We start from the raw sequence: 70618 nt of genomic DNA, 5'->3' as shown, positions 1-70618 counted from the left end.
AAATAACCACAAAATACCCTTCCAACCTAAGGACAACAAATCCACACAATGATTAATTCCAACATCAAAATCCTTTTCTTCTTAAGGAACACACATGTCACAACATTGACAAATCAAAATTTTCTAAATGAAAACCGATAATCCCTGCATAGAATTTTAGTTCAGGAAATCACCAAAAGTATACAAATCAAAACCATAGTAATCCCTGCGTATAGTTTAGTCCAGGAGATTACATTTAAAATCAAACAATTAGAATAAAAATGAAATAAATAAAGAAGTCAAACAACTCACGAGTAATTAAAACAATCCAAAACAACTCCGTATTAAATCAGAAACTCAAGTCCCTCAATGGACGATAAAAGAAAGAACCCACACAAACTCTCTTTAAAAACGCGTATTCAAAGACCTCATGTAACCCCTGTGTTACTCCCATGCAATACAATGGCAGATAGACTAGAGCTCTAACTGAATCGTAACTTGTCACCACCTGTCATCTCGGCCAAGGTTCAACCTTACGATAAAAATTGCCTCTGTCACTACTTTTGACCTGGATATGTAGATCCGAAAACATTTAAAGTCCCACGTGAGTCAAAACATTACCGAACTCGACTACTCATTCAAAACAATAAGTAACAGTTCAAAATGATATTCTGAATAAATCACAATTCACTCATATCACGATGTCACGCAATCAGCATCTATATTTCACGTGTATATATATATATATATATATATATATATATATATATATATATATACATGTGGTCATCCACACAGGAATGCTATTAATATCAACTATAGTTCACAACCACAAAAACATAAAGAGAAATTCATTTTTATACTTAAAAATCCATTTTCTTACCTGTGAACTGACTTGATACCCATTTACGCAAGCGCACATATCGTTGTCAAGATAAGGAAATATTATGCCCAAAGTTATCGTACCATGAGGATTAGTGGCTAACCCACAATCCTTGGGTAATCGGAAATAAAGACACTTAGCAAACAAAGAAAGAAAAAGCAAACAAATAAAAATACTACTCTAAGGCACCAAGCCTTAGCAATGCTCGGCTTTGATTTTCACCAAAGCCTAATCAAAACTAAGAGCCTAGTGGTGGTTATTTACAATGAGTTGAAATTTTCACCGATAATTGTAATTTAAATTTCTAATAACTAAAGTGCAAGAATTTAAATGAAAATTTTAACTAACAACTAAATTAAATTTAAATGAAAATTTTAACTAACAACTAAATTAAATAAAGGAAAAAAAAAGTCAGAAATGAATATAAGTAGGGGATTGGTAGTTAGGGATGAATCCTTACCCTAATTCAATGCTCTGGATACTAATTTGATTTACGTGCAATTTATTAAAGATGGTAGAAACCGTACCCAAAGCTTTTCAAGGCTTAAGGGCCGAAATTATCTTTCATGGTATTCCTACTCCGGTTCAAGGGCCGTAGAAACTCACTTGACATGAATTAGAGCCGGTTCAAGGGTTACTAATTCGCAACAAGAGGCCTAAAGTTCGAGGAATTAGGCAACCAAGCTCACCATAATTGCGATCAAGCTAATCATGTAGTAAACCATGCTTGTACTCCTCACGAATATTAAATCGAGGTTCTAGCTCTAAAATCCAGAGATATCATCTCCTAAATTTTAATATAGACTTGTTAAAACACATACCTAAGAGTTGATGATTCCTAAACATGTATTATAATCAATTATCAAGTCCAATTCCCAAATCATACCTAAGACTTGAGTAATTGCATGATTAATCTTGATTTACAACTCCTACAATTACTCAAGTCTTAAATCTTGTAAAGATTGAAGTCTTTGATGAATACTTGAAGGTTTGGGTGAGATCTCCTTGAAATCCCAATATAAAATTAAGGCAAAGATGAAAAGAAGAAAAAGAAATGGCGAGATCTTCTATAAGACTCGAGAAACAGCCCTCCTCCAAGGTTGTGGCACGAGACCTACACTCTCTAATTGGTAGGGTTGGCTGCTATATATAATTATATATGTGGAGTGATGTGTGAGAGTAATAATTGGGTTGGTGGGCTGGGTCGATAAGAAGAGTATAGGTCTGAGAATTCGGTGGGCTGCAAGGATTAGATGGCTTTGGTTAATCAATGGCTTGCTGCATGTGTTTCCAAGAGAGAGTTCAATGTGGGTGGTCAACCAAGAAAAGAAAAAGAAAGAAAAAGCGACTAAGGCACGTGGTGGTGGTGATAAGAGGAAAAGAAATGTGGTCTGGGCTTGTTTTGGTTTAATTAACAAAACGTACAGCACTCATCATTTTCATTCATTTATCTACTCTTTTATTTTTTAGCAAACTACATATACTCCCTTGATATATGATTTCAAAACACAAAAAACTCCACAACATTTGATTTTGAACATTTAAGGACAAAAGTTTACACTTAAGGACAATATGCTCTCCACTTGTCACATGTCACGAGTTAATTTACTTTTTTACCCTTAACTACTTATTTTGACTTGTAATCCATTTATAAGGATTAAATCTTACAAATAAAGACAATCTACTCTCCACTTGATACATGTCATGAGTTAATTTACTTTTTTACCCTTAACTACTCTTTTTGACTTCTAATCCCTTTATATTACTTTTTTTTCCCTAGAATAATGCATTTATGTTACTTTTTTTTTCCTTGAGAATAATCTGTTTATATTACTTTTTTTTTCCCCTGAGAATTATCGGTTTATGTTATTTCCCCCATCCTTTAACTACTCCTTTTGACTTCTAATCCCTTTATATTACTTTTTTTTCTTTTTCTGAGAATAACCCCTTTATGTTACTTTTTTTTTCTTAGAATAATCTGTTTATATTACTTTTTTTTTCCTGAGAATAATCGTTACTTTATATATATATATATATATATCTTTCTTCTACACGTTGATAAGAGAAAGAATCTCAGACCTCACTCTCCTACTACTCTCATCTCATCGCCTAATCCTACTATTGCACTCGTCCAATCCTGCTATTACACTCATACTCATCAAGTTCTGCTACTCATGTTCTGCTAGTGCACTCATTATCGCCTAATCCTACTAATCCTGCTACTGCACTCGCTGCACTCATACTCTTCCAGTTCTGCTACTGCATTCGTCATCGCCTAATCCCGCTACTGCACCCGTCCAATCTGCTATTGCACTCATAATCGTCATGTTCTGCTACTGCACTTGTACTCATGTTTTGCTACTGCACTCATCATCACCTAATCCTGCTACTGCACGCATCCAATCCCGCTATTACACGCGCTGCACTCATACTCGTCCAGTTCTGCTACTGCACTTGTACTCTTGTCCTGCTACTGCACTTGTACTCTTGTCCTGCTACTACACTCGTCATCGCTTAATCCTGCTACTACACTAGTCCAATCCTGTTACTGCACTCGCTGCACTCATACTCGTCCAGTTATGCTACTGCACTTTTTCCTACGTGACGGAGCTTTTCTTCTCACTGGTTTTGTTCGATTATTTCTTGTGTTATCACCCTTTTGCACCTCCACACAGTAGCCAATTTGAACCATAAAAAATGAATAGCATATCATTAACATAAACCACAAAACTATAAAGTAGCAGATCAATTCAATTTGAACATTAGCAGATCATATCATTGACAGTAGCCGATCATATCAAAGTAAACCACAGAATCTTAGTGATACTAAATTCATGAATCTGCTCCTCATGTATATCACAGTAAACTACAGAACCTTTGTTACGCCCCGAATCAAAATTTTCATGTTTAGTTGTTATTAAACGAGGAATGACGATTTTCTATACAATTTATTTAAGTTTCGATATTTTAGGGGGTTCTAAAAGTTGACTTTTTGACGGGTCAAAATTTGAAAAGTTTTTCTTCATGAAAGTCGTAGAGGACATTAAACCGAGCACGTGCATATTTGGTTCGTAAAAATAAAACTTCGTATGCAAAAGTTATAAGCGAAATACGAAATTTACTATTTATGGTAATTAGTATACATATGGAAAGTTACTGTGTGTAGGTCAGAAAGTTACTCTCAGCCACTTTTCTCTCTCTTCTTCCCCGATCTCTCTCTCTCTCCCTCTCTCTCCCCCGCGTTGGCCCTCTCCCGTTTTTCCTTGATTTCTCCGGCATCAACCAAACGGCTCCCTACCACCCATAAAAGAACCGTCTCTTTCTCCTCTACACGTTGGTACCCGTGGGTCACGGCTATTTGGTAAGAAAACCATCAATTTTGGCCAAAACCGTCACTGTAGCAGTTGTGTTCTCCGGCGAAATTCTCCATTTTCCGGCCACTTCTGAAAGTGAAATCGGTCATATTAGGAGCGCCTCGAGTCACTGACCATCTTCCCTCAAAGCTTCTAGCTAAAATTCTCATTGTGGAAGGAGAATTTGAAGGATTTCCAAATCGGTGAGTTTGGAAATTGATGAAACTCGGTTTAAGATTTGGGAATTGGACAGTGGCAGTGCCGTAAATTATGATGAAACTCGAGTATTTTAGTCATTTGCCATTAAAATTGGGAATCAGGCTTGATTCATTTGGATTTTGGGCCTAGGCTCATGTCTTTATTTCTATAAATCTTTTTGCAAGTGAGTTTTCTGTGTTTACATCTTTGGTCATGTGCTACTATATAATTTTTTTTTTTTTTTGTGTTGACCGCATTGATAATTTCGGCATTTTGCTGAAACTCTCATTTGCTTCACTTTCGTGTCATTTTATCTAGGGGTGGGTTCGGGTCAAATCGGGTCAGTTTTGCGCCTGAACCAAGAACTGAACCGAACTTGGACTTCGGTTAAGTTCGGTTTTGTGTTTTTCAGAAGTTAAAACCGAAAACCGAACCAACCGGTTAGGTTCTGTCCAGTTCGTTTTTTTTTTTTTTTTTGTAAAACAAATTTTTACCACTTTTAATTCTACCTCTTCGGTATTTTAAGTCGGGAATTTTTTGTTTCTTCGAACCTATACATTCAACAGGCAATAATCTATACTCCATAGTCTCCATATTCCATAGTTCACAATTCAAACTTCAAAGCTTCAAAATTTATAAAGTCCATCAACATATGAAATGGTTAAAAAATAGAGTCCAAAGTTTATAATGTCCATCAAGTCATCAACACTAACCTCACAAATTGAAAAAGTTTAAGTTCACTAAAAGATTAAATATCACAAAGAGAATGAACAAACATCAACATATGAAGAAAGGCGTGATCTCAAGCTCGGAAAGATGAAGTGTTCGACTTTGGAGGTAACATACCACTCCGACTACTCCCCACTGCAGCTCCACATGGCATCTTAAGCAATTCTACATTGGCATAAGAGAATAATAAAAAGAAAGACATTAGACATTGAAATACATACAATCGTATATAACATAAAAATTGCAACTTCATTGATCCAAAAAACATTAAATAAGAAAATAGAAACAATTACCTCTTTCCACTTCTTCACACAACTCCATCTCCTCAATGGTAGGCACATGATGTAAATACACATTTTCACTCCTAAGCCAATTTTGTGTACATATCAAGGCCTCTACCAGTCTAGGACTTAGGGAGCTACAATATGGATCAATAATCATCCCACTCGTGCTAAAGGAAGATTCTGGAGCTATGGTCGATACCGGAATAGCTAGAATCTCCTTCGCAACGCTGGCCAATATGAGATATTTACAAACTCCATTCACCCTCCACCAACTTAATAAGTCAAAGTCTTCACCACCACCTTCAATAGGATCTCCAAGATATCTTTCCACATCATTATTGATGATCTCGGCTTTCTTTGCTCTTTCTCTTTCAACCTCCTTTCTAACAAGGTACAACCCTTACTTGAAGAAGATACCCCCTCACTTGATGTTTGAGTACCACTAACCTCACTAACACCACTTCCCCTTCCCTCTTCTTCATACACCTTGTAAAGCTCATACAAGAGATCTTTCATTCACTTTCTTTGTATTTGCTTCCACCTTTTCATCCATGTCCCCATCAATAATCTCAAAATAATCAAGAACCTTTTCAAGCTTATGACGTGGATAAAGAACAATACCAATGAACACATAGGGATTAAATTTTTCAAAACTACCGCAATACTTGTTATACTTGGCTTGCATGGGTGATATAGTCTCCAATGATATTGGGTTAGATTGTTCTTGCAAGACACCATAAATATGAAGTAAGTCACCAAAAGTGTTATGAATAGTAGGAGAATTAGAACCACATGCCTTTAAAGGGACTTCATAAAATGGCCTCAAGAAATCAGCAAACTGCTCCCCATACTCCCAATCAACACTTGCTGGTGACCCTTCTTTTGGCTTGTCATTCGTGTCACCTTGAAGCCTGCCCAAAAATTACCGGCATAATCTTCTGTCATCCTATCATAGGCTTTTTGAAGTTTCAAAGCCCGTTCCAACATCAAGAATGTGGAATTCCACCTAGTAGGGACATCTAAAATCACAAGCTCTTTGCACTCTACTTTCACCCTTTCAACACACTCTTTGAAAAAAATCAAGTCTTTGTGGAGAGGACCTAACATACCTCACTGCATTACGAATTGCCTCAATTGTCATCCTCATTACACCCAACCCATCATTCACAATCAAGTTTAAAATATGGGCTACACACCTAACATGCAAATGCTTCCCTCCATGCAAAAGTGCATTAGGGACCCGCCAATCACCTATCCTCCTAATCAACTCCCTCAATGCAACATCATTTGATGAAGCATTATCTACGGTAATCGTGAGAATCTTCTCTATACCTCACTCTAATAAACAATCCTCCAAAAGCTTAGCTATAGACTCTCCCTTATGATTTGGGATCATAGAAAAATTAAGAATTCTCTTATGCAACACTCAATCATCATCAATAAAATGTGCAGTGAGAACCATATAATTAATGTTTTGAATAGAAGTCCATGTATCGGTTGTAAGACACAACCTATATCTACTCAATTGATCCATCAATTTTTTCTTTTCCCCCAAATAAAGCTTAAGCACATCCTTTGCTATTGTCTTACGAGAATGAATTCTCCAAAAAGGAAGAGCTCTACCCATAAAATGCCTAAAACCTTCTCCCTCCACATGAGAAAATGGTAACTCATCTAGAATGATGTACTCCACACATAACAAATTAAGCTCTTGTTGAGTGCATTCTACACTACACACCTCACTAGTTGGTTTTTTAAAAGACAAAATCTTTTGCCTTTTAGCTTTCAACATCTCAATATTATGGGGATACTTTGGACACTTTTCCATATGATTTATAAGGTAGGTGGTACCATTCTTCCTAGGATCAGCAAAAAAGTCTTTTCTGCAATATTTGCATTCACCCTTAACTCTACCCTCCTTCATTTTCCTAATATAATGACCCCAAATATCTGACCTTTCTTTCCGTTTCAAAGCCTCAAGAATGCTTTCCTCACTTTCATCATCTTCAAGCACTATTGGTTGACTTCCTTCTACTTCTGGAGTTGCAGCAGAACTTCCTTCGTGAACCGGTACAAGTGTTACAGATTCACCAATACTAGTATTGATCTGCAAAATAGAATTTACAGCAAAACAGTTTCAGCAAAAATGCCCCAGCAAAACAGAAACAGCAAAATAGAAACAGATATAAGAAACTGCAAAACTGCTCCAGCAAAACAGAGACAACAAAACTGTCCCAACAAACCATAAACAACAAAAAGAAACAGCAAAACATAGACAGAAAAAAGAAACCGGTAAAATTTGGCAGTAAGATTAACATGCTGCAAGTATATTTTCAGTTTGCCTTCTTGATGATTGCTCAAATAACATGCTGCAAGATTAACCACAAAAGAATGATTGCTCAAAGTCATCTTCTCTAATTCGCAAACCAGCAAACATGTCACTTCAAACTACAATGAGTCAATGACACCAGAAAGTAACAAATGAAAATTTCTAATATGTGCAACCAACAAACCAGCAAAATAGCAAAACAACAACAAAACAGATGCAGTAAACCACCAAGCAAGTGGAGCAACAAGTCTCTACACATCCAAATATCCAAATTCCAGAAAATCTAAAAGCAATAAAGCTAAAGTTAAACAAAAATGCTACCTGAGATGATGAAGTTGATTTAATCTTCGGATCAACACTAGAAGTAGTACCAGTTGATTTAGATTGCCTCTTCATTTTCTACAGATGCATATTAGACATAAGAATAAAAAATTAGCCAAAATAAAAGTTAAACAATGAAATCTCTTAAATGAAAGAACAAATCAGTAAACCTTATCAACTCATTAGTTACCTTTCAATCGGAAAACACTCAAAACAGATTACCCAACTTCGAACTATTGAAGTACTGATCTGGAATTCAAAAACCCCTGAAGCTTTACCTCTTGATGACTTTGATTGGAGGAGACTAAGATGTTTTGCTGAAGGAGAAAGAAGGAGAAAACCAAATTAGGGACTGAAGATGTTCCAAAAGCTTGATGAGGTCGATGCAAAGACTGAGAGTTTGAGTTCGATGAGTGATATTACCTGGATCGGATAATATTTGGGCTGGCGGTTGATGGGCGGACCTCCGGCGAGCCACTAATGTGATGATTTTGATGATGATTCACGTCTTCACGAAGCACCGAATGTCGAATTGCTTAGGGCTCGAGAGGACGAGAGAGACAGAAACTCAGGAAAGGATTAGAGGGAAGGGAAATGTCGGGGCATCGAACTGGCAAAGTTAAATTAGGGTTGGAGACACTAGCATAAAACGACGTCGTTTCCTTGAATTCGGTTCTCGGTTTGGTTCGGTTCTTGGAGGACCGAAACCGAAAACCGAATCGACAAGAATCAGTTCAGTTCGGTTTTTCCTTTTTCGGTTCGGTTTTTTTTTTCAGCTCAGTTTTTTTGGGTTATCGGTTTTGCGAGCCCACCCCTAATTTTATCTCGTTTCCGCAATTCCGCTTATTTTCTACAAAATAAATAAAAATGAATTAATTACATATTTATTAATTGACTTAAGATTGGCTTATTTCTAGTGTTTTAGATATAATTACATGCATATAAATGTGTATAATCAAGAATCGCAGTGGACGTGACTGCGGCAGATAGAGGATCCAGTGAATGTGGCTGCTAGAGGACTCACCAGCTCAGACATCCTCAGTGGAATCACTCCTTAACACACACGTCTTCCCACGGTGGCGTCAACGCCTATTGGTTTGGAGGAGGTAAGTATTTGCCATTTTCAAGCTCATTTGAGATCTCTTGAACTTTCAGAATGTATCTGATCGTTTTGTTATAATTCCGATGCTAATGAAGCAAACATGGACATGAAGCAATATCCAACTAATCGCTTACAGAAGAAAGATCAGTAATGCTACCTCATGATAATGTGGAGTGCCAACATACATTTGTTAATTGTTATAATTCCTTGCTATTTGTGATTTTTCTTTTTCTTGCAATATTATTATTATTATTACTATTAATTAAGAAGAAAAAACAAATTAACGTTTCGTATGAGAACAGCAAATGGAAAAAAAATATATCTTATAAAAAAAAAAATATGGAAAAAAAATAAATAAAAAGCTTTTCCTCTTTTCATCTAGATTTAAAAATTAAGATGATGATGATGCTCCAGTACTCGGCAGCACTACGATGCTCTCTTCCTCCCGACCATTCAACAGTGCGTTCAGTTCTTCCCAACATCACCTCTGCAACATCATCGTCATCCAATCTAACAAGAAGGGAAGTTTTATCCACTGCTTTAATCTCCACCACATTGGGCTTTACCGTGACTACTCCTTCAAAGTCCGCCGCAGCTGAGTTCTTGGAACTACCCAACTCCGGTGGCGTCAAGGCTTTGGACCTTCGTGTTGGTACTGGTGAAGTACCCTCCGATGGCGACCAGGTTATCTTTCTCTCTCCTTTACATAACATGAAGTGGTATTCATTTGGTGAAGATTGAGATAGGGGGTTGATGGGTACGTCTCACTTTTTAACCAAATGATAGTAACAGATTACTACTGCTTGCTTGTGTTAAAGTACTGAACACAACACAAAAGTTGGGTGTGCTGTTCTGTTTTCTTTGTAAAACCCTGTAGTTTTATGTTTTGTTGCAATTGAGAAAGTGAAACAGTTAATTAGTTAAAATAAAACTGCAGATTGTTGCTTGGAATGCGACTTATTCAGGATAGACAATTACATTTGTAGGAAAATTTAACACATAGCTATCCGGAAAGCTCTTGCAGTGTCCGCAGTACACTTTCATCCGGCTTACGCTTTAATTTGGTTGTTTAGGTCTCTGTTCATTACTATGGAAGGTTGGCAGCAAAACAAGGATGGCGCTTTGACTCAACATATGATCACAAAGATGAAAATGGTGAACCAACTCCTTTTATATTCGTAGTTGGGACTGGGAAGGTAAGTTCTCATGTCAATAACCCAGTATTATGACATGCTAGTCTTTACCATTGAATCATTAATCTTGTCAAGTTCTTGTTTAATACCACAATATTCACTTTCACTACTAGTACTACCTTTCACAATATTGTGCTGTATACAAGATACTACAAAAGAAAATTAATGGTGTTGTTATTGTTTGCATTCTGTTCATCATCCATTTTTGTCTGAACAGTATATGTTTACATAGAGCTACAGGACATTCATTCTTGGGCCTTGATGATATGCAGCATTAGTTAGCATGTCTTGAATTTTCTGGTCTTCTTTTCTGGTTCTTATTATTAGGTAGCATGGCCGTTTATCAATCAGGCATCAGTCATTATGACATGTATATTGTAGACAGATTCTAATTTATGCTCATCTTTCTTACTTTATAAGTTCAAATATAAATATGTAATTCCTCAAATAAAGACGTACTTATGCAAGGTATGCATTGATGTGAAACAACAACAGTGGAAAAAGACCTTACTCCCAACAAGTAATAAAAACTAACAGCTTACCTTTTGGCATGGGTGTCAAAGTACGTTTGGGAATAACAACTTCATATACAGCTCAAGCTAACCAACTCAACATCGAATAAGAGAGTCCCCTGAAATTTCTTTAATTTAAAATTTTCTACTAATTGATGTACTATTCTTGGCTGGAGTTATTGTGAGCTGGGAGGAAATAGATTTTAAAAAAATGACAAGTTCTGTGTGGTTATTAGTTCTTCAGGTCTACATCTATTAAAAACTGTTTTGTGGTTCAAATTTCTACTAAAGACTTGTGTTCTATACTTCCATGATCCATCTGTGATCAAATTGGAAGTGTATTAGATTTGGTATCATATCTTTGATTAATTTGGGAAAAAAATTTGGTGCCATATTGTGTAGTATCCTTGGCATTGTTCAATAAGTCAGGAAGGAAGTTCTGATCTTTGGCCTAAAATTTGTATGAATGTGATAGGTGTTCAATTCATCAGTAGGATTTTTTGTGGAGAGTGACTGAAAGGAACTGATTATGAATTATGACATGAATTTTTAGTATAACTTTCCCAAAATCTTCTGTTCATATGAGGATCTATTTTCCAAACACGTATGTAAATTGATAATATATGATTCTATGTAGCCAGTTGGCCACATCCCTCTTCTACCTTTAGATATGTTTTTGAACTTTACTTTGAATTCTCAAGTAATGTGATAATCTATTGATATTGATGGTGTGAATGTATATGTAGGTCATTTCAGGGATTGAAACAGCTGTAAAATCTATGAAAGTGGGTGGTCTTCGTAGGATCGTTATACCACCATCGCAAGGATATCAGAGCACGTCACAAGAACCGATACCTCCTAATGTACTTACTCTGTTTCTTCCAGATTCTTTAAGTCTGCTATCTGTTGTAAGTTTACTCTTGAAAAGGTGTGCCCAATCCTGTGTCTGATCGCTGGCCACTAGTGTCAGAATATGTTTTTCTTGGTGCTTTCTATAATGTGTTTTAAAGGGGAATTTAAAAAGTAATTCACTTGCATGAAGGTTAGACAGGAGGTTTAGAGAACAATGGAACATTGCAACTCGTATAGTGTAATAGATGGTACATGACTTGCCATGGTTGAGTGTGTGAGAGTGAGGGAGCTGTATGTCTCTGCCTCGAGCAAACTTTACACCTTTATCAGTAGTGTCATCACTTATGCAAGGAGTATTTAACAGTATGGTTGTTTGGAAGTTACTAATGATGAAATATGTCTAGCTTAATTTGACATCATGAGCTAGCGAGATACATATTCCAACAACATACATGCTATATATGTATTTTGTATGCATATAGACAGAAAGATAACCAAAGCCTTGCATCAACATGTTTTATTTTGCCATTAATGTATTTTCTCCCTCATGTTTCTGCCCTTGGTACTCAAATCTCAGGGTTTCTTTTTTTCTTGTTTTTCTTTTCTTCTCCCTAGTTTTTTGACAGACAGAGACTGTTTACAACCATCTTCAATCCAACTCGTCTTGCTAATGGAGAAGGTTCAACTTTGGGGACGCTTGTATTCGATATCGAGCTGGTCAGCCTGAGGCATAAATAAAGTCTTTCTTACTTCCGAGCAGTAATATGTCTCTGGTGGCAAAAGGTACGGTGGAAACTGATGTTGTCATTTGTAGTCAAACAAGGTCCATTCCACTGTTTATGTGTCAAAGCCCCAGCAGTACTGTCAAAACTGCTTAAGATTTTCAGATAAGAGATGGATTGTTGTAGAATTACAGCTCCACTGTCAAGATGATGTGTTATTAATGAAAGTGAAAATGTGATATTAGCATAAGCATATTCATTTGAGCAAATCTAAACACTGTATGTAACATTAATTCCAGAGCCGTGCTTCCCTGCTTGCCCACCCTGTTTTCTCATGTTGTAGGAGAAGCTCGGTATAGGTTATTGGCATCTTATCAATTGGTGAAGCAAAAGCTATGGACTAAACTTCAGTGTTGATATTGTATCCTGGTAGTTTATGAATGTTTGGGAATTCATTCTTGAGTCTCCGGTTCTAAGGTTAAATGCTATTTTTCCTTCTCTACACTTGAATTAATGCATATATTTTCTTTCTTTTCCCTTTTCTCTTCAACTCTCTAGTTATATTTTGGCTGATCTGGAACATGTTCCGAGCTAAACCCATATGGGGGTTCGCCAAATCTGCAATTTTTGCAATTACTAATCCCAGATCCTCTGCGCAATCCCACGTTTTGGGTTACAATCATAATATTATAACATTACAATATGGTATTTGTATAGTTAAAAGTACCAAAACTCTAAATTGATTGAATGATTTGTGGCTTTCTTTAATGCTTTGACACTCGTGTTTCTTCAAATCTAGTACCACATAAACTACACCATCGCGTTCTTGGATCACTACGTCTCTCTTTCTTGTGTCTGATTTTAAAGCATCTATTTGGGAGGCTCGACGGTGTTGCTTCAAATTCAAGTATGGTGAGCTCTACGTTTAGCTCAAGGTCCTTTGAAGCCGACCAATACCGTGTACATGCAAAAATACCTACTTACGAAAAGTTGACTAAATCACTTTGGTCATGTGCAAGCAATATTCATATAAAGTGACTCGAGCTAATTTTAGGCTCAACTCCACCATTCCCTTCAGTGCCTCCCAACCTTCTTTACCATATTTCCCGGATACCAGCCCTGTATTGGGGAAATCCAAGGTAGCCGAAAGACCGAAAACTCCTAAAAACTCCTTCACTACCAAAATGAAGCACATCATGTTCCTTGGATAGAGAGGTAAAATCACTGACTTTAGCCTTTTCCAACTCCACGTTCTTTAATCCTTGTAGCAAGAAAAGTCGCGGTATTAGTCTCAATTGCACGAAAATGACAACTAATGCTTTCCCTATAAGAAAGCTTGTAATTTATTAGTATCACTCTTGCCTTGGAAAACTTCATACATTACAATCCTCAACTTCAACAACACCTCTCCCTTCAGGCTCCAAGAACCAAATCACAATGAAGACTTCAAGGCCAGACCGGCGACGGTTCATCATTTCTTCTTTCTTCTTCATTTGTTTCCTCTGTGCCTTGGCTTCTATAAACGAAGTACGATTCGATAGTCTTCTGAACTTTGGTCGCTGTGCTCTTACAAAAACCAACTCTCCTTCTCAGATATATAATTCCTCAAGCACCTTGATCGAAACCCAGAAGACTTCATCTGAGGATGAAATTCGTGTACTTTTTGGCATTCTAACCCTTCCAGACCAATACCAACGACGACACTTCCTACGTTTAATCTATGGCACTCAGAATCCCGTGGGGGCAAAAGTGGACGTGAAGTTTGTGTTCTGCAACCTCACAAAGGAAGACCAGAAGGTACTCGTTGCTCTAGAAATAATGCGCTATGATGACATTATCATTCTCGATTGCAAGGAGAATATGAACAAGGGTAAGACTTACACCTACTTTTCAAGCTTGCCGGAGATTTTCAACGATACAGATGGGGTGTATCCACCTTACCATTATGTCATGAAAGCCGATGATGATGCTTACTTTCGGCTTCAAAGCTTGGTTGACTCTTTGAAGCCTTTGCCTAGAGAAGACTTATACTATGGTTATGTAATTCCATGCCCAAGCATGGACCCTTTTGTGCATTACATGTCTGGAATGGGGTATTTGATTTCTTGGGATATAGTTGAGTGGATCAGAGACTCAGATATCCCCAAGAACCAATTAGAAGGCCCCGAGGACAAAATTTTTGGTGAGTGGATTAGAAATGGGCATCAAGCTAAGAACAGGTTCAACGCTAAGTGGAGTATGTACAATTTTCCTGAGCCACCTACAAGATGTACTCATGAGCTTTGGCCAGATACGATTGCAGTTCATTTGTTGAAGACTCAGGAAAAGTGGATTCGGACATTGAAATACTTCAATGTCACTGATAATCTCAAGCCATCCAAATTGTATCATATACCTTAGGTAATATACTGACCATTTTTTCCCCAATTCTTTTAGTATTGCTGAATTTAGATAGTACAATCTCATTTGATGATTCATTCTTGCGCTTTCCTATATACAATGTAATTTTCTTTCTTTTCTTATGTGCTCTATAATTTGTAATCGATTTTCTGTTCAATCTTTCTTCGTTCATATGTTCACAAATATTAAAGCAAAGTTTTTGAAAATACACTTTTTCATTACTTCTGATTCTCCATGCTCTACACTCACTCAGAGATAATTTAGAATCACGTATACAAACGTATTTCAATCGTATGATAGACTGATGTCTATTTTTTTTTTTTTTTTTTTGTTGAGAAAAGACAATAACCATTTAATCAACAAAGCTTACAAATGGCTGGACATGACCCAAAACCCCAAGAAACCGCGGTTACAGAGACCATCAGGCCAAATGGCCCAAACTCTAACCACCAAATGCCTCCTTCCAAGGCTACATTGAGACCTATGAACCTGAAAGTTCTAGTATAACCTTGTAATCCACCACAAAGAAGACAGCGTCCTCTTCAACACCGTATCCGAAGGTACTAGACCACGTGTAAAGGATCGTTTATCAGCAAATCGACAACAAAGGTAAACCAGAGTTGAACCAAATCGTCCTCGTCCTCGAGACTGATGTCTATGACATAACTATTTTCTTATAAAGAAACATATATGACATCCTATAAAGTTGATAATTTTCTCCAATATCTTAATAAAAGTTAAAATTCGGAAATGAAATTGCATATTTAGGTAGTATGTCTATCTATCATTTCTTTGTGGGTTGTGAAATACACACTCCCCGTTTTAGATTCTACACTCTTTCTTTCATTTTTTGATTGAAATTCTTATAAACTAAAATACTAAAAATAAAAATTTAAGTTACTAAAAATAGAAACATGGGGTGTAAATTGTAAAATGGGGAGTGTCACTCCCCTTATGTGTTAGTCGTTATTGGTTGGATTGCTAATTCAAATATATATCGCATTGTCACTTCTCGAATTAACCACATATTTCACGCGGTTAGGCCATTCATAAGAATTAAGCATGCTCTTAGCATGAAAGGTTGGTTTGGTCATGCTAAATTACTAATTTATGGACAGTATCTCGGGATAGTTGAAGTTCTTTTGTTTGTTTCCATGGAAACCAGCTACACTATCTAAACCCATCTAATTGTATTACCAGCCATCCAGATATGCATAAAAGCCATGTTTTTCACAATATTTCGTTAAAAAAAAATGTTGGGGTCCTGTGTGGGTTGATACAAAGCAAGAATGTCCAAAAAGGAAAGTTGCACATGGATATTCTCTATCCTTCCTATGTAATATCTCCTCGTTGAACATTCCTTAGCAAAAACTGTTAAAACAGCGATAAGCGTGGCCTGTGGCCCACCATTGTACCGATATTGTCCCAACTCAACCACCCGATAGATGTTGGGTTTTAATCACAAAATGCCTCAGTACAATTGGGTGAGATCCACCCACTTATAAGTTATATTTTATTTGTCACTTTTTCAATGTGGGATCTTTCCTCTCCAACACGACCCCTCACGTGCAACCTAGCTCTAGGTATGCACGTGGAATTAATTGACAAACCCGATTTCCAATGATTCCACATTGGAAATCGGGTCACAAGTCCCACGTTAGAGACTTGACCAATCACATAACAATCTAAGGCCCACATCAGACACTTGGCAGTAATCCAATCGGAAACTTCCGATGGCCAATTTAATGAACCCAAACTAGGTCCATGATTGGAGAGGAGATTGGTGAATCAATTAATGAATGAACCCATATCCAGGTCCATGATGACGAAGCAATTGGAGAGAGACCCGCTCTGATACCATGTTAAAATAGCGATAAGCGTGGCCTGTGGCCCACCATTATACGGATATTGTCCCAACTTAACCACCCGATAGGTGTTGGGTTTTAATCACAAAAGGCCTCGGTACAATTGGGTGAGATCCACCCACTTATAAGTTATATTTTATTTGTCACTTTTCCAATGTGGGATCTTTCCTCTCCAACAAAAACATTGAAATAACGGAAATGAACATACACTTCTAATGTTCGGAGCGAGACTGTATTTATCTACTTGATATATCAATAAATTGATATGCACGTGAACCCTTTAAGTACCTCTGTCAAATTACTTGTTCTTTGTTTTTTAACAGATCATCACCAATCAATTTGAACAATTATTCTTTGATACCGACACTTTGCCGAACCACAGCTGAAATTTCTGTAGAGCTATTTTTAAAGATTAATGCACTAAATCCTATTCTAAGAACCCCCAATTAACAAAACCTATTAGCTAGTTAGGCTTGAGCCATGAGTGGTTGACCCAAAATCCAATTCACTGACGCTTAAGAACACCAAGTGACGGTGCAACACAGCTTTTTGTTTCGAGCTAGCGAAGCGGAGAAGTGTCCAATGCAAGAGTTGAAATGCTAACGTATTTTGAGCTGATAAAAAAAAAAAAAAAATTGCTATTATTGAACATCCAAGCACCAATAACCATATATAGGGAACTGGGAAACAATTGCCAAAGAAAAAGTATGTTTTTCTCAATGATTGGATGGATTCTATTGCTTAATAATGAGCCATGCATGGATTCTAAATTAAGTATGTTTTAGCAAAAAGATTTTACCAGTTTAATTTTCAGTCCCTTTTACTCATCTACTATAATACTATATTCTCATACGGATATAGGATCAAAACGAGAAAACATTATTAATTAAGACGTACATGCATAATTGCATAAGTACCCCCTTCAAACTTTAGCCAAATAACAATGGAGATGCCAAGGCCAGAAAGATTACGTTTCTTTTTTACTTCTTTTCATTTGTATCCTCTCTGTCTTATATTCTGTAACTGAAGTTCGATTTGATAGTCTTCTAAAACTTGGTCGTGGTGCTCTTTCCAATCAACGTGTTCCCTAAAAAATTCTTCATCATACACTTCACTTGACAGAAGATTTTACTCCACCTCCAATGACATTCGTGTACTTTTCGGAATTCTAACACTTCCAGACGAATACCAATGCTGAAATTTACTACGGTTAATCTATGGCACACAGAATCCGAGGGGTGATAAGTGCATGTTAAGTTGTGTTCTGTAACCTCACAAAGAAAGACCAGAAAGTACACAGTTGCGCTAGAAATAATGCTCTACGATGATATTATCATCTCAATTGCAAGGAGCTAGAATATGAATAAGGGGAAGATATACACCTAATTTTCCAGCTTGCCGGAGATTTTCAATGATACAGATGGGATTTATCCACCTTACCATTATGTCATGAAAGCAGACGATTTGCCTAGAAAAGACTTGTACTATGGTTATGTCATTACATGCTCAAGTATGACCATTTTGTGCATTACATGCCTGGAATGGGATATTTGATTTCTTGGGATATAGTTGTTAATGTTTAGAAACCAAATGGTCTAATTAATGTAGAGAATGAGAGAGAAGAGACAGAAAGATCAACACACAATGTATAGTGGTTCGTCTCCCGCCTTAGTGGAAAACTACGTCCACTTCAATATTGCACTATATGTGTTTGGGCCTACTGAATTGCCTGTGCCAAGAGCCCAAGTAGAAGTCTGCTTGGTTGTTGATTCAGTCATTTCATCAAACACCTTCTGGGCATACTCGAAGTACCCATTACATGCCAGAGCATCAACGATAGTGCAAGAGTTATTGCACGTGGTAGTTTCAGATTTCCAGAGAGCAATGTCAATGATAGTACTCCTTTTACGCTCAGCCTGGAGCTTGTGAAGCACCCAAGCGTACTTGAACGCACGCTTGTTTATCTCATCACGACTTTGAGACTCCACTGGTTGGGCTACTGATTCTGGATTTTGAGACTCCAACTCTTCTTCATCTGAATCTGTCACCATCTGCCCATTCTGAAAGTCGTCACTATAACTTTCACCATCACCATAACTCTTTGCACCGTCATTTTCCCCTTCATCCTCATTATCATCTTCACCATCTTTATCTTCAAGTTCTTTTTCATTTCTCTCCTGGAAATCAACTCTTATACTTCCAACTAAATTATGATTATGTAAATTGTGGGATCCTAGTTCTCCATACCTCCCGGCTATAGCCGTAGCTGAGGACAATGTCTTCCTTGACGCCGTAAGAGACGTAGCAACCATAGTAGCTGGTAGTGACCCAAACTTCAATGGCCTCGAGGCTGGCTCAGTAATCAGAGTTTTTTGACCGACAAGTAGTTCATGAAGCTCCTCCATAATCGCAACTGCCGCCTTGACGTTGTGGTGTGGGAATACATCGCCATTTCTGGCCTTGATGACCCAGAGACCGCACCTCTGGTACCTCTTAGACCTCGAGTACTTATCCACATCACGGAGCAAATCTGGGTTTCGGGTCTTTTTGGCAACTCTTGCTTTTGCACCCATGACGACTCTACATCTGAAACCCAGAAAAGGCTTGCTATGGAGAGGAAGAGGTTTTGGATAAGGAAATTGGAGTTGGGGCACAAAAGTTGAGACTGAGGGTGACTGAAAGGTTGGGATTGAAGGAGCAGAATAGTAAACAAGTGGGGTACGCATGGTTTTGGTGGAGATGAAGTGTGAATTAACACTGCTAACTGATGGTTCATAGGAAATCGATGGATAGATCCAGGGAATTGGGTTAGAATCAGGTGAATAGTAAGTATGGGTTGATGGAAATTGATGAGGGAAAACATACCCATTAATGATTGTTTGGCGTCGTGGTGGTGGTGGTGAGTAACTCGGTTGGAATGGAAATGAAGGAGGAGGTGGCTAGCTTGGTTGCAATGGAAATTGGGTAGAGTCACGGGTAGAGCTACCATAAGAATGATAAGGAGAGCCGTAATACCCGCCGGAAATCCCACCGCCGTAAGCCGCCGGACTCGTCGGGAAAGGCCCCAAGTTCGGGCTTTGATACCAATTGTTACGATCCCCGGGATCGAAACCATAGAACGACATCGCAAAGGAAATGAATTAAAGGAAAGCTAAAGAAAATACGACGATAAAAAATGATTTTTCATTGACAGCCCTTACATCGGAGATAGATTGCCTTGTATAATTCTCTCTACAACCAACCCTAGATACCCATTTACAACATGACCCGGCCCGAGTCCAGTAGGCAGCCCATTTAGGAAAATCAACACATTAGCCCAAAGTAACATATAATTGTAGCACAATAGTCCTAACATAAAGCGTCGATGTATGGACATGACTTAAAATACGCTAGGATGCTGGCCTTTTTGTCGTCGCTCAAAGGTTGGACATATCTTGTGTTGACAACCATGGTTGCTAGCAACGTGGTTGCCCCAGTAGCGTTTTGGATCCGCCACAATGGTAACTTCATTACTAAAATCTACTGAGGTTCAGTAACCAACACTCTGGACTACAGTGATCATCACTAAGGACGGTCATAGGTCCCTATATAATCGATCCTATTGATCGGCTTACCATGTTTAATTGTTTATACGACTGTATAATGTTCATCATCCATAATTCCAATCTGCTCATCAACTTTTGGCGCTGAATTTATTCACTTTTGATGTTGCTATCAAGGGTATCATTGTGGAATTTCTAAACTCATCACGTAACCTACAGTTGCTATATGGAGGCAAATATGATATTCAGCTACTAATGTTTAGTGCTCTAGTTCCCCATGAGTATCAAGCTTAAATTGCACTAGGCACTTCGGTAAACTGCTTCAGTGCAGTTGGTCTGTCTAGTTATACATGCGGGATACAAGCAATTTATAGCCACAAGGGTGGAATCATTTCCAATCAGACCAAACCAAGGCATTCAGTTTTCACCAAACTCAAACGATCTCAACAAAGACTACACCGACATCAGTCAGTGTAGTTCATGAGCAGTCCAAAATCCTGATACAGACTCAACATTTGAATGAAACACAGGCACATCCTTAACATGATAGTAACAAGCAAAACCTTAACAAAAGCATACAAGATCACGTCCTTGATATCAAAATTTTAAAATTGTCTTCGACGAAATCCAGTTTTCAGAGAATAAAAACAAAAAATGGAAAGGTTTCTTAAAAGGTGCCATATTACAAAATACTTCTAGGCCTCAGTAATAGGATACTCAAACACAACATCTCTGCCCGACAGCTTCCGATAAACTGCAGAGAAGCTCTCCAGCTTGTATTCTGTGTTGTTTCGCTCCTTGGGGTCCAAAAACACCTGCCCAACAATACCATAAAACATAAATTAACATGGTAGAAAACATACAAGTCCAACATATTAAGAACGATTAAACATACAGTATTTAACTCAACATACTACATTCTCAATTCCCGTATCCAAGTGTCTGTCTTTTACCATTTTTGTAATGAAACCATCAATTAGATAATAATACTTCTCCATTCATGCCTTAAAACATTATAACCTAATTTTCTCCTTTCCTAGTGTTGATAAGTGAATGTCACTCTATATAGATCAGAGAAAAAAGTTTTATTTTTCCCTTCAGTGAGTCATGAAGGCTACCTTCATTATCTTTGACCCATCAAGACGATATCTGGTGCGCTTTCCGACAATCTCAGCAGGAGAGACAACATCCTCCAACATAGCCTCGTGGACAGCAGTTAGTGTGCGAGTGCGGGGCCGTTGAACAGCAGAACCTTTCTTTGGAGGCCTCACGATCCTACGTGTAGCAATCAGGATAACATCCTACCAGATAACAAACAAAAGAGGCACTATAAACATTACAAAACACAATCATAAGCAGATAAATATAACAGTACGAATGATAGGTGAATCGCTTTAATCACAGGCAGATAAACAAATAAGAGAAGAAAACCCTACAATTAAACAACAGACAACAAATGTAGATCAAAACTAGCAACTGGAGAAGAAAATTAAAATGGTCACAGTCTTAAGGCGCAAACTTTAATACCTAGACAAAGGTACACTAATATCAGACGAAAGACCTAGTCTCAGTTTGCTCTATGAAGGACAGAATCAACAAACAAAAATCAGTAATCACCTTTCCGCTGAACTTCTTCTCAAGCTCCCTCACAAGACGAACATGGATCTTGCGGTAAGCCTTCCTCAGTCTATAGGGTACATGGACAACAACAGCCTTCCTGTTTCCAGCAACATCAACTTGACTGCACGAGAAAAGCAAGATTACTACTACATGATAAGCCACGTTTCATAGTACAGATAAACACAGTAAAACCATTCTTACACTGCTGAATTTATATATAGATCCTTCAGCTCACTTTTCAGCTCCTGGTTAGTGTTCTCCAAATCGAAAAGTGCCTGCGCAGAGATCAACTCGTGAGAAAAACAAAAACATTACAACTACAGCATGACCGAGAAGCACAACAGAAAGCAATATAGCTTACTTGCGCAACCGACTCTTCAAACTCGGTCGGCTCGGCATCCTTATCCTTGTGAATCTTCTTCCTTGAAGTAAACATCTTAGACAAACCTGACTACAGAAAACATAGTTAACATTTCTTTTCAAAATGCAGTGCTATGCTCATGAAGGAGAATCAAAAAACTAAAAAAAATAGCTTTCAGAATCGAATCGTTGCGGTTCTTTCAAAAACAAAAAAAAAAGCAGAGATTGAAAGTCTGAATCACAAACAGCAAATAAAATCTAAGATGCAAATATGAACTCAAAGCAACTTTATCACAAATCTAAAGCTTCTTTCCAGACGAATCTAACAAATAATCAAGCCAGCACATGCTACGACCGTGGATTTTGAAGTGAAGGTTATGATTTTTGTAGGTTGAGAAAACGAAATTGAGATGCATTTCGATACGCTTAGGGAAATAGAGAGTGATGTGAAGTGAATCGAATGTGTTGAAGTGGAAATACCAGGAGAGGAATCGAGAGCTGGGGAGAGAGAGGCGTGCTTCGAGTCTCAAAACCCTGTAACTCTTTGTTCGGCGGATGAGAGAAACCCTAGCGAGTCGTTGGAATAAAAATGGTATGGACAGGGCGACTGGGCCTCCAAGTGAAACGGCTAACGGACTTGGGCCTTGTATTACTACCCAGTTTTGTTCGGGTCAACTGAAGTTGAGTTGACTTGGCCTTCATGCTTTTTTTTTTTTTTTACCTCTTACCGAACGAGAAAGTTAATATGAGGCTCTTAGCTAGGACTTGACAAAAGCTGAAATCTTTTCTCCTCTAGCTACCCCCAAAAGTTTCATCCTTCAAAGAAATGGCCTATGAAATATAGGCCGTAGGAGAGAAATCAAATGCTTATTTTTTGCAAGAGAGCCATAAAATTTGCGAAAACAGTATATGTGAATGTTGCTGTATTCACAATAGAGTATTCTGGGTGGAAGAGGAAGCGAGATTTGCCATAAGAGTGATAAAGACCGCCATGGCTGATGGGAGTGGAATGAATGATATGCCGTTTATTTCCATATTTTAGTTGAATTTATTTCCATATTCTAGTTGAATATTTATTTTGTTAACAACTTTATTAGTATATAATATAATGTAATTGAACAAAATATTATTATAGAAGGCTAAATCATTAAAAAGAAAAGACTAAATTATTGAAATGCGATACTTTCGTTAAATATCTTTTGAATAGGTTGTGTTCCATGCACATGTCAATTGTGGGTGGAAAATTTAACAGAAGTTGGAGATTTGTATTTTGCAGGCCCGCTCACCTGCGGGACGAAAATAAAGGGACAAAACGGGACAAAACCATCCCAGCCGTTGGATCTTAATTCAGTTGATCAAACGGATAAAACGGCAAATCATTAAAACAAATTTTTTTTTAACCTATTATCCAATCCCGTTTAGTCTCATGGTCAGTTACTTGGTCAGTGACATGGGCAGTTACTTGGTCAGTGACATGGTCAGTTACATGGTCAGTTACGTGACCAGTTACTTGGTCAGTGACATGGGCAGTTACTTGGTCAGTGACATGATCAGTGACATGGGCAGGTGACCAGTTACTTGGTCAGTGACATGGGCAGTTACTTGGTCAGTGACATGGGCAGTTATTTGGTCAGTTACATGGTCAGTTACGTGACTAGTTACATGGCCAGTTACAGTTACTTGGTTAGTGACATGGTCAGTTACGTGACCAGTTACAGTTACTTGGTCAGTGACATGTAACAGACATCCCAATTCACAATCACAAGTTATAATCATAATGCAAAAGAATATACACAAGTTCTGGGCAGTGGATGAATGAAAAAACATTCATTGAATGACAACCCAACTGATGCATATTACAATCCATTACATATAAAAAAACTTGTGATTATGCTGAAACAAAACAGAAGAAAGATCAACTTCATCCTTTACATGCTAAGTGGTGCTAGATTTTGGTTCATTCCAGAATACAAAAATAATAGAAATCAATCTTGAATTTGTAATAGTTCGCACCCTTGATTCAAACCCAAATTCCAATGAATTTTACTATTAATAAATGTTTAATTATTCATGAGTCTCAAACGAGACCAACCCCAGTGATTGAATGAGCCAGATAGAATAGAGAGAGAGAGAGAGAGGAGAGAGGGGGAGAGAGAGAGAGAGCAGCGAATGACGATGGGTAACGGATTGGGTGGAGTCCATGAAGGTTTGTACAGTTTCTTTCACCCCTCGGATCTGGTTCATTTAAATCTAATGGTCATAGACCATCTGTCCCTTTTTGTCCCTGAAAAGTAGTCCCGCAGGTGAGCGGGCCTGTTGTATTTTGTACCAATCAAGACAAGATTGAAGGAGTATTTGTACTAATTGCAATTAAAGTGAAATGCAAGTGCCATCAAGAAGATCAAGAATAAATCCATGTATTATTTATGATAATAACGCTTTATTTTCTTGCCGTAAATTAAAGGAGATTAGGGCCTAGATTACTTGAGTTGAGTTGGTAATAATAATCAGTTTTGGTAATCAATTTTGAATTGAAGAAAAAAAAAATCTCATCTAAAATTGAAAAGTACACAAAATCCAATCCGGCAATAACCAAGGAAAAATGGCAGCTAGTAGCCACCAATTGCAATGGGGGCATAAACGTCATTTCAGCGTTTACTCCTGTCTTTCTGGTAAATCAAAGCGTGTCTCCTTCAGTCAAAACTCAAAACCCTTCCTTCCACAGCCAAGGCCACCACTCAGCATCCGCCACGCAATCCCATTCTCCAATCAAATCTCGAGCTCGACCCGCTTAGACTACCCCCAACTGCAGATAATTACCTCCCGATTTCGTACTTACTGGCCTCATTCCCTCTTTTCTTTCGCACCACACTCTTTTATATTCGGCCCGAAGCGTTGCTTTCAGAACCTTGTCGCCGATCCTCTGTTTCTCTGTAAGGCTTCTCTCTCTCTCTCTCTCTAGCTAAGCTTTCCTCTCTATGGATTCATTTCACACTCCAATAATCGAATCTACAATCTTTATCTGTTTGTGTTCGATTTGCTGGAGAAAACCAATGTTTGTATTTTTTTTTTTTTTGGTTAATTTCTGATTACGTTTGAGTTGGGTAGTTAGTGAAAGTGATTCATTTTTAAGGCTCTCTTGTTTGACTTTAATATGTTATGAGACCTTTATTTCAATGGCCCCCAATTCGAAGCCGAGATGTTGGTTTAGTGAGGTAGTAGTATAGGCCAGATTTGGATTTGAGTTTTGGGTAGCTGGATTTGAAGTGATCAAACTACTATTGTGTTTTTGTGTTGAGATCTCAAATTTGGGCTCAACTTATGTGTACTGAAGACTGTGTGATAGTGGTTGTATTGATTTTTTCTTTCGCCTCGAAAACAATTTACGTTTGTGTTTGCGTGTTAGTGTGATATTAATCTCTACTTGTTTGCTCTGAAAGAGTTCATCGACTAGGGAGTGTTTGAGGCATAAGAATCTTTACTATTATCACTGTTTGGATAAAACTACCTTATGACTTATTTCCAATAGAATATCTGTTAAAGCACAACGTCCAACTTCTTTCTCTATGATGATGACGACCTATATACCCCGCTTTGAGTTTACTTTTTGGTAGATGACTTTTACTTTAGAATCTTATGCGTTTTCATGTTGAAATCTGTGTTATATGTATTCATAATTTCATGTATGTAGTTTTCTGGTGTTGTGTGTTTCTATTTTTTTTTTTTTTTTTAATTCCGGGAGGACAATGCACTGCATTTAACTGCTTGCGTCTTTGTTGTAATTTTGATTTTCCCATTAGCAGGATATTCTTGCATAATATCTATGATTTGTTTGTGTAATCAACTCATGTTTTCTTGCAGGATCTTCTAAATAGCTATGGGAAGCAGTCCGGCGCCATTTTCAGATATCGGCAAGAAAGCAAAAGGTATCAAGCGTCAGAATTGCTGCTTAGTTGTTTAAATTCTTGAACCATAATTTGTATGAGAGAGCTTTCTATATAATGTTGTCATCACGAAAAGTGGAAGCCACATAATGGATGTGTCTTGCTGGTCTATTTCCTTGCTTGTGGTTCTCATACAATTTATTTATTTTTTTTCTTGCTGCATGGTTGTAATTAAAAGCTCGGTTTTCTTACAAAATTACTTTTCTTTGAAGTTGTAAGTTAAATTGCTTACAAGTTTCTTGCTATCTGCAGACCTTCTGACCAAGGATTACAACTTTGACCAAAAGTTTACCCTGTCGGTGGTGGGCTCTACTGGGCTGGTATTATATAAATCCACTCTCTAAGTTTTAGGTTCTTTTCCCAGTTTTCATTTTATCTGGTTGGTTTGTTTGGCGGGAGAGCTAAACATCTATGCTTTAATAATTAACTATGGTAGAGTTCTGTAGTTGATATTCTTACAACTAGATCTGTACAGATAATTGTTACTAGAGCCTCAGCAAAGGGAGAAGTCAGTAAAACTATAGAGCATCATCTAAAAAGTTAATCAAGTCTCTCTTTAACAAACTCCCAAAGATTCTACCATTCAACAGTCTACTTTTCATGATCTATGTGTGGCACTGTCAAAGTGGCTATATACAGAAAAATAAATTTTATGTTAAGACAAAGCTTCAGTGCATGTCAACAGAATTCTGATTATGCGGTTTCTGTCAATTTTTAGTTGCGGTTTACCAGTATATGTTTGCAAAAGTTTCTTTTTGGTATCTTGTGCTCATTGACAGAAAAAGTTTAGATATGAACATTGTGCTCATTTTATTTTCCACCCAATTAAACTAATAAACACTAATTAAAATTTTTGTAACTAATTTTAGTTAGCAGGAGCTTCATTCTTCACTTTGCTTCCTAAAACTTGGATATATGTATTTCACAGCATTAATCTCTTGTAGAAAGGACTCCTGTTCATACAACTTTTGAATGCCTTATAATTTTTATGAAAGTTTATTTTAATTGTATCTAATGCATATGTCCTTCCATATTTATCTCATCATTGTCTCAGCTCAAGCTGTGTATGTTGACAGAAGTGTGCTGCTGTTTTTTCACACCCTTTAACTAACAATATATTGTAACTTGAATGGGTATCTCTGTTGTCAATGGCTTCAGTTGACACAAGAATAGAACTAGTTACCTTTCAGGGTTTATGTGCCTGTGCTTCTTTGCTGTGACATAACATATTAACTGATGTTTTCTTTTTGTCTCCCACTTTTGATAATTTTTTTCATCAAAACTTATCTAAAGAAATAGTGCATTCCGTCATTGAAGTGTCAAAAAATTATTGGAGGCCGAGACTCATATATTCTGCCGTATGCTTTGTTTGCTTATAGAAAACAGTGGTTTTTTTTCCTTTCTATCTCCCCCACTTTGTTCTGATGACTAATCATTCTTGTAATCGTTAATATGGCAGGGAATTACAGCTAATGGTTTGAAGAAGGACCAGATTTTTGTTGGTGATATAAATACCCTGTACAAGAGCGGAAACATCACTGTGGATGTTAAAGTTGATACCTATTCAAATGTAATGATTTTGTTTTAAGTGATTAAGTTTTCCATGTATCTTTTTTGAGCATATTGTAGCTAGTTATTTTACTAACAATCTGTTCTTGTTTGTCACAGTTCTTTATTTCTTCCACATAATCTCAAGTGTGTCTGTTTTTAAAAATTTCTTTGCAGGTGTCTACAAAAGTGACTAAGACTGATATCTTGCCAAATACCAAGATAGCATGTAGCTTCAAAATTCCAGATCACAAATCTGGCAAGGTCAGTAAAATGCAGCTTAGAATGCCGTTAAAAAGAAAGAATTATGGCCTTCCAATATAAAGTAGTTTAAAGATGGTTTCCTCTGTGCATCTTTTTTATTTGGTCTGCAGGGATATGATGACTATGTTTCCTACAATATAGAGTTGTTTGATATGTGGTTTCCTCTGCACATGTTTTTAACATGGTCTGCAGTGATATTGTTACTATGTTTCCAGTTTTATTTATTTATTTGGATTTTTGTATGTTTTTTTTACAGTTGTTAGTCTTATGGCTCTGTAGAAGATTATACTGATCCGCGCTTTTATTAATCTTTTCAATTCATAGAACAGTCTTTTGACAGTTGGTTGGAAGATATCAATCCCACTTGTGGGATAAGAAAGTCAAAAGAAAGTAGAAATGTGAACATACTGATTTTTCTAATAGGAAATATGTTTTAACTATGTCTGTACAGTTTACAGACTCTTCACAGATATTCCCTTAAATTTCAAACTTCAAGAAGTGGATTTGATTGTTAAAAGCAAGCTTCAGCACATGGGTTTTGGTCCAGAATTATAATGTCAAGGTTGTCAACTTGATAGACGATTTCAGATTGCATCTGAAAAAACGGCAGCTCCCTTAGCTGTCTGGAAAAGGCAAATGTCACCATGTATCACGCAATTCTTAATTGTATTGTGGTGAAACGAATAGGGACTGGAGTAAATTAGAATTTTATTCAGTTTTTATTTTTATGCTTGCAATAATGAAATAATTTCTCCCTTAGAACTTACATTTTTCCTCTAAAACTTAGCTTTAGCAGACGTGTTTCTGATAATGGAATGTGTGTGTTTACGTCATATTGATTCTTTCTGGTAAAAGTCTTGAATCTGTTTCTTTATGTGATTGCAGCTGGATGTGCAGTACCTTCATCCTCATGCAGCTATTGATTCCAGCATAGGCCTTAACCCAGCCCCTCTTTTAGAGTTATCAGCAACAATTGGAAGTAAGGATCTTAGTTTGGGTGGTGAAATTGGATTTGACACAGCATCTTCTTTGTTGACCAAATACAATGCTGGGATCAGCTTCAACAAGCCAGATTTCTCTGCTGCCCTTCTGCTGTAAGTACTGATGAAACCTCATGTTTCTTGCTTGGAAAAGTAATCATGCGTGTTGCCCTTTGCTTTTTTATGCTACAATAATTGACGTTTCTGTGATGCATGACATAAAGAATTCAACCTCGGTAATTTACATGGCAATTGTAAACAGGGTTAGTGTGTCCAATATCGGTGGCAAATACAATTTCCCAGTCATTAATATCCAATGCATCTTCCTTGTACTTGGTGCTTCATTGTTTGGACCCCTCATTCTGGCAACTTTAAAATCTTGGTTCAAATTATGCCATATATTATAGTTCTTATTGGCCAAATAATTTAAGAATTCCAAGCCCCATAAATTTCCTCCTAGATTGGGTTGACTTCTAAGTTCCAGTTCAAATAAAGGAGACCACTAGCCTTTAAGCTAGTGGTGAATCTGTACCTGTGGGCATCAAAGCTTCTATTGTGTTGTGCCAAAGCAAGTGTTCTTTTTTCCCCAAAAATGTTTCTCAGGGGAAATGATAGAAATGAAAAATAAATAAATAAATAAATAATAGGGTCCAGGGCTTTGCAGTCTATTGGAAGTTCATGGTCAGGAGTAGATAACCATGTCTGCAATTGCAGGTGTTTTTATTTGTGTTGCATTTTTTTTCTTTCTTTTTTTAATCTTCATAAAGTTTTGATTTACGTCCAGTCTATAGTAATTAGTAAGCTATATTCATTGTCGTTAGACTTGAAATCATGCATCTATTGTTCTACAGTTTAAATATCTTAGTGTTCAAGGTTTTCCCTGACAGCATCCACAATTTTGCCAACTTCTTGACTGTGCATCTGTGCCCTTAGTTTCGTGTCACTGTGTTGATTTCCTTTGGCATTGATGCAGGACGGACAAAGGACAGACATTGAAGGCAACTTACATTCATGCTGTTGATTCCGCCAATGGCACTACAGTTGCTGCCGAACTTACCCATAGATTTTCTACGTCGGAGAAGAGCTTTACCTTGGGAAGTGCCCATGCAATTGATCCACATACTGTGGTGAAAACACGCTTATCTGACAGTGGGAAAGCTGCCTTACTATGGCAGCGTGAATGGAGACCGAAGTCACTAATTACTTTCTCGGGAGAGTATGACTCAAAGGCGAGTAGTGCAGCCCCAAAGTTTGGTCTTTCCCTCGCGCTCAAGCCTTGAAATGTACAACTACTGGCTTGATAATGTCTTCTGCAATTTGGGATACCTCTGATCTTGTTACATTTCTCCCCTGAAGTCAAGGGGTACCATTTTCTTGCCAAATTATAGTGGAAAAACTAAGATTTGGTGTAGTGATAAATGTTCTACAGCATTGTTTGGGAAATTGGACCCATTTTTGGAAAATCTTATATTCATAACATTTATTGTCGTTGAATTTTCACAATGGTTGATCTGCTAACCAGTGTGTTTTACTTTCTTGTTTCTATGTTTTTTTTATTTATTATTTTTTTTATTCCTTGTGCTCGACTCGGAGAGACTCTGCAGTCTGCACTACTAAAACATTACTCTTTTATATTATTTAGGAGACAATTTATTCTGAATTAAATCCATTTCAGAAAAAGCTGCCAGTATTGCCGAACAATAAAATCTTATTCATGTTTGGTGACGTTCTTGACATTTTAGTCACAGACTATACAACTAATTTAAAACCAGTCAGGTAATACGTGTTTTTTTTTTTTGGAGAAAAGAAAAAACTTTATTAGATACGAATATAATCGTACATAAGGGCATTTAGGATGAAATCCGGAGCATTGATAAACCAATCAAGGTGAACGTTTGATTCAAAACTGAAGCTAGGGGTGGGCTCGCGAAACCGAAAACCGAAAAAAACCGCACCGATACCCGAACCGCAGCCGAAAAAAACCGCACCGAAAAAAACCGCACCGAATTGGAAAAAACCGCACCGCACCGAATCTGGTCGGTTCGGTTTTCGGTTTCGGCCCAGTCAAAACCGAACCGAACCGAAACACTGTTCATTTACTACAAAACGACGTCGTTTTGGATTTAGCTTTAGAAACCCTAATGGCCGCCATATATATAGATGTTAAATCCCTCGGTCAATCTTCAGTCTCTCTCTCAAGAACTTCTCTTCAGCCGCTCTCTCTTCTCTCTTCTCTCTTCTCTCGCCCTCTCATTCTTCTCTTCGTCAATCCTTTCAATTTTCTCATCGCCATAGAGAATTCGAGATCCCCAAGGACTAGATCGATCAAGCTCACGAGTCTAAGGTCTCGGTTGGGTCATGAAGACCAGATCGATGGCCATGGATCTGAGCGGGATAGTGAAGGAGATTCTCTCGGTCGAAGGCAAGGATCTGTAGGATTTTCATCGTAGATTATCCAGGAGATTACCGACGGCGATGTTGAGGTGACGGTATGATTTCAAGCTTTTTCAATTTCAAATCTCGCTGCTCTTGATGCTGGGTTTATATCTTTGTTTCATCGTAGTTTCGTCTTTTTGATAAACCCAGATATGATGAATATTTCTGTTCTTTCGCTTTTGATTAATAGTTCTCTGCTTTTTCATTACCAATCTTTATATTCGTCAGTGATACATCTTCTGCACCTTAAAGACCTGTAAGTTGTTCATTTTCTTTTCTGATAATGAGTTGATAGTTATGACAAACAAGCCTCAGTGTGAGTTATGATACTGATACATGATATATTGTTTTGCCTTTTTGTTTGTGGTTTGGTTTGATCCAAAGCTTGAAACATCAAAGGAAATGGAAATCAGATCCAGATTGCTGTTGAAACTGATGATGGTTGGAAAACTGTAAGTCTTCACTTGTGTACGTTTAGCTTTTTCTTTAGCTTTTTATTTTGACGTTTTCTTTAGTTTTTTTTGTTTTGGCAATGTTGTTGGAATGGGATAGAATGATAGATGAGTGTTGTGTGCAAATTGGATACATAATTGCTTTATTGATTGCATAATGGCACTTAACTTTCTTTTCTTTTGCTTGGTTCTGGTAGCAATGTTGTTTAAATTGCAAATTTGGTACATAATAGATGGAAATGGCATTTGCTTGGTCTGTGTTTTGTCACTGATGAGTGTTGTCATTGCTTTGTGCAGTATCAAAATTGTCAGATTCTTTTATGTTGGTGGAAGGCTGGAAGCTGCTTTAGCAGAGCATGAAATTTCTGGGTATGGAATGCTAACTTTTGCTCTTACCATCTGGCAGTACAATTACATAATCAACTCAAGCTGGGGAACTTATCAATGGTTCAAAACTGATGACAGTAAGTTCTACTTTGTTTCCTTTATGTTCTCTTTCTAGTTCAGCAAATAAACCTTTGAATACTGCATCTTTGTTTTCTAATTCTAATTGTTGTTGGCAAAGAGCATGCTTATACATTTGATAGTGCAAAGACATTAATTGTATGTCTTTCTTCTTTGAATTTGATTTGGAGGCTTAGACTTGTTATTTTTTTTTCTTGGTAGGTTAAATTTTCTCTCTATCAACCGTTTTGAGAGGAAAAAGAATATAGACTTGGCGATTTCAGCTTTTGCCATGCTTCGCACCCTTGAAGGAGATGTGCTTCATGGTCTTAATCTGGCTGAAGCTTCCTTGACAATTGCAGGCAAGTTCCTACTTATTTTCTGTCCAACTGATCTTATTGATCGAGACCTCATACTAACTAGTAGATAAATATTCAAAGGTAGGTTTTGTAGGGACATGTAATTAATTACTAGGTGCTCAATCACCAAGAAGTACGCTCTTACTTGATTTTGTGATTAAGCTTGCCCTTTAGGTCCATTGGTGTCTTGAATGATTCAAGTATTTTGCCAACAAGAACAATGCTTACTGTTCTTGATAACTAATGTGTCCATGAATATTAGTTACTGACCATGATGAACAAGGCACTTGAATATCATTGCCTTTCTCTGACTCAGAAGATCTTTGTTAATATATTTGTTCCTCTATTGCTTGGGTCTTATACCTGTATGCATTTTGTCTAATTTTTTTTATGCTGCATTGTTACCTTCTATCTAATATTTTTTGTGGCTCAGTTTAATCTATTGCTGCAAGCAGCTCTTGGTATGGAGATGTTGCCTTGGGAGAGAATCCACAAGCTCAAGTAGTGAAATTTGTGTTTACATGGTGGAAGAGTGATTTGCTCGGTTTATTTAATTTTTTTTTTTTTTGTGGTTCTTTCAGTTCTGTATATGGTTAATGGGTTGCTTTTTTTATTTTTTTTTATAATAAATGAGGCTCCAATGGCCTTTATTATTTTTGAAAGGAAGGCTCCAATGGCCTTTATTCTTAATTTCCGGATTATAGATGGGATTGATTCGTGGCTCAAATGGATATATATAAATGATTTAAAAAAAAATTAAGAATGAAATTTCTTTATTCAGCTAAAATTATTTATTAAAAAAAAAAAAAACCGAATTTGACCCGACCCGAACCGAACCGAACAGTTCGGTTCGGTTTTCGGTGTTAAATTTTCAAAAACGAAAAACTGAACCGAACTGAACCGAATTTAAGTTCGGTGCGGTTCTCGGTTCTGGCCCAAAACCGAACCGAATAAAACCGAACCCACCCCTAACTGAAGCTAGCCATTCCATGTGCTACCGTATTGGCCTGACGAGGGGCGAAAGAAAGCTTGAAGTCCTTACTAGCTGTTAGCAGAGCCTTAATATCCAAGATCAAAGCACTCAAAGGCGACAAGTCTGTAATGGCAGAATCAATAGCCTGTATTGCAATTAAGCAGTCACTTTCGAAGATAGCTTGATTGACATGCATAGCCAGCAGCAACTCCAGACCTTTCTTCAAAGCTTGTAACTCAACATGCAAAGGTGAGTTCACAAAATCCACCCTATGTGAAAAGCCCGCCAGAAATTGACCTTGAGAGGTTCGAATAACGCCACCTGTTCCCCCAAACTTAATGGAAGGCAGGAAAGCCCCATCGACATTGATCTTAACGTACCCCATCAGGTGGAGCAGCCCACTGCTTTCTAGGTTTCACCCGGTCTTGCCGTGCACTAGTAAAAGAAAGATTGGCCTGTAAAAATTCCTCATGGCAGTAGCCACCAGGGTAGCACCAGTCTACCCACAACCACGCCATAATATATATATATATATATATATATATCATTCCTATTCCGCCAAATACTCCAAAGAAGCACCAGAAGCTGGTCAAAAACAACTGAAGGAAGTTGGAATGCACGTTCTAGTAGCCAGTCCTTCCAAGACAAGGAGGAAGAAGGGATAGAGAACGTGTAAAACCTAATTGGACTATCATACAATATGGAACTTCATTAATCACAATATAAGATCATCTTAGGAACAAGGATTAAGGATTACACAATGTGATGCAATCCGGATAACTTGCAAATAAGGAAATTAGTGTGATTATACTCTTTGCAGGTTGAGGAAACCTAATCCTATGTGGACTCTAATTAGTTTACTAAGACATGAACTAGAGTATGCTTTGCAGAGGAGTTGAATCCATGATTCACAAGGAAATCTTTATGGGAAGGTTTAGGAATCATCAACTCCTATATAAAGCAAGGTCCCTGTTCTCACAATTAATCAAGCAATATTGTCTACCCCATTATAGACTGCCAAAGCATTGGAGAGAACAGAAGACTTGTGCTTTCGGCATGGTAATGGCTTCTACATCATCAGGTTAGTAATTCTTCATCGAATTATGGTTTGTGTTTCTTGAATGTATATGATGGATGTTTGTTTGTGTTATTCTAACAGAACGGAGGAGCCCCAAAAATCTCCCTAGCAATGCTGCAATCACAAAACAGATGCTCTAGTGTTTCTGCTTGTCAAGAACAAACGACACACTGCACAGTACCAGAATAGCCTTTAGAGGTCAATACAGTCAGAGTGGGGAACAAATTGAGTATTGCCCTCCAGCCAAAAATAGCCACCTTACTTGGGACTCTAGCCTTCCACAAGGCTTTCCAAATAGGGCTATATGGATTGCCAGCAGAACCTGAGGCGAACAGATTGCCTAATAAAAAATTACAAGCCATCTTATAGGCAGATTTAACGGAGAAGTTACCTCTTTTATCAAACTTCCACAATAGTCTATCATCCCCAAAACATCTACTAAGAGGGATAGAGAGAACCTGAGCGGCTACATGAGGTTCAAAGCATGCATGGACTGCTGCAACATCCCAAGACATGGAACTGTCAACTATCAAATCGGACACTCTAACGAAAACCGAGTCAGTAGGCCAAGGTACAGAGTGGTGAGACACATTGGGGATCCAATCATCCTCCTAAATGCTAACTGATTGACTATTTCTGATTCGCCACAAAAGGCCAGCGTGTACTACCGGCCTGGCCTCCATCAGACTCCGCCAAGAAAAGGAAGGACGGTCTCCCATATCCGCTATAAGAAAGGAGCCATAGGGATAATAAACTGCTTTGAAAACCCTAGCCATGAGAGAATCCGGGTGAGATAATAACCGCCAACCTTGCTTTGAAAGCATTGCCAAATTATGCGCATGTAGATATTTAAATCCCATCCCTCCCTGATCCTTGGGAAGACACATTCTTTCCCAAGATCGCCAGTGAATCTTCCTCCTCTCATCAAAACTTCCGCAAAAAAAATTGACAACATAACTGCTGGAGCTCATCACATATAGATTTTGGTAAGGCATAACAATTCATGACATAATTTGGCAAGGTCTTAGCCACTACCTTGATAAGCAGTTCCTTACCACCAACACTCAAGGTTTTAGATCGCCAACCAATCAGCTTCTTTGAGAGTCTCTCTTTCAAGTAAGCAAAAATAGCCTTCTTGTCATGGCCGACATGGATGGGTAGTCCCAAGAATAAGCCGTGCTCTTTGACACATTGTACTCCAAGGATAGTTACTAAATTGTTCCTGTGCTGCAAACTTACATTACCACTAAAAACCACACTAGATTGTTGTAAATTGATATGTTGGCCAGATGCTTGAGCATAGAGTGAGAGTACCTACTTGAAAGCATGATATTCATGTGTCGTGGCTTCCCCAAAAAGAAAACCGTCATCTGCAAAAAGTAGATGATGAATAGTACGTGTCGTTGGGGCCATAGTCAAGCCTTTGATGAGGCCGTTCTGAACATATGTAGAGATCAAAGCTGACAACCCTTCTGCACACAAAATGAACAAGTGATACCCGAAAACCAAAGCTCAGGGTTTTTCGTTTTCAATTTTTTTTTTTGCCTAGCCGTAACTGTGAATATTAGTTATACATAAACATAAGAAGCAATATACGTGCATCAAATGAAATAAAAAAAATGTAATGACAATGAGCTAACAAACTTAATATGTGAAACGCTGTTGTTTTACAACTAACAATTTGGGGTCTTAACAACGAGATCTAAAAGGCTCGATCGGTGATTAGTGAGATAAAGTGACAGCACTAAGAGGAGAGGAGAGTGATGACAATTTTGAGAGGAAGGTTTGTGGGTGTGAGACAAAGATCCAAGAGGGTTTTTAGGGCACAATCGTTTATCGAGAAGGCTCAATTGGTGGCTGGTTGCGACTGTTTGGAGGATAGTCATCGGAGTTGTTCTCTCGATCACGGCAGCTTTCTAGGTCGCGGTGGCCGTTCTCAGAGCTAAGGCTGATCCCAAGCCAAATCTTAATCTCTCAGTCTTGGCTGCCGTTTTCAGAGTCAAGCTCAAAGCCAAGGCCAATCCCAAGTCAAATCTCAATCTCCTGAGGTGTTGTTGCATTATTGCTGAAATTATGCTTTGTGGATTGTCTAGTTGTCCATGTGCTTAGTGCATGGTGGATTATACTACAAGAACAGTGGCCACTTAGGTGTAGAAAGATTTTTGGGATAAGAAGCAAGTACTTAAGAAAGAAAACGAGACAGGAACATTTTTTAAAGGAGAGTCTCATGTGATAGTTTTGAAACCACCCATGTTGAAGAATACCAATGCATCCATATGGGCTGATCTTCTGTCATTCGCTATTCTGCTACACTGATGTTGCACAGAAGAAGTTTTCTACATCCCCTAATGCTGCACAGGAAACGACTGAAGAAGTATGCAACCCTTGATGCTGCCAAGAACAAGTCTGCATCCCATTAGGGGTGGGCGTCCGGACCCGAAAGACCGAGGACCCGACCCGAACCGAGGAAAAAAGCCCGATTCGGTTCGGTTTTAGAATAGAAATTTTCGGTTCGGTCTAAAGCCCGACCCGAATTCATGTAATCGGTTCGGTCTCGGGTTTCATTTTTTCAGGGCCCGAAAGCCTGAACCGACCCGAATACTGTAGCAGTTGCCACATGTCAGTCCATGATTGGGTGTTATAATAATAAGTTAAATATTAAAATAAAATAAAATAAACAACCCTAAAGGAGTAAAGGCTACACTCCGACTAACTCGACCTCAGCCTCCTCTCTTTGCTTGTCGATAGTATCGATACCATCTCGGCATCTCAGTCTAAGCCCCAAATTTCAGAAATTGATAAACCCAGATTAGTGATTAGTGATTACCAGCTGAAAATCTGAAATCTCCCTCTCACTCTCTCAGTCCCTCCCTCACCCTTCTCTGAGTTGTCTATCTCTCTCTCTCTCCTGCTCCAGTCTCGATCTCGGAAAATTGAAATCCTCCTCCAATGAAGCTTTAGAAGTTCATCGTCGCCGTCGATTCTCCTTGAGCCTTGATGGTCTGCAGTCTACACTTCGCTCCTCGCAGCGAATTTCTGGGGAGGATGATCTTTCTGGGTTTTTTTGTTTTGTTCAAACTAGTGATAATGATTAATTCTTGGGTTCAGATCTTCCTGGGTTCAGTGCTGCTGCCATTGTTTTCAACGGTGGTTTTACTTCTCTTTGGCCATTTCCGAATTGATTTTTGTATATGGGATTAAGAACTCATGCATGGTGGGTATTTTAAAAAAAATACAGAATTGTCGGTGTTGAAAGGAAGGAGTGGTGAAGCGGTGGAGAACACTGTTTTCTTACTTCAGACAAGACTCACAAGAGCCCAGCTGTGTATAGAAACAAAATTGGTCAAAAAATTCGGTAAGGCAAGCTGGGATTTCTTTGAAAGGTTTGAACTTTGAAGTTATGATACCGTAAGTTTGGTTTGTGTTGTTTAGATTTAGTTGCAGAGCTGTGGTTATGGTTTGATAGTTGGGAATTAAAGAAAGAAATTGTCAAAACTCCTTTTACGTTGCATATTAAGTGGTTGTGCCAATTATTGAATACAAGTTGTTTGTGATATAAAAGCTAGGAGTGGGAATCTGGGCATACGATTGTTAATTGGGAAAATGATCATTTACCCGATTTTAGGCTAAAAATTGCCCACTTGCTCCACCAACTGTTTTTTAACCCCATTTACCCAAAACACTCTAAGGGATTATTTCCCCTTTACCCAATTAATTCTTTTTTCTTTTTTTTTGAGACTTTTTTGCCCTCTCCTTCTTTCTCACTTAGAGAGAGAAGTCACCTTCCACCTTGCTGTGCTACGGTGACCAGTGGCCGGTGCGGTCTCCGGCGACCAGACTCCGGCGACCGGACTCCGGCGAACGGTGACCGGATTCCGGCGACCGGTGACCGGACTCGGACGAACGGTGACCGGATTCCGACGACCGGTGACCGGATTCCAGAATCCGGCTATTATTGCCCCCCAGTAATCATATTACTGCCCCCAGTAATCATATTACTGCCTCCCAAAAATCATATTATTGACGTCCAGTGAATTGTATGAACTCCCAAAACCAAAATGAATACACTACAGGAACAATTGATCAATTTATAATCATATTACTGCCCCCAGTAATCATATTATTGCCCCCCAATACAAAGTCCAATGTCTCTACTGCCTCCCAATAGACCACCAAAAATGCACCATTTTGTAGGATTCACTGATAATTTGACCTTAATACACAGAAAACAACAGGTAACTTATCAAAACACCACATTATAGTGATCCATGTCCCTCGTATCAAAGTCTACTGGGGGCCAATAATGTGTCTACTGCCCCCCAGTAGACCATCAAACAAACCCCACAGTTACATTGCAATCTCAGGATACCAAAAAAAAAAAAAAAAAATGCTCTGGGCACCCACGTCTAAAGCTGATCGTGATTTCTCGCCGGTGCTGGTGTAAGAGAGAGATAGGTGATTGTGCTTGGTTGTATTTGAACTCAATTGTGTACGAGAGAAGCATGGGGTTGATATCGTCAGTGTCGGGGCGAGAGACTGGAACAACGATTGCCGGAACGATAGAGGCCTAAACCCTCAAAACCCCAGAACCGAAACACCCAGAATTCCAAACCCCAAAATCGAAACACCACCCAGAACTTCAAACCCAATGAAAGGCCCAATCTTTCGAAACCCCATTTTCCTTCACTCCCTGATGTCACCAGCAACAGTGAAAAAGCAAAGACCTTTGAGAATCTTCCGAAGCTGCCGTTGATTTCAGCCACCAACATTGGAGTTTGGTACGAAGAAGCTGAAGATTTGGAAGGCAAAGTGGTCGGGAAGATGAAGAAAGCCGAGGCAAGGAGTGGCGATGGTCGGGATCGCCGATCAATCGAACGGCGACGAGGACGTTGGAGTGGCTGGATCGCTGATCATTCGAACGACGACGAGAACGTTGGATCGCCGTCTGGAGCTTCATCGTCGTCTTCAGGTTTGGACTGCATCTCCGGCGCGGCGATCAGAGAGAGAGAGACAGACCGGAGGTGGAGATCATGGGGAGGAGAGAGAGAGAGAGAGAGAGAGAGAGAGAGAGAGAGAGAGAGAGAGAGAGAGAGAGAGAGAGAGAGAGAGAGAGAGAGAGACTGATAGGAGATGGATGGGTTTTAATTTAATAATAGGGGCACAATTGTCAAAAGATGTAAGATTTGGGTAAATGGGTTAAAAAAACTCTTAGTGGAGTAAGTGGGCAATATTTATGCTGGAATTGGGTAAGTGGTCACGGCCCCTTGTTAATTAGTATTGAACAATAACAAGGTATAATTGAGCTTGGTGAAGCTATGTTTTAGTGATGGGTTATTAAATTTTAAGTTGATATGCATTCCAGTCTTCCAGTTACCAAAACAGGCCGAACTGGCATTTTGGGCCCGAAAAGCCCGAAAACCGAACCAGCCCGAATGGGTTCGGTTTCTATCGGTTTTCAGTTTACAAAAAGCCCGAATCGGCCCGAACCGACAATTTCGGGTTCGGTCTCGGTCTCACTAATTTTCGGGCCCGGCCCGACCCGAGCCCAGCCCTACATCCCATGATATGTTTCATTTTGACAAGAAACAAGATATTTTAGATCTTTAGCTGGTTGTGGTATGTCTTGGTGATGGGACTAGCTACAACCTCTGGTTTGACACATATTGTTTAGGGTGTTCAACAATCTACTGTGAAATTGAGATTTTATAGCTGTTTGTTTCAGTTATTTTAAGTTTTAGTTTTTTAGGGGAACGAAATATAATTCCATTAATTGATAATAATTAAACAACCATACTAGGTCAACTGAGAGGGATATGAAGACCCTTCAAATTAATCCACTGTTCAATTATTCAAGACTAAAATCCAAAAAACTAGCAAGAAAATAAATTCTAAAGCAACTACTCATACATGACCCTAAACCTAAGCACATGTCTTGACCAGTTTTAAGGCCTAAAACGCTCTTGGTGTACCTCTCCACAAGCCAAAACATAAACAAAATAAAGTTAGGGCAGTGTAAGGCTACTATTCCTAGTTTGCTTGGGAGGGAGGCTGTGTCTCCACTCCTCCTTCATTTTGGGGCCTGAGATCTGCCTTTGATGAGTTGGTCACGATGGAATCCGAACGAACTACCTGCGGACCGACCTGAGCAAGTTTTGGGTTGTTCCTCTAACCTGGTGATTGCCTCTCTTCTTCACCACCTTCTCAGCCCCAGTAATAGTCACCTCAACCAGTCCATCAGAAGTCATTTCCAAGCCCAAATTCTCAAGCTGGAGACTCATAGGCACCAACGCCAGGCTATGCTTGCCCTTTGGCCATCCTCAGTCGTCTCCTTCTCTCTCTACCGCTGCTCACCTGAAACCGTAGCTGGCTTTGCATTACCTTTATGAAGGGGTTGAATGTGACTCCTTGCTTTTCCTTTTGAAGCAGATTTGGAAAAAGGAAGACAGAGATCAGTGATGAAGCCAGAGTCATGGGCATGTTTGCCCTAAAGATTAGGGTTGGAACAATTGGCCCTGCCGGCACACCAGACCCCACAGTCTTCTGCACCACCTCAGCCTCTAGTTCACGTCGACAACAAGCTCCCCCGTGATTAATCATGGTGCACTTAAAACACTGTCTCAACAGGTGCTCATACCAGAAAAGCAAAGTCAGAACGTCGGACGACGATACTCAGACTCGTCGCTCCAAGACACGAACCCGCCCCACTCCTTACCAGATCCTAGGATGATCTTTTTTTTTAATTGATGATAAGATAAAAAGTTACAAGACAAAAGCAAAACCACGAAAAACATCATTTCTCAGTTGATCCAAACAGAACGCTGGGCATACAGAAAGAGGTAGACAGTAAACAGTATGATCCATTTGCTATTTAAAGTTTCTTTTTAAAAAAAAAAAAAAAGAGTTTCTATTGGGACCTCTAAATTTGCTCATTTGACCTCACTCTATTATGAATTATTAAATGAAATATATAATCTACTATAAAATTACTATTAAGGACAATAATTATACCAAAAAATATTATATTTATTTTATGTAGACTTTCTAATTCAATAATATTAGATTGTATTCCTTATTATTTTCCTTATCTATTTTCATTTTCCAATTTCACTACATACTCATTAAAGCATTCATATATATTTAATAAGAAGTAAAAATATGATTAAGATCATATGACATAAAAATGTATGATATATATGTTGAACACATATTGGTGAGGGAAAACCAATATATATATATATATATATAATTAATCATTTGGCACAAAAAATACAGAAAAAAAATAAACATTAAAAAACGAATGATTTTTTTTTTAGAATAAAAACAAATGATTTCTTCATTTTTTTTTGTTGCACAGCTAAAATAGAAAAAAAAACATAATAGTTCATGACATTTTCTTATTGATTAGACATTAATTTTTGAAACTCAAGCTTGATTAAGAAATTTTCTCAAAAAAAAAAAAAAACTTGATTAAGAAATGTATATTTAGTTAAGATTTATAGAGTGATTAAATCATTGAAATGACTAAATTTTTTATTTTAAAGATAATAATTTGTTTGTAAATTATATGAGTGAGGTTATTTGAGGAAGTTTAGTGAGTAAATTTAGTATTTGAAAATTTGATAAGAGGTGTAAAAAGCATAGAGGTCAAGTGAGTAAATTTAGAGGTTCCAATAGAAAAACTCAAAAAAAAAATATACGCGCATCAAATTTTTATTTTTTATTTTTTAAACAAAAGGAAAAGGAAAGGCCTCGCATTGTCGCACGTTAAATCCATATTATTTTTCCCGTCAACCTCTCCACGACGACGTTTAACCAAATTCCCACAGCTTCAGCAATTAAGCTTTAGATCTAAACCCCTTCGTAACACTTTCCTCTCCAGTCTCCACCCCTCAGATCCCAATTTCCCGACGACAACCAAAATGTCGCACTCCTACAGCGAAAGCGACACCGTTCCCCTCCACCCTTCCTCCCAGTCCGACATCGACGAGATCGAAAACCTAATCAACGCCAGCGTCCAATCCGGCCCCACCACGGTCCTCCCCGCCAAGCCTCCCAGCCCCCCCCGCGCCTCCATCCCCGTCTCCTCCTCCTCCCCCTTCATCCAATCCAACCTCCCCCAACCGGCCCCTCCCGCCTCCTCCAAGCCCAAGCCTCCGCCGCCGTCCTCCGTCCCCGCCCCTCCCCCCGTCCCCTCCGCCGCCAACAACAACAACATCGCCGCTTCCGGCTTCGGCTCCCCGCCCAACACCCTAACGGAGCCCGTTTGGGACACCGTCAAGAGGGACTTGTCTCGGATCGTCAGCAATTTGAAGCTCGTCGTCTTCCCTAACCCCTACCGTGAGGACCCCGGAAAGGCTCTCAGGGATTGGGATCTATGGGGTCCTTTCTTCTTCATTGTTTTCTTGGGCCTCACTCTCTCCTGGTCTGCATCTGTCAAGAAGGTGATGATCCATTCTTGGTTGCTTAATTTTTTCGAACTGATTTGATTAGCATATAGGATAATCTGATGGGAAATGGAATTTATTCTTTTGCAGTCTGAAGTTTTCGCTGTTGCATTTGCCGTACTTGCTGCTGGTGCTGTGATTTTGACATTGAATGTACTCCTACTGGTAATAACTCCTCTCTCGCTCTTTTACTCCTATTGATTTGTTTCTGTTTCGGGTTTCGAAGTCGAGATCGCATCGTATATAGGCTGTGAAACTGTAAATCATGATCATTATCAGCTTGTGGAATTGTGAACCGCGGTAGTTGATTGGTTATTACACTAGTGCTTGTGTGATTCTGTATTTTTCTTCTCTCACCTAATGATGTTATAGGATCGGGCTTAGGGCTGATTGAGTATAGGCAGTGGATATGTAACATTAAGTGGATCACAAGATTGCTAGTTGTGTTCTTTCGAGTGGGGTTTCTAGTAATGGTGCATCATGGTCATGAACTATAATAGGAACAATTTTCGTCCTGATCTTTATGTAACAAAATGATGTAGTAGGTTACATGCTAATTTAGAAAACACAATCTCATTATTTTTTGAAAAGGATTTGGTAAACAAATTGGTAAGTGTGGCAACACATGAATATCTAGAGCTGATTCAGTTATTATATGCTAGATATTTTAATATGAGATTGTTCTCCCATAAAATAAGAAGCTCAGCAAAGTTGTCTTTTTCAGGGGGGACACATAATTTTCTTTCAGAGCCTAAGTCTTCTTGGTTATTGCTTATTCCCTCTGGATGTTGGAGCTTTAATCTGTATGGTGAAGGACAATGTGATATTGAAGGTTGTTGTAGTAAGCATTACACTGGCTTGGAGTTCTTGGTCTGCATATCCTTTCATGAGTTCAGCAGTCAACCCCAGGAGAAAAGCTCTCGCACTTTACCCAGTTTTCTTGCTGTATGTATCTGTTGGTTTTCTTATCATCGCCATTGATTAACACATCGGAACTAAACATGCATGCTAGTAGATAGAAATTTTGTGGGGTGCTTCATTTTCTGACTTGTTGCTTGGGATCTGAGCTCCTTCTGCCTATAATATTTGCTGTATCAAACTTCTTATATGATTTTGATGTTATCGCGTTCATACCTTTTGGAAATGCTGTGGTAAGAGATCAGTTCATTCATATTCTATGTACCGTGTGATACATTTTGATACGTAAACTATGTGATATATGTCAGAACTTAGAGCTTAGAACAATCATAGTCATTTTAGTGATCGTGTTATAAATTTATTCTGGCATTCGAGCTTGTACCATTTTTGTCATTATTAGTATCGAGGAACTTTAAACCCTGGCATGGAGGGAAAATTTTTGCATGTCACTGAAACATCCAACTGTAATTGTTTATTAAGCACTTAAGGTTTGGGAATGTACTTGGAAATAATTTTTTATCTTTTATGATTATAAACTCAAACCTTTGAGTTTGGTCTTCCTTCTACCTCGAGCAGCAGCTGCTTGGTTCAGGAATAGTTCATTTTGCATTTATCTTCAGCATGTCCAACACTGTTGCACAGGGAGCAATGGATGGATAGGTTTCCAATTCAATGGTGCAAACTGCCAAAAGTAAAATCTCAAGCCTGGTTCGTCAAGTCAAAATAATTAGTTTCTTTTGTTCCTCGATTGAATATAAGTTTGTGTGATTCCCATAGTTCCATTTTGGCCAAGAACTTTTTGGGAGCAATAGAAGCTTCATTGGCAAGCCTGGTCAATAGCCCTTTGACCTTTCTAATTTCGTATAGCTCTTATTCATTCCAAAAATGATAGTCAATTTGGCCAAAATGATGCCTGGTTCAATTATTTTACTTAGACATGAGTAAAACCATATAACTGTATCTTTGTTATAACGGCACAGGGATAATGCTAGTCTCAGTTACTCGGGCACAAAAATAAATATATCTGCATGAAACAGTTGGAGATAGACAAATTACTTAGAGCAACTCTAATAATTTCCTTATAATTTATGTATTATAAGGAAGCAAAAATCAAAGTTTTAGCTTTTTTTTTTTCTCTAACTAACAGATTCTCTATTTTCCAGCAATCTCTAAAATCTTTATAATTTTTCTTTAAAATTTTAAAGATGGCTGTAAATTTAGGGAATTTGGTTTTCTCTTTCTTTTTTATCCCTAAAATTAGGATAGTTATAGAGAATCTGTTGGAGCAAAAGATGTTCATTTTTCCCTAAAATAGAGAAAAAATAAAATTTATGGAATGTGTTGGAGTTGCTCTTGATGACACATTCCATACACTCTTGGTCATAGCTTTCACGAAAACACTGAGCATGATCATAGTTTGGTTGGTCTGGTGTTGGCCCCGACCCTTTTAAACAGAGTAAGGTGTTGGGACTTGGGACGAAGAGACTGACAATTTGTATGTTCGTTCAAATTCAACTCGAGTATCATTTGTTAGCGGTTATTGCGAAGTGTAGCAATAACGTGGAATAACTCATAATTATGTAATGATTTTTCCAGTTCTAATACTCTTCCTTGTCTAATAAAATAATATTGGACCAAATGGTAAGGATCGTCTGACAAAAAAGCCTTTTCACCAACAAAATGAAATTTGGATTATGAAATAAGACGAAGGTTTCCCATTCCTTTTTTTTTTTTTTTTTTTCCCGAAAGGGGTTAGGAACTGGAGCAAATGGCAGGGGCAAGAACGTCACAGCACTATTCATAAGCATTCTACAGTTCATTAGGGACTCCGCCGTAGAGAAAGAGTTAATGTTAAGGTGAAGACTTGCTGACTAATAGTCAAGAAGACTTGTGACTTAAAATTCTGAGAAAAAACTGGTAACTAGTTCAAAATCATAGAAACCATGAGTTAATGACAAGACGAAGACGAGACTTCACACTCTGAGTCGTTGCAGGACTTGCTCATTATATATCAAATATTAGTTTTTATCATCACAACCCTCCTCAAAATGTTATGCTGGTTGGCTCTAAATATTGCAGTAGTGTTCATATTGAGACCGTGATCATCATTCGTGATCTCTCTTACTTTTCTATCTTCTTTGTTCTCCACATATGTTAAGGCACATATTAACAATGGTAACAAGTCGATTTTTCCTCTTGCAAACAAGGTTGTTGCTGGTATACTACTGTTGTATTGCTAGCTTTGCTATAGTGGTAGCAGTACAAACCAGCGATGTCTCCACAGATGAGTCTGCTCTTCTTTCTCTCAAAGCCAGCATCACCATTGAAGGTCAAAACATGATCTTCACCGACTGGTCCACCAACAACATTTGCAACTGGGCTGGGGTTACTTGTGGTGCAAGCCACCGTAGAGTCGAGGTCTTGGACCTGTCTTACTTTGGTCTTTCAGGCACCATTCCTGCGGAGCTAGGTAACCTGTCATTTCTTGTTGATCTGGACTTCACAAATAACAGCTTCCAAGGTCCCTTGCCCCAAGAATTGTCTCGTCTACACAGGTTGAAGTTCCTTAGCTTTGGACTCAACAACTTTGGGGGAACAATTCCATCATGGTTTGGGTCCTTGTCCAAACTTCAAACCTTGGATTTGTACGGTAATCAATTTTCAGGTTCCATGCCCGCTGCCATCTTCAACTTATCTGCACTACAAGTAATAGATCTCAAAAATAATAATCTATCGGGTAATTAGCACTTAAACTATCTGGGATTATTGGTGATTAATTATTGGTTGATTATGTATGTTTAAGCACAGTACGTGTTAATGGACTTAATCAACAGGTAGCATACACAAGAATATTGGGAACTTGACTCGCATAAGAAAGATTTATCTTGGTAACAACAATTTGACAGGTAACCACTGTGTAAACTTTATTCAACATTTAATTATAGTGCTTCTCTCATGAACTCTATAACTATATTGAAATATGGAACTATTGGTCTACAACTGTGGAAACTAATATAAATAAGTGTATTGATGCTTGAATGCGCCATAGAATGTCAAAGCAGAACATCGGGGTTAGATTCCATCAATTAAGAATCCAATGAAAACTAAGGACACCAGGCTATAAAATTAAAATTGGGGTGCTGAATTGCTGATATATATTGTTGCAGGTACTATACCACATGGAGTAGGTGATCTTCCAAATCTACAGATTTTGTCACTCATGGGTAATAATCTTAATGGCCTCGTCCCATCCACAATCTTCAACATGTCCACAATAAGAGTGATATCTATTAGTAGTAATAATCTCTCAGGTAGCTTCCCAACAAACATAGGCCTTGGATTTCCAAACATACAAGAGTTTTATGCATCGAGTAATAAACTCAGTGGAGTAATTCCCAAATCCATCTCGAATGCTTCTAAGCTCACTGGCCTAGACCTGGGAGGTAACTCATTTTATGGCTCTATACCTAGCTCGCTTTGTGCCTCACCAAACCTTGAGCGGCTGGTCTTGGAATCGAACAACTTGACGATTGACAAATTTACTCCAGAAGTAAATATACTCTCTTGCTTAGCCACTCTTACAAAGTTGAGAAAATTATGGCTGTCTGACAATCCACTAAATGCCATGCTTCCATTTTCTCTTGGAAATCTCTCTACATCACTTGAATATATGATATTAAGGAATTGCAACATGTCGGGTAAGATTCCGAATGATATTGGCAACTTGAGCAGCTTGATCTTCTTAGACTTCGGATTGAATGAATTGAGTGGATCAATTCCAACTACCATAGGAAGACTACAAAAACTTCAAGTTTTTAACTTGAGTAACAACATATTGCAAGGATATGTTCCAGATGAACTTTGTCAGCTGAAAAACCTAGGTGACTTGCTTCTGCAAGGCAATCAACTCTCTGGTTCTATACCTTCCTGCTTAGGTGATCTAAATGCATCTCTAAGAATTCTATCACTAGGGTCCAATTTGTTAACTTCAACAATACCATCTACCTTGTGGAGGCTTACTTATATCCTACACTTGGACTTGTCATCCAATTCTCTAAGTGGACTTCTCTCAGAAGAGCTTGGTAATTTGAAAGTTGTGACAGATATATATTTATCAAACAACCATTTTTCGGGTTCGATACCAATTAGCATTGGATTTCGCACAGATCTTGTCATTCTCAACCTAGCAAACAATAGTTTAGAAGGCTCTATTCCTGATACTTTTATTGGATGTCCAAGCTTAGAATTCTTGGATTTATCCAAAAACAATCTGTCAGGGGTGATTCCAAAGTCTCTACAATCACTTTTATATCTCAGATATTTGAATTTGTCCATCAACAGACTCCATGGAGAAATTCCAGAAGGTGGAGCTTTCGAACACTTGTCTTATGAATCAATCTTCTCGAATGGTGAACTCTGTGGTTCACCCCACCTGCAGGTTCCACTGTGTCCAAGTTCAACGAGAAGTACTCCACTGTGTCAAAATAGATGCATTACTATTTTGAAGTGTATTATTCCAGGGATCCCCTTAGCAATACTCATAGTGGCCTTCATATGGAGATTGATACTGCATAGAAAAAGGAATGCAAAAGCTGCAAAAGTGACTACATTGTTACCACCACAACCTCTTTGGAGAAGAGTTTCATACAAAGAACTCCGAAGGGCGACATATGGATTTGCTGAAACTAACTTACTTGGCACTGGGGGTCTTGGCTCGGTTTATAGAGGGACACTGTCAGATGGGATTTTAGTGGCCATTAAGGTATTCAATGTACAGTTGGAAGAGGCTTTGACAAGTTTTGACATGGAATGTAAAATGCTAAGTACTATACGTCATCGAAATCTTATCAAAATCATCAGTTGTTGCATTGATATTGATTTTAGAGCTTTGGTACTTGGCTACATGCCTAATGGGAGCCTTGAGAAGTGGTTGTACTCTGATAACTTTTCGCTGAGTATCCTGCAGAGGTTGAATATTTTGATAGATGTTGCATTGGCATTGGAATACCTCCATCATGGTTACGAAACAACGATTGTCCATTGTGATTTGAAGCCCAGCAACATACTACTAGATGATGATATGGTTGCACATGTTGCTGATTTTGGCATTGCGAAGCTCTTAGGTGGAGGAGGTTCTATGTCTCAAACCACGACCCTAGCTACAATTGGGTATATGGCTCCAGGTAATGTACTGTTGCTACTTTATCTTTCACTTTTGTATATATTGATGGGGATTATTCTCCTGAATAATGAAGAATGTGCAAAGTTATAAGATTTCTGATATCTATTAATTGCAGAGTATGGAATGGGAGGAATAGTTTCCAGAAGAGGGGATGTGTATAGTTTTGGTATTATACTGATGGAAACATTCACAAAAAGGAAGCCAACAGATGACATGTTTGTTGGACAAATGAATCTAAAGCAATGGGTTGCAAATTCATTGCTTTCGGATGCAATAGTTGAAGTTGTGGATTCCAATTTAATTGGGACTCAAGAAGAAGATGAAGATTTTGTGAGCAAGAGGTATTGTTTGTCATGCATTATGAATTTAGCCATGGCTTGTTGTGAAGAATCACCAGAAAATAGGATGAATATACAAGATGCTCTCTCCACGCTCAATAAAATCAAAAAAAAGTTTTTGAAAGACACTGCAGGAGGTATGCTACCAAACGTCCTCTTGTTCAGCAGACGTTCCATTGAGGAATTCTATAGCATATTTCATGGCTTTTAATTCACTCATATACGTAATTATGTAAACTATTGTTGTAATACTTGTAAACTTTGTTGAGAATGTTTTTTTTTTTCTTTGCCCACTCTACATGGAATTATGGAAGGCTGATTCACGCAAGAGATTATTCTGACACAAAATAACAATATTATAAAAAGTTATCTTTTCCTTTCAGCTGATCCATGTCTTATTGGTTATATCTTATATATAATTGGCGCTTTAATCTGCATGCTGAAGGATAATGTGATATAGAAGGTGGTTGTAGGTGGTTGTATCTGTTGGTTTTCTAATCATCACCATTGATTAACACATGAAACTAAGCATGCTATCTGGTAGATAGAATTTTTATCGCGTGCTTCCTTTTCTGACTTGGTGCCTGAGATTTGAGCTCCTCCTGCCTGTATTATATTTGCTGTATGAAACTTCTTACATGATTTTAATGTTCTCACGTCATATCTTTTGGAACTGCTTTGGTAAGAGATCAGTTCATTTATGTTCACGTCATATCATTTACAGTAAATTAGTCTTAGCCGAACCATTCATGTTTCTCAACAGAAAAGGCTAGTTTGGGAGCTAGAACAGAGGAAAACGATGATGAATCTCAAGGGAATTTTTTGTGCGTGAACGATGGTTAAGAACATTTCAAATACCAATAGAGCAACATCAAACCTAAACTTCAAATATATACAAACTCGAACTCTAAACTATAAAATTCAAAACAAAACAACATTTCAACACCAAATGACAATGTCTCAATTATCAATTCTCATACAAAGCATAATAACTTTGAAGTTATTTTGATTTTTCACATCCTTGTTTTAATACAACACTAACTGGAAGTTAGAAATATTACAAACTTACAGATAGTCTAATATAGCACCAAAAATACAAATACAAAATTATACAACACCAAATTCATTATGAGTCCAAATGATAGCATTAGTGATACAGCAATCCTAATTCATCGTCAGTTTATGTTCAAATGATAACATTCATCAATCATCACCTACAGCTTCTATAGATTATCTTTAGTCATTTGCAGTGGTAGTTGTTGAATTCTCAGTCCTTTGAGCATCAACACCTTCAACAAAGTTTTTTTTTTTTTTTTAAAAGAAAAAAAAAAGGGGATGCCGGGTTGGCAATTGGGGATAGAGAATTTTTTGTATTGTTCCGCCATGCGATTTTGGTCCTCTATGGATGCGTTTGTGCTTATGGTTTCGTCATCATATGAAGAATTACCTTACCCCAAAGGCCCAAATGCTAGTAACTTAGTAAGGCTACTGAACTCTTTATCGCTGATTTGGGACAAGTGGACAACATGCAAGCAAGTCCAAATACGGTCTGGAGTTTTTACCCTCCAAATGTATTTTTTAGTGTGGAAGGTATTTTGTTGGAAAAAGTGGGATATTTTTCCACTTCATCAGGCCAGTTATATATATGTCACCCATATAAATGTAATCAGAGCACGTATTAGTTAGGTATGTTCTTGTTTCCTACCTTCAAGATTAGCGTATAGACCTCATTGACTATCAAATTTACTTAAGTTTGTTTGTAAACATCTAAATTCCGTAATAGTATGCAATTTTTTCTCTTAAAAAAAAAAAAAAAAAAAAAAGGTGAAAGCATTGGTTTTATTTAAATCCGCAACTTGAGAGTGTTTATGAAAGATGAGGTAAGTTCATAAGAATATTTCAAGTCAGAGAACAAATTGTAAAGAAGTTACAATGCCAAGGTACGTATAAACTATGGTCCTTAAGTTCCTAAAATTAGTTCCAGTGACAGGATGATTAATTGGGCTATCAAAGTATCAATCATCTGAAAATGTCAATTAACGTTGCATCTATTAATACGTTAACTTCACATCAAAAACAGGACAGGAAATAGGGATCCTATATTGTTTAGAACTTATCCTCGGTGGAGTCTAGGACAAAGGGTTGGATCGAAAATCAGGTAACCACTCAAATGAAACCGGAAGCGAAGACTGCCTCAAAATCTCCGATGGCGGTATGACCGGCGATTCGGTGTTGAGAAACTATTGGATGTCTCTATTACCTGGGTTTCCAAGTTCGAGCCCAAGTGTTTTATCCTTCTTGTTGTTGCACTTTATGGGTCGGTCTTTGTAGTTCCCTGGGTTGGGACACTGCCCAATCTCGAGTATTGCATGCTGGACTCGGTGCTTTGTCTCATTTAACGGATTCATTTGCTTGATCAAAAGAAAAAATAGAAAACGATGCACCCACCATACTGCAGTGTGTAGCCAGTGGGCAGTGAACAGTTATGGTACAGTTTTATCGCAACTGTCGTATTTGTATTTGGTTTTGCCTAAGAATTGAAACTGTACGGACAGTCGTCTGAGATTCTCTGCTCTCAGCTCTCACACGCACTGAGTCAGTCACTGTGTACGTTGCTATGCTAATTGACACTCTTATTTTGTAACTATCAATTTGATTATGAGAAGAGAGACGAGAAACGAGACAAGAGACGTGTTAATGAACTCGCTCAGTTGTACGGTCTGGCCGGGCTGCCATTACAGAAGCAGGGAAACTTCTGCTAACAAAAAACAGAGAGAGAGAGAGAGAGGTTGCTTTACGTACTGGGTGAGCTTTACTTGCAAGGTGTGCTCTGCAGGCTAGCTACCAGACACCAGCTGCACCTCTGCTATGCTAAGCTACTAGGGTTCTCGGTTTTCTTTTTCTTTTTCTCGGTTTTCTTTTCGGGTTTTGTTCATGAAGAAGAAGGTGACGAAAATGGAGTCAGATGAACGAAACCCAAAAGGATTCTCTTTGCGATGATATAACCTGTCCTGGAAGCAAATGCTTGGGACAGAGAGCCTCAGCTGCCACACTCTTTCAGAATTTAAAAGATCCTTTATCTTTCAATATCTCTCTCAGAGCCAGCAGAGGCAAACAGATCAGACACTTACCCCAATAGCAGTAGCAATAGTTTATAGTTGTGCTACTCGTCATCTCTTATATTTGTCTCAGTAAATAAAAGGAGAAAACCGATTTACTTGCTTCCTCAGGTAGTTTTTCTTGTTATTAATCTGAGTTTTATTAGCCAGATCAAAAAAAAAAAATCTGAGTTTTATTAGAGCGGCTGGCTTATATTCAATTATTCACGCTCTTCCCAAAGCTTCCATTAATTTTGTACCGTCCTCCTGATCGATGATAGATCCAACTTACTAGGGTGGTCCATACATAAGAGCAAAATTAAGCGGTCCATTTGTAGGACCAAAGTTATCAAGGTCCGCTGAAATCCAAAAATCAGATTTGGTTAAAAAACCCTAAGATTCGATTTGGTTTAAATCCAAAAATCAGTTCAAATTACTTGAAGAATCACATCTTGAATTGCTATACCTAACAAACTCTTTTTTTTTTTTTTTTTTTAGAGAAATAATACTTGACAAACTTTTGGCGCATAAAATTTAAAGTTTAATATATTTAAAAAAAATTAAAGTTAATTTGATTAAAGTCCAAAAGCTAGACTCTATATTGATTGTAGTCCGCATCAATTTTTTTTGTTGACTGCGGTCAAATGATTCAGATGTCACCGCAGATTTATTTCCTCTTTCATCTTGCTGACTCGACCCTCATTAATTTTTCTATTTTTTACATGACTAAAATGCTCTTATTGTATGTCTTTGCACATAAAAGGCAAGAATTAATAAGATTAAAATTAGCAATTTGATTAGTAACTTAATATCATATTTGATGTACATCTTTCTCAAATTATTCTCATTGATCTGGCATAAAATTATGGAATTGATATGACATTGAATATCATATTTAATGTAAATCATTCCTAAAATTATTCTAATTTAAAAGATGTATTCTATAAGTTAGGAAATTGATAATGTTTTTCTTCTTCAACACCAAAGCTTCTATGGTTATGACTCTTGTATGCAAAGTCAAGTTTTTCATGAACGTGATTCTCCTTCTTTAACGTTAAGCTTTATATGGTCAAGGTATTTTTTTGTCGACCCTATACGATTGTGAAAATATCGGATAGAACACTATGCTGATATGACAGAAACTGTTTTGCAAGAAAGTAACTCACTTAAAGAGAACACAGCAAATGCTAACGCAGTGTAAACCTCATCACTGAGGAAACTTCACTGCATGGCTTTTAACGTAGCCAACACGAGAAACTAATTCACTATGAATCAACAAGGGTACAGTACACAAGTAGTGATGTTTATCACAATCACATTCACTAGCAACACAGCTAGCTTGTTTTACAACTGATATATCTCTTCTTAACACAAATATCTCAATAGCTAGATGGATCGATCTTCCACTTCTTTCCTTGTATCAATGACCCACTGATCTTAAGATTGATGTATGAGATGAATGCAGTAAACAAGGAAAGTGAATAATAATCAAAGAGTGTTTTTGCATAAAACAATTTGTGAAGACTACGCAACACTCAAATGAACAATGCTTAGATCCAAAAACTCTACATGTGAATGCCAGTTTCAAAACCTTTTATAGGGGAACAAGACTCTCCCTTAATCAAAACCCACTACTCACAGAATGAGATAAGGAAAGTTTGTTAAACAAATCTTTGCTACTCAATCAATCATGATCTTTTATCACCTTCTCAATTAAGAAAAAAAAGGCTGTGTAAATCATCACTACATGAAAAAATGAAACTTTGTTAATCCTGATTCAATTCCCACATTTTGACCTAGTAGTTTCTTTGTCAGTGCGATGGCTGATCTGTCGATTACAACGGCGACTGATGTGTCCCGTCCTTCTCCAACTACTAGGGTTTCTGGAGTGGTTACATCCCCTAGCCAGCCTAGGATTTTGGGTGATCTAGGATTTCTGACCTAAGATGTAGCAGCAAAGGCTCTTAAGCATAGGAACCAGACTGCATTCTTCTCTCATCTTACTGTTGGTTTTCAGGCTTGAGGGCTGATGAAGAATGACCCTCTGTCAATCCCCTATTTGGTAGCTAATGCAGGGGGGAGCTCATTGGTCATAAACGACAAACAAAGCTTATCCTGCTAAACCCCGGAAAGTGACTCCCTTCCATTCCAGCACCAGAGTTATTAGTTAATGAGGATATTGCTCTGTCGCTTCCTCAAGAACAAGGCCGGCTGTTGATCTCCCCAAAGAAGACCAAACTGGGTCGCCCCAAAGGCTCGAAGAATAAGCATAGAGGTGCGGAGAAGGAGGTGGAAGTGGCAAAGCCCCGATCCAAAGTGAAGGGTCGGAAGAGATTTCTGAAATTGCTAGTGAAAGAAGTCCAAGGTGATACCGACTCTCTAGAAACACCTCGGGGATCTATGGATGGACTGGGTTCGTCTGAGGGCTCAGCGGATAAGCATGATATGGTGGGTGAGGATGATTTGTGCGTCCTTTCTAATCCACATGGGGAGACTGTAGGTGTTTCGATGGTTGAGGATGTGACTACCTCTTCCAATGTTATTATTTTTGCTTGAGTGAGAAAGATCGACGAGAGAGAGATTGTCTCTTGGGTACTTTATTTTTTCTTGGGGTAGTCTGTTATCTTGTTTTTGTGCTTAATCCTGTGTGCTAGGGGTGTGCTTGTTGTGAATGTACTTTTGATGTGTACTCTGTGTGATGGCTTTTTCTGACTGCCTTTACTGGCAAGTCATCATTGTATTACTTGCTGAATTGCATAATGGATGACCTTTTCAACTAAAAAAAAAAAACATGATCTTTTATCTGATATGGAGTTTAAAACATTTTAATGCAAATCCGATTTCGAAATCATTTTAACAAACTATACATCAAATCGTATCCAATCAAACACATGCAGGTTAATATGGAATGCAAATTACCTTTACCTTAAGATCAGTGAGTGTTGATAGCTACATTTTGATTCGATATTTCAATCTTCGAGGACTACAAGAAAAGAAGGAGAGAGATACTCTCCTAAACCTTTTGAACCTCAGCTATCCTAGTAGCCTTGGGAAAGTGTGTGTTGAATGGAAATCACCCAATATACTAACAATCTCCCCCTTTGGGCATTCCCATTCAACACACAAAATTTTCTTCCTTAACCTGTAGATCATACTTCAATAGAAAAACACAATCTCACTAAAACTGGACTAACAATCCAGAGTTAAACCAAAAGGGGCTACTTGGATCAAGGAATCAGTTTCCGTCCTTTTCCAGATCCAAGTAAGAAATAAAACCAAAACAAATAGCATCCATCAAAATAAGTATCCAAATAGTCTGTGCTTATGCACTTACAAACCAAAAACAAAATAAAGTTATTGTCCAAAGAAAGATAAAATGCAAGAAGAAAAATAAACTGAAAGATTAAAAATATCATCGAAGAGAGTCCAAGATCACCTGAAGCAGGGGCTCTCTAGGTGCCGGAGCCACCTTGCTTGTCACAACCTCCCTCCTGAGGGAACCATTGGGGGGGGGGGGGGGGGGGGTGGTTTGCATGTTCTGGACCTCGATAGCAAGGTTGTTCAGTGTGGTGTGGCGGCGTACTAGCGAGAAGGTCATGTCAGTGACATAGTTGACGAGACAGGTGACTCGCCAATCAGCCACCATAATACCGCCATGGAGAGAAGAGCGCATGTCTTCGATGGATGTTGCAAGACCTTCTAGGGTGGCTGGAGGCCAAGGAACGCCAGCAGGTTGGGAGGAGGAAGACGCATCGACATGCAACCTAGAAGATCGACGAGGAAGAGGAGGAGGACTCCGGCTACCCTCACGGGAGGGACGGGGGTCCCTAGGGTGCAGGATGCCAGCGCAGGCAGTGGCCTAGGAGCCTTCCTCTTCCAAAGAAAGAGGAGAACAACGCTGGTTGACACCAATGCGGGTGGTGATCTTGGTGCGGACCATGGTGGAGAAGTTTTAGAGAGAAAATCTGCACACTTAAAGAAACCCTAGTGAAATCTAATGGAGGCAAGATCGTCTTTAAATAGAACACAGAGAAGATTAGAAAAACCAAGAGACACGCTGTTTCAACATAGCTTCTCTAAGAAGGAGAGGAGTTATGACAAGTTAATGTTCCAAGGAACACGCATGCAAATTGAAATCTCCCCCTAAAATATAGCCGTGTCAGAATAAATCATAATAGCACAATACAAACTATGCCAAAAGCGATTAGTTAGGAGCATATTATTATGTCACAATGTCAATGAGAAAATATAGATAGTCTAAGTACAGAGAAGCACAGAACAAGGAAAGGAATACACATACATCAGTGAAGAGATGTAACCATGATGTATTCTATCAACAAAGAGGATTGATACTCAATATTAGAACGTAATCATTAAGCCTGTGATAGATGTGAGCATAAACCATACATGGAGCTAAGGAACATGTTTATAGAGAGATAGGAGAAGCGAAGTAAGTGAACTGAAAACTTGTTATGGTCTCCTTATATCTCCTAAGAGTGACAAGAAACATTGTTCCCACACAAATAAAGAAACATACTCATATTGGTTTTGCATTTGGTCATTGGTAACAGCTTGAACTCATGTAGCTAGATACAGCTCAGCAACTCCTAGATTAGACGATCTTAGGGTACTAAACATAACAAGGATGCTCGACAAAATGTGTCTCGAGTTGCTGCTCTTATTTTTCACATGGTGTGTCCTTATGGCACCTAACCATCTTGTTTCTTACAAACTCTAGAAAGTTCACCACAACCAGGACCTGATTACTTTGAGAGGAGTTAAAGTGATTATCCATTCTTATTTCTTGCAAGCCCTGGAAAGTTCACCACAACTAGGACCTGATTACTTTGAGAAGAGGGACGTTAATCTCCTGTCACTTGAGGGAAAGGTCTGATTCTATGAGTCAATTCGCTCACTTCACCTACATTCTCAGCTCACTAGACAAGTAACATGCCTCCACGTACAATTATGAGTGAAAGTGCAAAATGAGGCTAACTGATTTAGAGACTAAGAGAGAGTACACAATCATTGTCCAGAATAAGACATGGTATGAAGAAACATGAAACTGAAAATATGTGCAGCCTTGAATTACTGTGGCCAAAGTACACTAAGTTCACAATTTTCTCACTGAAATATAGACAAACACAATGCTACCCTAATACTTAGAGCATATTCCAATGGCATTCCTCAACAATTCAAACCTAGCTGTGTCTAGAAGCTTAGTAAAAAGATCAGCTAATTGACTGTCAGTGGGGACAAAGCTCAATTCAAGAATTTTTGCTTAACCAAATCCCTAATGAAGTGATATCTGAGATCAATATGCTTGGTCCTAGAGTGTTGAACAGGATTCTTGGTGATATTTATGGCACTAGTGTTGTCACAAAAGATGGATACAACAACTGCCAGCTGCCATAGCACTTCATGGCGTTTGTGTATAGCAACTGCCAGCTGCCACATATTCAGCTTCAGCAGTGGAGAGAGAGATGCAATTTCGTTTTTTGCTATGCCACGCGACTAAGTTGTTTCCAACAAAGAAACACCCTCCTGAGGTGGTCTTTCTATCCTTAAGGTTACCTCCCCAGTCAGCATCTGAGTAGCTTGCAATCTCCACATTAGTATCAAAGTATAGAAAATGCCACAAGAAATTGTACCTAAGATGTATCGAAGAATTCTTCTAACAGCTTCCAGGTGGGATTCCTTTGGATTGGCTTGAAATCGTGCACAAACTCCAACACTATAGGAGATATCAGGTCGACTAGCAGTAAGATACAATAAGCTGCCAATCATGCTCCTATAGAGGGTAGGATCAACAGACTTGCCATCCTTGTCTTCACCAAGCTTTGTAGTGGTGCTCATGGAATTGTTCACCACTTTCTTGGACTCAAGACCAAATTTCTTGATCAAATTCTCAGCATATTTTGTTTGAGAGAGAAACAGGCCTGTGTTAAGCTGTTTTACTTGCAATCCAAGGAAGAAAGTTAGCTCACCACACATACTCATTTCAAATTCACTTTCCATGACTGATTGAAATTCTTTGACAAGATACGTAGATGTAGAACCAAAAACAATGTCATCAATATACACTTGTGCAATGATAATGTCATTTTTTAGTTGTTTTACAAATAATGTTTTATCAACTGATCCCCTAGAGTAACCTTTGCCCATGAGATGAGTGGAAAGCCTCTCATACCAGGCTCGAGGAGCCTATTTCAGTCCATACAAAGCCTTCATGAGTCTGTAAACATGATCCAAGTTATGTGGATCTTTAAAACCTTGAGGTTGTTCCACATAAACTTCCTCCTGTAAAATCTCATTTAGGAAAGCAGTTTTGACATCCATTTGAAACAGTTTGAACCTGAGATGACATGCAACAGATAATAATAATCTCACAGATTCCAATCTACCCATAGGAGCAAATGTTTCATCAAAATCAAGGCCTTCAACTTGTGAGTCCCTAAGCCACCAACCTAGCTTTGTTTCTAATTACATTTCCCTTTTGATCACTTTTGTTTCTGAAAATCGACTTAGTTCCTATGACATTGCAATTACTAGGTCTAGGTACTAAGTACCACACATCATTCCTAGTAAATTGATTCAACTCTTCCTGCATAGCACTAATCCAGTGATCATCCAACAAGGCTTCCTTAACATTTTTTTGTTCAACCAATCACACAAAACCAAACTGGGATATGACATTCATATTTATCAAATTCTCAGTGATAAAACAAAGTAGTATATTGTCGTGACTTACCTCATCCTGACTTACCTGTGCAGTAGCTTGACTTCTAGTTTTTAGGTCGTTTGACACTTTCCCAATGATATCTTGACTAGAATGATCCTTCTAAACTTTTTTGAAGTCTCTTCTCATTTATGGAGCTGGTTCAAAGATGCTGCCAACATTTTCTTCTCCTTCAGCACTTGCCGGTGTGTTTTGTGAAACTGAACTTGAAGATGATGATGCATTTGCATAAACTGCCTCATGTCTAATATATTGATCATCAATAGACACATTAATAGTCTCTATAGCAATCCTAGTTCATTTGTTATAAACCCTATATGCTCGACTATTGACAGAATATCCAAGAAAAATACCATCATCACTTCTTGCATCAAATTTGCCAAGCTACTCACGATCTCTTAAAATGTAACAAGGACTTCCAAACACATGAAAGTTCCCTACATTGGGTTTCTTACATTTCCATAGCTCATAAGCTGTTTGTTCAGTTCCAGGTCTCAAAAAGATTATGTTGATGGTGTAGCATGCAGTACTGATTGCTTCAGCCCAAAAGTGTGTGCTTAGGCCTGCAGCATGGAGCATTACTCTAGCCATGTTCAGTAGCACTCTATTCTTCCTTTCAACTATTCCATTCTTCTGTGGAGTAATAGGAGCTGAAAACTCATGAGAAACAACTAACTCTTGGAAATAGTTAGCAAAAGCAGCATTTTTGAATTCAGTGCCATTATCAAACCTTACTCTTACCATGCAAATATTAGACGATTGTTTTTCCATGATCATTCTCTGAGTTAACCCTTTAAAAGACTCAAAGGTTCCAGCTTTGTCTTTTAAAAAATTAACCCAAGTATACCTAGAAAAATCATCGACTACTACCAGCATGTATTTTTTTTACCTCCAATGCTCTCAGTTTGAGCTGGTCCCATGAGATCCACATGCAGCAACTTCAGAACTTGTGTGGTGGTTGCAAAATTTACCACTTTGTGTGGGGCCTTGGTTTGTTTCCCAACTTTGCATTCTCCACAAACCTTGTCAGTCTTGCCATTCAAAGCTGGTAATCCTCTGACACATTGTTTGGTGGATAGCTTGAGCAAATCTTGATAGTTTACATGCCCTAACCTTCTGTGCCATATTTCAAAAGTTTCCTCGTGGATCTCACTGAGAAGCATGCCTGCATATTCATAGATTCATTAGCTTGAATGTGATAACAATTATCAAAAGATCTCTTACCTCCCATAATACTTTCTCCCTTTTGATTGAGAACTACACATCTTTGTTTGTTGAACCAAATGTCCTCATAATCATCTACCAAATGACTGACACTGATTAAACTAGCAGTTAAACCTTCAACATGCAGAACATTCTTGAAATTAGGTACTCTAAGAGTATTGATAGTGCCTTGTGCAAGAATCTTAACTTTCCTTCCATCACCAAACGTAACTGAACCTGTAGTGCATTCACCTTGAAATGAAGAAAACCAAGCCTTATTACAGTCATGTGTCTGGAGCAACCACTGTCGACATACCAAAAGTCCCTTCGCTTGTCTGCCAGGGCCGTGAGTGCTACAAGGAAAGTTGCCTCAATGTGTGTTGTTGTGTTATCTGTACTTACACATGCCATGAGACAAGTAGCATCAATAAAGTCAAGTGAATCAGAGAAATCAGTGCGAGCAAGAGGCAATTATTCATATCTTTCCTAATCCAAACAGGTTTCCTTGTTGTTGTTTGCATGTTCACATTAGTGATCAAATCAGCTAATTTATTAATAAGCACCTTCTGCTTTTTAAGTTCACAGTGTAAAGATTCTACAGACAACTTTTCTTCAACAGGTAGAGGTGTTGTAAATCTCTCATTACATCTAGGTCTAATATGTCCAAGTTTACCACAGTAATGACATGTAGGAATAAAAGACTTTGAGTTTGAATACCTGTTTTGACCAGTTGGCATCCCTTGGTCAATCTTTACCTGTTTGACATTCTGATGATGTTTAATTAGGTTGCTTTTCATTTTTTTCCTTTGGCACTATGTTAGTTTCCTTGATGTCCTCAGTGGACAAGTCACTCTCCTCCACAGCTGGATTCATCTCCTTCACAAATCGTGTATTTTTGGAACTTTCTCCAGAATAGCCAAGTCCAAAAGTGTCATGATGAGCTTTTCCCAAACCAAATAATTTGGATGCAACTCCAGAGCTTATCTCAAACTTGGTGAACTTTTCTTGAGTGGACTTTAGTTGATTCATTTTCAGTTAACAGGTTTAAGTTCAAAGCATGTTGTCATGTTACCTCAAGTTCTAGCACTTTGATCTTGTTTTTTAGCCCAACACGTTCTGTCTTCCAAGTCAATAAACTTTTGTCACCTTGTAAGTTGCGTAACTCATCAGTGATCTTGGTTCTTTCTTGTTCCCATGTGGTCTGAGAAGTTCTCCACATAAGCTCTAACTTATCTTTCTAAGCTTTTAAGATTTCAATCTCTTCTTCCAAATTTGCATTCTTGAGTAGTATAGCTTTTGATGCCTTATAGAGTTGTTTGCAACGGACAGTAGTCTCATCATCTGAGAAGCCTTCATCACTATCTGACTCAAGTGAGAGAGATGACACAAAAGCTATATTTTTGACCTCTTGAGTTTCATCATCACTCCATGTCAAGAGAAGAGATTTGTTATTGCTATTTCCATGCTTCCTGTTACCACAATCAGTAGAAATATGGCCATAGGCACCACATTCATAGCATTTGGTTCTCCTAGAATTGTTTCCCTTAACACTGCTACCAATATTGAAGGAGTTTTTTTCTAGAAATATTGGAATTTTGCTTTTCAGAAACGTTTTGAACTATTTAGTCAAAAGAGAAAGATCTAGTGGTTCATCTTCCTCTTCTGTCCCTTTCACAGCCTTGAAGGCTACACCCTTAGTTTTCTTTTCAGGTTTTAGCCTTAGCTCATAAGTTTTTAAGTTTCCAATGAGTTTATCCAGAGGATAGTCATCATTGTCAAAAGAATCATCAATGCTAGTGATCTTAGAATGAAACTTTTCAGGCAAAGCCTTAAGAATTTTCTTAACAACCTTATCTTCATCAAAAGGAGCACCCAAACTACGACACTGACCAGTAATTTTTAAAATTCTACCATGAAAGTCATCCACGGTTTCATCATCTCCCATGGTCATAGTTTCAAATTCATAAATTAGACCTTGTAGTTTTTGGGCACGTACCTTTTTGTTACCTTCATATGTAGTTTGTAGCAGATCCCAAGCCTGCATGGCAATGTCACAATGACTGATTCTCCGCTTTTCACATTCAGAGAGCGATGAATATGTTGTTCTTGGCTTTGAAGTCAGCTTGGTGATCACGTACTTCCTGATCAATCCAATCCTTTCTTAGTTTAGGGAAGGCAGTAGATGAACCTTCACCTTTAGCTAGAACCACAGGTACTTTCCATCCATTTTCAACAATATTCCATACATGCTCGTCTTGTGCATATAGATATGATTTCATGTATATCTTCCATTGAGTATACTTTTCATAGCCTCCATCAAACCATGGAGGACTGTTAACAGATCCACTAGCAGCTCTATCTCGAGAGTATTCCATCGTCCATGTGACCTACTAGAAAATTCTAGAACCCGCTCTGATACCAAATGAAAATATTGGATAGAACACTATGCTGATATGACAGAAACTGTTTTGCAAGAAAGTAACTCACTTAAAGAGAACACAGCAAATGCTAACGCCAATGTTCTAAAAAACGGCCTAGGCGGCCGCCTAGGCGCTAGGCAGCAAGGAACCGCTCCGATTTTGGCCTAGGTGTTTCCCTTAGGCATTGGGCTACTAGGCGGGCTAGGCGGTGGTGCTAGGCGGGGACTAGGCGGGCTAGGCGGTTCTAGGCGGAGCCTAGGCGGTCATAAACCCCTAATTTATTCTATATTTTGACTATTTTTATATTTATACTTAATTTTTAGACTTTAAATATTGTCATTTATATTATTATATGTCATTAAAATAATTTAAAATTTAAAAAAAAAAAAACCGCCTAGGCCCCTAGGCACTAGTCCTTGGGTCACCGCCCGACTAGCGCCTAGCGTTTTTTAGAACCTTGGCTAACGCAGTGTAAACCTCACCATTGAGAAAACTTCACTGCGTTGCTTTTAACGTAGCCAACACGAGAAACAAATTCACTATGAATCAATAGGGGTACACTATACAAATAGTGATGTTTATCACAATCACATTCACTAGCAACATAGCTAACTTGTTTTACAACTGATATATCTCTTCGTAACACAAATGTCTCAATAGCTAGATGGATCGATCTTCCAATTCTTTCCTTGTATCAATGACCCACTGATCTTAAGATTGATGTATGAGATGAATGTAGTAAGTAAGGAAAGTGAATAATAATCAAAGAGAGTTTTTGCAGAAAACAATTTGTGAAGACTATGCAACACACAAATGAACAATGCTTAGATCCAAAAACTCTACATGTGAATGCCAGTTTCAAAACCTTTTATAGGGGAACAAGACTCCCCCTGAATCAAAACCCGCTACTCACGGAATGAGATAAGGAAAGTTTGTTAAACAAAATCTTTGCTACGCAATCAATCATGATCTTCTATCCGATTTGAAGTTTAAAACATTTTAATGCAAATCCGATTTCGAAATCATTTTAACAAACTATACATCAAATCAGATCCAATCAAACACATGCAGGTTAATATGGAATGCAAATTACCTTTACCTTGAGATCAGTGAGTGTTGATATCTGCTTTCTGATTTGATCTTTCAATCTTCGAGGACTACCAGAAGTGAAGGAGAGAGATACTCTCCTAAACCTTTTGAACCTCAACTCTCGTAGTAGCCTTGAAAAAGTGTGTGTTGAATGGAAATCACCCAATATACTAACAGATTGTGATCCTTTTGGTATTCGATTTTCTTTTCCTTCCATCCATGGATGGTAGCTATTCTTCTTCTTCTTCATTTTTTTTCACACACACACACACATACATATATATATATATATATATATATATATATATATATATATATATATTGTAGGTTGACAAACCACTATTGTAACCTTATTCTAAGGTAAACATTACACAATTTTTGTGGTAGATATATTAAGAGCTCAAAAATTCAGCATTTCAATATACCTCATATATAGGTAGTTTTTCTCAGCATATGTATCTTGATTATTTATACCTATAATATAAGAAAATAAATCCCTAAATTTATATCTTTTACTTAGATACATATCTCAATTATAGTAATCAAAGAACACTAATCCGTAAACATATATCTCTTACTTAGGTACGTATTTCTTACTTATGGTATACCTATAATAGAAGAATTTTAATATGTAAATTTATATCTTTTACTTAGGTACATGTCTCGATTATAGTAATCAAAGAACATTAATCTGTAAACGTATCTCTCTTACTTAAGGGAGAGAGCATAACTAAAAAAATTTGGCCGAAAACCTTTTGAGGTAAATTTCTCTTTCCTCATTCATCTGTGGACTAGGCCCCAGTTATGGAAGTTATAGACATGGTAGAGACGTAGGCAACCCCACCAGTTTCAGCCTTTTTAACGGTGGTTGATTTATGGTGGACTGAATAATTTTCCAGCTACATGATAACCATTCCTAACATTATACAAGCCCTTTTTTTTAACACTAAGATGGTCAATAAAATATTTTATGTGGGTCGATAAAAGTTATTGGTGGATCACAAAAGTATATTATGGGTTAGTAACGTAGAGATAATATTGAGATGTTCACACTCTTCAACATTTTTATTTTTCTTTTTGAACTAAATGATTCATAGTAATAAATATGAGCTTAAACTTGGGTATAAAATAGTACATAGATGACTACTCCATGAGACAATATGGACATCGAGTAGTCGATACCAAACAAAAATATTTCGCTTTGTAAGCGATATATTCTGCTTGACTCCACATGTCGAACACACAATTGTGGTACGATGAAACTAAGCGCATCTACAAAGGCTCGTAGAAGAGCTCTTACTAGCATAGAGTTAACAAAAAAAAAAAAAACAAAGTAAGCCACCAGCCCAAACCTAACAGAAGGCCTAAAAGCCCAATGTTGTGCCTAGACTGACCAAACAGTTTAAGGGGTCATCAACACTGCCCAAACCAACAAAACCTTCGCTGCCGTCAAGGCTGTAAACCCAAGATCAGTCATAGTCTTCGTCCAATCCATCGTTGTAAACTCTGGAGGATGACTACTCCCAGTGGCGGAACTTGAAAGTTATTTTTGGAGGGGCCAATAAATAATATAATTATTATTTAAAAAATAAATTAATAATATTTTTGCTGTTTTCCTAAAAGCAGCTCTAACAGCTTCCCTATAATTTATATATTATAGGGAAGCAAAAGTCAAAGTTTTAGCCTCTTTTTCTTCTCCAACTCCAACAGATTCTTTATTGTTACAGCAATATCTAAAATCTCCATAATTCTTTCTTAGAGCAACTCTAACAGCTTCCTTATAATTTATGTATTATAGGGAAGTCAAAGTCAAAGTTTTAGCCTATTTTTCTTCTCCAACTCCAACAGATTCTGTATTTTATAACAATCCGTAAAATCTCCATAATTCTTCCTTAAAATTTTAGAGATTGCTGTAAATTTAGGGAATTTGGTTTTCTCTTTCCTCACTATCTCTAGATTGGGGATAGTTATAGGGAATCTGTTGGATAAAAGAGCCTTATTTTTCCCTAAAATAGAAAAAAAAATCAAAACATGGGGAACCTGTTGGAGTTGCTCTTAAAATTTTAGAGATTGCTATAAATTTAGGGAATTTGGTTTCTCTTTACACACTATCTCTAAAATGGGGATAGTTATAGGGAATCTATTGGAGCAAAAGAGCCTTATTTTCCCTTAAATAGGGAAAAATCAAAATATGAGAAGCTGTTGGAGTTGTTCTAAGAATGCACATATTAAAATATGTATTGATGTTTTCCTTTGAAAAATTTCTTTATCCAAAACACTAATAACTAGGTGAAGTAGTAATTAAACGCAATAATGAGGAATTAATTAATATTTTCCTTTCACAAAACATAGAAAACAGAGCAATAGGGGGGCCATAACTCAATGAGTAATTTTATTACACATCTCAAACTATTTAATACACATCCTCCATTTTTGTAAAATTTCAAATTCCTTTTATAACCTTCTTCTCAACTTAACAAGAAAAAAAGCAATCTTCTAATTGTCATCTTCGCCTACTCAACGGCAAGATGTTATAGAAGACCAAACTTTTCACAGCATGTCTTCTTATTCCTTTTGGGTCTCCCATGCCTATCCCAATACCTTCATCAACTTACAGTTTCTGTCCTGTTAGCATTTTTCTTTTCTTCATCATCATATTGAGAAGGCATGTCACCTATAACCATTATTTGCATTTTGAAATGACTATGGCTATGCCCTTCATAATTTGGTTCATCACTACTATCTCTCTTTAATTTGTGGGCGTATGCATGATGATTGTATTTGTATGTATCAATCCACTAGCTAATATGAGTCCAAATTTAGATGGTGTTGTGTATTGGCGGGTGTGGCACTTCCAACCCTAATAACATTTCGCCACTGACTGCTCCAACCGCTAATTTCACAACAAATCAATAACATTGCCGCCTAGATTAGAAATTGCTCACGATCTTAAAGCAGACCTAAAACCAGAAGCCAACAATCCAAATCTTGATCCCACTGACAAGTAGAGCAAGCCAGAGTCTATTAAATTTTGCTGCCCCTCGAATTACAACCCTGACTCTTCTTCCTTAGCCAAAACCCATCGATTAGGCGACCACAAATAGATCGTCAATACCAACCCAAGTTGGATTAAAACCAAACCAACCAAAACCTGTCAAAACAAGATTCAATCCAGATCAATCAAAACCCGTCAAAGATAGGACAAAGATCATGACGTAGGTGCCGCTAGCTAGGTCAAACAGAATCTAACCAGAAGGGTGGCACTACCATTGGTCTCAAACCCTGGGTGGAGTTCTTCTCTCGACTAGTTTTTATACATTCTTAGCTTACACGCTTCAATTTTTATAATAAATATCTACGACCAAACTTACAATCCAAGAAGGGTGTCACCGCTGTTGGTCTCAAATCCTAGGTGGAGTTCCTTCTATTTTTAAAGTAAGTATCTATTACCAAACTTACAAATCCAAGAGATAGATAGGTGTTTATATTATATCAAATTTAGCTTAGTATGGCATAAATATGATTATGTTTAAGTAAAAAAGATTTCGAGAGAGATTGATGAGAGAATTGTATTTCATTATTGAGAATAGGAGCCCTATATATAGGGATTACAAAGTACATGTTCTAATGTTACAAGGAAAACTAATCCGAGTAGGACTAGGAATTCTAAAACCTTCCCTCCTATTACAACCATGAAACTAATCCTACTTTGACTAGGCACACAAAACGAAATTTCCTTCAACACTCCCCCTTATGCCGCTCAAACTTAGTGGTGACGCTTCGTCCGTTGCCTCGTTAAAAACCTTGCTCGTGTGAAAACCCCTATGGGATAAAAACAAGCTCAAGGAGGAGAAAAATAGTACAACACATCCTTCACTCTTTGAGATCGAACATGTAGACAGCATAACTTCCCCAGATTGCAACAATCATGTAGGTTCATCTGTGGTAGACTTCAAACCACAACTTCCTTGAATATGTCTAATTACAGACCTTAGCCATATACATTCACGCACGGCTTCATGTAAAGCAATAATCTTCGCATGATTAGAGGAAGTAGCAACAAGAGTCTGTTTTGTAGATCTGATATCACAGTGCTTCCCATGGTAAAGACATAGCCCGTTTGGGAGCGACCTTTGTGAGGATCAGAGAGGTACCCTGCATCAGCAAAACCCATCAAGACATCGTTGTCGTTTTGATGGAGGGGAGTAGGAAGATGCCGGCCACCATGGACTGCGCCGGCGGCGGCCAACTTTTGGACAGTGGCTTTTTGCCTCTTGGGGTCCGATCCCAAAATTCCGTCATTCCTTTTCTCTCTGTAGGAATAGAATAGGCCCATATCAATTGTACCTCTTAAGTATCGAAAGATTGTATTTACACCAATCCAATGGCAACGTGTTGGTACAGAACTATGTCAAGCTAGCTAATAAGTTCACTGCGAATGAGATGTCCAGTCTTGTGCATTGAGCTAAGTACAATAATGCGCCTATTGCACTTAAATATGGCACTTCGGCCTTTAGTGATTCTTCGTCCTCATCCTTTGGACGAAACGGATCTTTTCCGGGCTCAAGACTACGACCAATCATGGGAGTCCTCACAGGCTTTGCTTTATCTTCATTAAAGTGCCTTAGAATTTTCTGAGTATACGCAGACTGATAGATCAAAATCCATCACTATGGTGCTCGAGTTCTAAACCGAGACAAAACTGTGTTTTCCCAAGATTTTTCATCTCAAATTCGGATTTCAAGTATTTAGCAATTTCCTTTAACTCATCTAGAGTTGCAATTAGGTTCATGTCATCGACATAAACTGCTACGATTGCAAATCCGGAACCTGTCCTTTTAATGAACACGCATGGGCATATTTCATTGTTAATATATCATTTCCCAATCAAGTAGTCACTTAGATGGTTATACCACATCCGACCGAATTGTTTTAATCCATATAGTGAGCGTTTTAATCTTATTGAAAATACGCTCCGTGGTTTAGAGCCACTTGATTTGGATAATTGAAGTCCATCTGGAACCTTCATATATATCTCTGAATCTAGATCTCCATAGCTGTAACCACATCCATAAGCTGCATGTGAAGTTTTTCAGAAACAACCAAACTGACAAGGTAGCGAAACGTTATAACGTCCATTATGGGAGAATATGTCTCCTCGTAGTCGATTCCAAGGCGTTGTGAGAAACCTTGCGCCACGAGGCGAGCTTTATATCTAACCACCTCATTTTTCTCATTAAGCTTTCTAACAAAGACCCATTTATGGCTAACATGTTTTACATCTAGGGGTATCTGCGTTATAAGCCCAAATACCTGTCTCTTTGCTAGTGAATCCAATTCAGCCTGGATCGCATCTTTCCATTTAGGCCAATCCGCTCTTCGTTGACATTCTTCGACAGAGCGAGGTTCGATATCATCATATTCAATAATTCCTTTTGCAACATGATATGCAAATGCATCAGCAATAGCCATAGATATTTTATCCATCATCTCATGTACACTAGTGTAATTCATGGAGATCTCTCTATTCTCTAGAGTTGGTTCTGAAATTGGAGAGTCCCCAATTGATGTCTCTTGAACATAACCATAATCCGGAATATTCTCATGAGATGGATTATTTACATCGATGATTAATAGATTATTTTGTGCCAAACTCGCTTTCTTTCTTGGTCGAGAATTCATCGAACCTATGGGCCTCCCTCACTTCCTGGCAGGAAGCATGGGCCTAGCCACAACGTCACCATCACTGTGAGAAGGGACGTTGGCGCCATGCTCAGTTGCCTTTGAGATGGCCTCATGTCCTCTAATTTTAGGGACATCAATCCTTGCAGGTACGTTTGCAGCAGGTATGTGTGATCTCATCACTTTAGCAATATCAGAAAACGCATCGGGCATCGATTCTGCTACGTTCTGAAGATCAAGAATTCTCCGCACTTCAATTTCGGACTGTCCGGTTCGGGGATCAAGATGAGACAGAGTGGGGACATACCACGACAATTCATGTCGTTCCTGTTGAACATTTAGGTTCTTATCTCCCCCTAACGACGGAAAGATTGTCTCATCAAAGTGACAATCCTCAAATCTAGCGGTAAAAAGATCGCCTGTCAAGGGTTCTAAGTAACAGACAATCAATGGAGAATCATATCCAACATAAATGCCTAATCGTCGTTGAGGACCCATTTTGGTGCGCTGTGGAGGCGCAATTGGCACATAAACTGCACACCCAAATATGCGTAAGTGTGAAACATTAGGCTCATACCCAGTCACCATCTGGGACGCAAAAAAGGGTTGAGTGGCAGTAGGCCTCAGACGAATAAGCACAGTTGCATGCAAGTTTGCATAGCCCCAAGTAGAAATAGGGAGATTGGTGCGCATTACCAATGCTCTAGCGACCATTTGTAGTCGTTTAATGGCGGCTTTTGCGAGACCATTTTGGGTGTGAACATGAGGAACTGGATGTTCAAC

General features: G+C 38.2%; 8 protein-coding genes across 11 annotated transcripts; 5 read left to right on the top strand and 3 right to left on the bottom strand.

Annotated features, from left to right (window-relative positions):
- Positions 1–9547: 9547 nt before the first annotated feature.
- LOC112200072 (peptidyl-prolyl cis-trans isomerase FKBP17-1, chloroplastic) lies at positions 9548–12919 on the top strand. Of its 2 annotated transcripts, none has more exons than XM_024341081.2 (4): positions 9548–9862; positions 10252–10374; positions 11630–11746; positions 12351–12919. In XM_024341081.2, the coding sequence occupies exons 1-4, from the start codon at positions 9575–9577 to the stop codon at positions 12471–12473; spliced, it is 651 nt and encodes a 216-aa protein (XP_024196849.1). In that variant the 5' UTR covers positions 9548–9574; the 3' UTR covers positions 12474–12919. The 2 variants fall into 2 exon arrangements, with proteins under 2 accessions (XP_024196849.1, XP_024196848.1); XM_024341080.2 differs by having other exon boundaries at positions 11630–11791.
- An 881-nt stretch (positions 12920–13800) lies between these two features.
- LOC112200236 (hydroxyproline O-galactosyltransferase GALT3) lies at positions 13801–15021 on the top strand. Its single transcript, XM_024341263.2, has one exon. The coding sequence runs from the start codon at positions 13895–13897 to the stop codon at positions 14855–14857; it is 963 nt and encodes a 320-aa protein (XP_024197031.1). The 5' UTR covers positions 13801–13894; the 3' UTR covers positions 14858–15021.
- Positions 15022–20748: 5727 nt separating this feature from the next.
- LOC112195864 (40S ribosomal protein S7) lies at positions 20749–22864 on the bottom strand. 2 transcript variants are annotated; one of them, XM_024336091.2, is made up of 6 exons: positions 22725–22864; positions 22246–22335; positions 22086–22159; positions 21882–22005; positions 21383–21565; positions 20749–21079 (listed from the first exon to the last, which is right to left on the bottom strand). In XM_024336091.2, exons 2-6 carry the CDS (start codon positions 22318–22320, stop codon positions 20960–20962), a joined length of 576 nt encoding a protein of 191 aa, XP_024191859.1. In that variant the 5' UTR covers positions 22321–22335; positions 22725–22864; the 3' UTR covers positions 20749–20959. The 2 variants fall into 2 exon arrangements, with proteins under 2 accessions (XP_024191859.1, XP_024191860.1); XM_024336092.2 differs by having other exon boundaries at positions 22246–22331; positions 22725–22855.
- Positions 22865–25084: 2220 nt separating this feature from the next.
- On the top strand, positions 25085–30517 carry LOC112200191 (mitochondrial outer membrane protein porin 4). Its single transcript, XM_024341214.2, has 7 exons — positions 25085–25177; positions 26106–26170; positions 26441–26508; positions 27648–27758; positions 27914–28000; positions 28886–29094; positions 29954–30517. Exons 2-7 carry the CDS (start codon positions 26122–26124, stop codon positions 30258–30260), a joined length of 831 nt encoding a protein of 276 aa, XP_024196982.1. The 5' UTR covers positions 25085–25177; positions 26106–26121; the 3' UTR covers positions 30261–30517.
- Positions 30518–32292: 1775 nt separating this feature from the next.
- LOC112198980 lies at positions 32293–32523 on the bottom strand. Its single transcript, XM_024340055.2, has one exon. The coding sequence runs from the start codon at positions 32464–32466 to the stop codon at positions 32293–32295; it is 174 nt and encodes a 57-aa protein (XP_024195823.1). The 5' UTR covers positions 32467–32523.
- Positions 32524–42534: 10011 nt separating this feature from the next.
- Positions 42535–44465, top strand: LOC112201012 (protein YIP4a). The gene is made up of 3 exons (XM_024342020.2): positions 42535–43163; positions 43257–43331; positions 43891–44465. The coding sequence occupies exons 1-3, from the start codon at positions 42642–42644 to the stop codon at positions 44149–44151; spliced, it is 858 nt and encodes a 285-aa protein (XP_024197788.1). The 5' UTR covers positions 42535–42641; the 3' UTR covers positions 44152–44465.
- Positions 44466–45972: 1507 nt separating this feature from the next.
- On the top strand, positions 45973–49870 carry LOC112200626 (receptor kinase-like protein Xa21). 2 transcript variants are annotated; one of them, XM_024341648.2, is made up of 5 exons: positions 45973–46821; positions 46919–46990; positions 47252–48846; positions 49051–49267; positions 49382–49870. In XM_024341648.2, exons 1-5 carry the CDS (start codon positions 46236–46238, stop codon positions 49813–49815), a joined length of 2904 nt encoding a protein of 967 aa, XP_024197416.2. In that variant the 5' UTR covers positions 45973–46235; the 3' UTR covers positions 49816–49870. The 2 variants fall into 2 exon arrangements, with proteins under 2 accessions (XP_024197416.2, XP_024197415.2); XM_024341647.2 differs by having other exon boundaries at positions 47252–49267.
- Positions 49871–58216: 8346 nt separating this feature from the next.
- LOC112198978 (uncharacterized mitochondrial protein AtMg00810-like) lies at positions 58217–58720 on the bottom strand. Its single transcript, XM_024340053.1, has one exon. The coding sequence runs from the start codon at positions 58718–58720 to the stop codon at positions 58217–58219; it is 504 nt and encodes a 167-aa protein (XP_024195821.1).
- Positions 58721–70618: the final 11898 nt, after the last annotated feature.

Source organism: Rosa chinensis, chromosome 4 (genome assembly GCF_002994745.2).
Source record: "Rosa chinensis cultivar Old Blush chromosome 4, RchiOBHm-V2, whole genome shotgun sequence".
Lineage (NCBI taxonomy): Eukaryota > Viridiplantae > Streptophyta > Magnoliopsida > Rosales > Rosaceae > Rosa > Rosa chinensis.
Note: the sequence above shows the minus strand (reverse complement) of the source record. Positions and strands in the feature narration are given on the sequence as shown.

Coding starts and splice junctions, on each gene's coding strand:
- LOC112200072 (XM_024341080.2), top strand. CDS start 9,575: ATGATGATGATGCTCCAGTACTCGGCAGCACTACGATGCTCTCTTCCT. Junction 9,863..10,251: donor TACCCTCCGATGGCGACCAG/GTTATCTTTCTC, acceptor TTGGTTGTTTAG/GTCTCTGTTCATTACTATGG. Junction 11,792..12,350: donor CTTTAAGTCTGCTATCTGTT/GTAAGTTTACTC, acceptor TCTTCTCCCTAG/TTTTTTGACAGACAGAGACT.
- LOC112200236 (XM_024341263.2), top strand. CDS start 13,895: ATGAAGACTTCAAGGCCAGACCGGCGACGGTTCATCATTTCTTCTTTC.
- LOC112195864 (XM_024336091.2), bottom strand. CDS start 22,320: ATGTTTACTTCAAGGAAGAAGATTCACAAGGATAAGGATGCCGAGCCG. Junction 22,006..22,085: donor CTATATATAAATTCAGCAGT/GTAAGAATGGTT, acceptor TTTCTCGTGCAG/TCAAGTTGATGTTGCTGGAA. Junction 21,080..21,382: donor ATGGGTCAAAGATAATGAAG/GTAGCCTTCATG, acceptor ATTGTTGGGCAG/GTGTTTTTGGACCCCAAGGA.
- LOC112200191 (XM_024341214.2), top strand. CDS start 26,122: ATGGGAAGCAGTCCGGCGCCATTTTCAGATATCGGCAAGAAAGCAAAA. Junction 26,171..26,440: donor TATCGGCAAGAAAGCAAAAG/GTATCAAGCGTC, acceptor TGCTATCTGCAG/ACCTTCTGACCAAGGATTAC. Junction 26,509..27,647: donor TGGTGGGCTCTACTGGGCTG/GTATTATATAAA, acceptor TTAATATGGCAG/GGAATTACAGCTAATGGTTT.
- LOC112198980 (XM_024340055.2), bottom strand. CDS start 32,466: ATGTCTTTGCACTATCAAATGTATAAGCATGCTCTTTGCCAACAACAA.
- LOC112201012 (XM_024342020.2), top strand. CDS start 42,642: ATGTCGCACTCCTACAGCGAAAGCGACACCGTTCCCCTCCACCCTTCC. Junction 43,164..43,256: donor GGTCTGCATCTGTCAAGAAG/GTGATGATCCAT, acceptor ATTCTTTTGCAG/TCTGAAGTTTTCGCTGTTGC. Junction 43,332..43,890: donor CATTGAATGTACTCCTACTG/GTAATAACTCCT, acceptor TGTCTTTTTCAG/GGGGGACACATAATTTTCTT.
- LOC112200626 (XM_024341647.2), top strand. CDS start 46,236: ATGTTAAGGCACATATTAACAATGGTAACAAGTCGATTTTTCCTCTTG. Junction 46,991..47,251: donor TGGTAACAACAATTTGACAG/GTAACCACTGTG, acceptor ATATTGTTGCAG/GTACTATACCACATGGAGTA. Junction 49,268..49,381: donor AATTGGGTATATGGCTCCAG/GTAATGTACTGT, acceptor TATTAATTGCAG/AGTATGGAATGGGAGGAATA.
- LOC112198978 (XM_024340053.1), bottom strand. CDS start 58,720: ATGGAAAGTGAATTTGAAATGAGTATGTGTGGTGAGCTAACTTTCTTC.